The 72,089-nt window shown below is 44.3% G+C and overlaps 2 protein-coding genes across 5 annotated transcripts in view; both read right to left on the reverse strand.

Moving 5' to 3' along the window:
• Positions 1 to 13,347: 13,347 nt before the first annotated feature.
• LOC138664452 (opioid growth factor receptor-like protein 1) lies at positions 13,348 to 39,016 on the reverse strand. Of its 4 annotated transcripts, none has more exons than XM_069751158.1 (13): positions 38,841 to 39,016; positions 26,063 to 26,134; positions 21,443 to 21,532; positions 19,445 to 19,511; positions 18,717 to 18,795; positions 18,262 to 18,328; positions 17,716 to 17,864; positions 16,773 to 17,061; positions 15,091 to 15,157; positions 14,765 to 14,843; positions 14,620 to 14,686; positions 14,108 to 14,256; positions 13,348 to 13,801 (listed from the first exon to the last, which is right to left on the reverse strand). In XM_069751158.1, the coding sequence occupies exons 1-13, from the start codon at positions 38,928 to 38,930 to the stop codon at positions 13,537 to 13,539; spliced, it is 1,530 nt and encodes a 509-aa protein (XP_069607259.1). In that variant the 5' UTR covers positions 38,931 to 39,016; the 3' UTR covers positions 13,348 to 13,536. The 4 variants fall into 4 exon arrangements, with proteins under 4 accessions (XP_069607259.1, XP_069607262.1, XP_069607260.1 ...); XM_069751161.1 differs by lacking the exon at positions 38,841 to 39,016 and adding an exon at positions 38,217 to 38,370; XM_069751159.1 differs by lacking the exon at positions 38,841 to 39,016 and adding an exon at positions 27,917 to 27,985.
• Positions 39,017 to 69,094: 30,078 nt separating this feature from the next.
• The window catches only part of MRGBP (MRG domain binding protein), an 8,292-nt gene continuing 5,297 nt past the window's right edge, over positions 69,095 to 72,089 (reverse strand). The window contains exons 4-5 of the mRNA XM_069751163.1: positions 70,737 to 70,811; positions 69,095 to 70,600 (exon numbers count right to left, since the gene is read on the reverse strand). Of these exons, the coding sequence (XP_069607264.1) occupies positions 70,410 to 70,600; positions 70,737 to 70,811 (266 nt within the window). The 3' untranslated portion in view covers positions 69,095 to 70,409. The remainder of the gene's footprint in view (positions 70,601 to 70,736; positions 70,812 to 72,089) is intronic.

Genomic DNA, 72,089 nt, shown 5'->3' on the forward strand with positions numbered 1-72,089 from the left:
GTTATGTACAGATTTACCCACTCTCTCTTCCTAGTCTGGCGTAGACCTAAGATGCCCAGGGAGACTCCCAGAATGTGGATGACCTGGTTTGCCTAGTGAAAAAGTACAAGGTGGTTGAGAAGTCCTTATGAAAACCATGCGTTGTTTTATCTCTGTACTGGGGGAAATTTTAGAGCACTTCATGCTTCCCTCGGCCGACAAGCGTTTTGGAGATGGAAATATCATTCTCCAGCAGGCCTTGCCACCCGTCCACACTGCAAAAAGTACCGATACCTGGTTTAAAAACAATACTATCACTGTTCTTGATTGGCCAGCAAGCTCGCCTAACCTTAACCCTTTAGAGAATCTTTGGGGTATTGTCAAGAGGAAGATGAGACACCAGACGCAACAATGCAGACAAGCTGGGGGATGCTATCAAAGCAAACTGGGCATCCGTAACACCTCAGCAGTGCCACCGGCTGATCACCTCCATACCATGCCGCATTGATGCAGTAATTAATGCAAAAAGAGCCCCGACCAAGTATTGAGTGCATTTACTGAACATAGTTTTCAGTAGGCCAAAATTTCGGATGTTGAAATAATTTTTCAAAGCTAGTGTTATAAAGTATTCTAATTTAATGAGATAATGAGTTTTGGGTTTTCATTGGCTGCAAGCCATAATCATCAGTTTTAACAGAAATAAACACTTGAAATAGATTACTCTGTAATGACTATATAATATATGAGTTTCACTTTTTGCATTGAAGAAGTGAAATAAATTACCTTTTTGATGAGAAGCACCTGTGTATATATAATTTCTTTCTCACCCCCTGTGGGTTGGTTTTGTCCTTACTCATTCTCAGGTCCTCTAACAGAGGCCTGGGAATTTGAATGTTCTTACTTGTCCCTAGTACTGCGCTTTTCTGGACCTAGAGTTCAGATGTTTCTCCTGAGATCTGTTGTAGCCACTTTCCCAACTTCGGGGTCACTGCTCCAAGTGCTCGTATCACCATTGGAATCACTGTTGCCTTCACCTTCAACATCTTCTCCAGTTCTCCTTTGAGGTCCTGGTATTTCTCCAGCTTCTCATATTCTTTCTGATGTTGCTGTCACTTGGCACTGCCACATCTATTATTATTGCTGTCTTCTGATCCTTGTCTACTATTACGATGTCTAATTGGTTAGCCAACACCTGCTTATCAGTCTGGATCTTGAAGTCCCACAGGATTTTAGCCCTTTCATTCTCCTCCACTTTTTCTGGGGTCTCCCACTTGGATTTAGGGGGACTTCGTCCTTATGCTGTGCAGATGTTGCTGTATACAATTCCTGCTACTTGGTTGTGGCATTTGGTATACACTGTTCCTGCTTGCATTTTGCATCCTGCCACTATGTGTTGGACGGTTTCTGACGTTTTTACCATCAGTGTGTCCGTTTTTACCATCAATGTCATCCGTGTGTCTGTTTTTACCATCAGTGTCATCCGTGTGTCCGTTTTTACCATCAGTGTGTCCGTTTTTACCATCATTGTTATCCGTGTGTCTCTTTTTACCATCAGTGTCATCCGTGTGTCCGTTTTTACCATCATTGTTATCCGTGTGTCTCTTTTTACCATCAGTGTCATCCGTGTGTCCGTTTTTACCATCAGTGTCATCCATGTGTTCATTTTTACCATCAGTGTCATCCGTGTGTCCGTTTTTACCATCAGTGTCATCTATGTGTTCATTTTTACCATCAGTGTCATCCTTGTGTCTTTTTTTACCATCAGTGTCATCAGTATGTGCGTTTTTACCATCAGTGTCATCAGTGTGTCTGCTTTTACCATCAGTGTCATCCGTATGTCCGTTTTTACCATCAGTGTCATCCGTGTGTCTGCTTTTACCCTTAGTGTCATCCGTGTGTCTGTTTTTACCATCAGTGTCATCCTTGTGTCTTTTTTTACCATCAGTGTCATCAGTATGTTCGTTTTTACCATCAGTGTCATCAGTATGTTCGTTTTTACCATCAGTGTCATCAGTGTGTCCGTTTTTACCATCAGTGTCATCAGTGTGTCTGCTTTTACCATCAGTGTCATCCGTATGTCCGTTTTTACCATCAGTGTCATCCGTGTGTCTGCTTTTACCCTTAGTGTCATCCGTGTGTCTGTTTTTACCATCAGTGTCATCCTTGTGTCTTTTTTTACCATCAGTGTCATCAGTATGTTCGTTTTTACCATCAGTGTCATCAGTATGTTCGTTTTTACCATCAGTGTCATCCGTATGTCCGTTTTTACCATCAGTGTCATCCATGTGTCTGCTTTTACCATTAGTGTCATCCGTGTGTCTGTTTTTACCATCAGTGTCATCCGTGTGTCTGCTTTTACCATTAGTGTCATCCGTGTGTCTGTTTTTACCATCAGTGTCATCCTTGTGTCTTTTTTTACCATCAGTGTCATCAGTATGTTCGTTTTTACCATCAGTGTCATCCGTATGTCCGTTTTTACCATCAGTGTGATCAGTGTGTCTGCTTTTACCATCAGTGTCATCCGTATGTCCGTTTTTACCATCAGTGTCATCAGTGTGTCTGCTTTTACCATCAGTGTCATCCGTATGTCCGTTTTTACCATCAGTGTGATCAGGGTGTCTGCTTTTACCATCAGTGTCATCCGTATGTCCGTTTTTACCATCAGTGTCATCAGGGTGTCTGCTTTTACCATCAGTGTCATCCGTATGTCTGTTTTTACCATCAGTGTGTCTGCTTTTACCATTAGTGTCATCCGTATGTCCGTTTTTACCATCAGTGTGATCAGTGTGTCTGCTTTTACCATCAGTGTCATCCGTATGTCCGTTTTTACCATCAGTGTCATCAGTGTGTCTGCTTTTACCATCAGTGTCATCCGTATGTCCGTTTTTACCATCAGTGTGATCAGTGTGTCTGCTTTTACCATCAGTGTCATCCATATGTCCGTTTTTACCATCAGTGTCATCAGTGTGTCTGCTTTTACCATTACTGTCATCCGTGTGTCTGTTTTTACCATGTGTCATCCTTATGTCCGTTTTTACCATCAGTGTCATCAGTGTGTCTGCTTTTACCTTCAGTGTCATCCGTGTGTCCGTTTTTACCATCAGTGTGTTAGTTTTTACCATCAGTGTCATCCGTGTCTGTTTTTACCATCAGTGTCATCCGTATGTCCGTTTTTACCAACAGTGTCATCCATGTGTCTGTTTTTACCATCAGTGTCATCCTTGTGTCCGTTTTTACCATCAGTGTCATCCGTGTGTCCGTTTTTACCATCAGTGTCACACGTATTTCCGTTTTTACCATCAGTGCCATCAGTGTGTTAGTTTTTACCATCAGTTGCAGATTTGCCTGTGGAATTTTCTGTGCAGATTCTTCCTCTCTTGCCAGAAAACGCAGGTTGTGTGTGTTAGTTTTTACAATCAGTGTCCTCCGTATGTCTGCTTCTACCATCAGTGTCATCCGTGTGTCCGTTTTTACCATCAGTGTCATCAGTGTGTCCGTTTTTACCATCAGCATCATCAGTGTGTCCTGCTTTTACCATCAGTGTCATCCGTGTGACCGTTTTTACCATCAGTACCATTAGTGTGTTAGTTTTTACCATCAGTGTCATCCGTGTGTCCTTTTTTCCATCAGTGTCATCCATGTATCAGTTTTTACCATCAGTGCCATCAGTGTGTCCTTTTTTCCATCAGTGTCATCCATGTGTCTGCTTTTACCATCAGTGTCATCTGTGTGTCCGTTTTTACCATCAGTGTCATCAATGTGTCTGCTTTTACCATCAGTGTCATCTATGTCTGTTTTACCATCAGTGTCAACAGTGTGTCTGCTTTTACCATCAGTGTCATCCGTATGTCCGTTTTTACCATCAGTGTCATCCGTGTGTCCGTCTTTACCATCAGTGTCATTCGCATGTCCGTTTTTACCATCAGTGTCATCAGTATGTCTGCTTTCACCATCAGTGTCATCCGTGTGTCCGTTTTTACCATCAGTGCCATCAGTGTGTTAGTTTTTACCATCAGTTGCAGATTTGCCTGTGGAATTTTCTGTGCAGATTCTTCCTCTCTTGCCAGAAAACGCAGGTGCGGATTTGATGCGTTTTTGATGCTTTTTTTCATGCAGATTTGTATGCGTTTTTGAAAGCTAAACACTTGAGTGTTCTACTATCATTAACCCGTTTCTGACATATGATGTACTATCCCGTCGAGGTGGTATGGGCCTGTATGACCACCGATGGGATAGTATGTCATCACCGATCAGCCGCGCTCACGGGGGAGCGCGGTTGATTGGGGCAGGGTGTCAGTTGGCTATCGCAGCTGACATCCGGCACTATGTGCCAGGAGCGGTCACGGACTGCTCTTGGCACATTAACCGCCGGAACGCTGCGATCATGTTTGCGTGCTTCCCTGAGACCCTTGGAGCAACGCGATGTGATTGCGTTGCTCCGAGGGTCTCCTACCTCCTCCTCCCTGCAGGCCCCGGATCCAAAATGGCCACAGGGGGACTTCCGAGTCTTGCAGGGAGGTAGCTTCCAAGCGCCTGCTCAGAGCAGGCGCCCGGAAGCCTCCTTCAGTGCCTGTGTGATCGCTGATCTGACACAGTGCACTGCAAAGTGATTTTAGCAAAAAAAGATATATTTACACGTGTAAAAGAAGAAAAAAAAGAAAATCCTAAATAAAGAAAAAAAAATACATTGTTCCAATAAATACATTTGTCTAAATGTAAAAAAAACAATAAAGTACACATTTAGTATCGCCGCGTCTGTAACGACCCGACCTATAAAACTGTCCCACTAGTTAACCCCTTCAGTGATCAACATAAAAAAAACGAGGCAAAAAACAACGCTTTATTATCATACCGCCGAACAAAAAGTGGAATAACACACGACCAAAAAGAGGGATATTAAAAAAATGGTACCGCTGAAAACGTCTTCTTGTCCCCCAAAAACGAGGCACCATACAGTGCTATCAGCAAAAAAATAAAAAGTTAGGCTATGTGCACACGTTGCGGATTAGCCTTAGGAAATTCTGGTGCGGATTCTGCCTCTCCTGGCAGAAAACGCAGATGCAGATTTGTTGCGTCTTTTGTGCAGATACGCAGCGTTTTTTGTGCATTTTTCTTGCGGATTTGCTGCGTTTTTTACCCCTGCGGATTTCTATAATGGAATGGGTAAAAAAACGCTGCAGATACGCAAAAAAAGAAGTGACATGCTACTTCTTTTAAACTGCAGCGTTTCCGCAGCGGATTTTCCGCAACGTGTGCACAGCTTTTTTTTTCTCATTGATTTACATTGTACTGTAAATCAATTGCGGATCTGCAGCATTTCTGCACCGCAAAAAACGCTGCGGATCCGCACAGAATCCGCAACGTGTGCACATACCCTCATAGTCCTCAGAATAAAGTGATGCAAAAATAATTATTTTTTTATATAAAATAGATTTTATCGTATAAAAGCGCCAAAACATAAAAAATATAAATGAGGTATCGCTGTAATCGTACTAACCCGAAGAATAAAACTCTTTTATCAATTTTATCAAACGTGGAACGGTATAAACGCCCCCCCCCTCTCCAAAAGAAATTCACGAATTGCTGGTTTTTGTTCATTCTGCCTCACAAAAATCGGAATAAAAAGCGATAAAAAAATGTCATGTTCACGAAAATGGTACCAATAAAATCGTCAACTCGTCCCGCAAAAAACAAGACCTCACATGACTCAGTGGACCTAAGTTATAGCTCTCAAAATGTGGAGACGCAAAAACTATTTTTTGCAATAAAAATTGTCTTTTAGTGTGTGACAGCTGCCAATCATAAAAATCCACTAAAAAACCCACTATAAAAGTAAATCAAACCCCCCTTCATCACCCCCTTAGTTAGGGAAAAATAATAACATTAAAAAAAGTATTTCTTTCCATTTTCTTATTAGGGTTAGGACTACAGTTAGGGTTAGGGGTGGGGCTAAAGTTAGGGTTAGGGGTGGGTCTAAAGTAAGTGTTAGGGTTGGGGCTAAAGTTAGGGTTGGGGATAAAGTTAGGGTTAGGGCTACAGTTAGGGTTAGGGCTACAGTGAGGGTTAGGGGTGGGGCTAAAGTTAGGGTTGGGGTGAAGCTAAAGTTAGGGTTGGGGCTAAAGTAAGGGTTCGGGTTGGGGCTAAAGTTAGGGTTCGGGCTAAAGTTAGGGTTAGGGCTACAGTTGAGGTTGGGGCTACAGTTAGGTTTAGGGTTGGGGCTAAAGTTAGTGTTAGGGGTGGGGCTAAAGTTAGGGTTAGGGGTGGGGCTAAAGTTAAGGTTGGGGCTAAAGTAAGGGTTAGGGTTGGGGCTACAGTTAGGGGTGGGGCTAAAGTTATGGTTTGGATTATATTTATGGTTGGGATTAGGGTTTGGATTAGGGTTAGGGATGTGTCAGGGTTAGGGGTGTGGTTAGGGTTATGGTTGGGATTAGGTTTAGGGGTGTGTTGGAGTTAGTGGTGTAGTTAGGGTTGGGATTAGGGTTAGGGGTGTGTTGGGGTTAAGGATGTGGTTTGGATTAGGGTTAGGGGCATGTTCGGGTTAGGGGTGTGGTTATGGTTAGGGTTGGGATTAGGTTTAGGGGTGTGTTTGGGTTAGGGTTTCAATTAGAATTGGGGGGTTTTCCACTGTTTAGGCACATCAGGGGCTCTCCAAACGCGACATGGCGTCTGATCTCAATTCCAGCAAATCCTGCGTTGAAAAAGTAAAACAGTGCTCCTTCTCTTCCAAGCTCTCCCGTGCGCCAAAACAGGGGTTTAACCCAACATATGGGGTATCAGCTTACTCAGGACAAATTAGACAACAACTTTTGGGGTCCAATTTCTCCAGTTACCCTTGGGAAAGTAAAATTTTGGGGGGCTAAAAAATTTTTTTGTGGGAAAAAAAGGATTTTTTATTTTCACGGCTCTGAGTTATAAACTGTAGTGAAACACTTGGGGGTTCTAAGTTCTCACAACACGTCTAGATAAGTTTCTTGGGGGGTCTAGTTTCCAATATGGGGTCACTTGTGGGGGGTTTCTACTGCTTAGGTACATCAGGGGCTCTGCAAACGCAATGTGACGCCTGCAGACCATTCCATCTAAGTCTGCATTCCAAACGGCGCTCCTTCCCTTCCAAGCTTTGCCATGCATCCCAACAGTAGTTTTCTCTCACATATGGGGTATCAGCGTAATCAGGACAAATTGGACAACAACTTTTGGGGTCCAATTTCTCCTCTTACCCTTGGAAAAATAAAAAACTGGCGGCAAAAAGATCATTTTTGTGAAAAAATATGATTTTTTATTTTTACAGCTCTACATTATCAACTTCTGTGAAGCACTTGGTGGGTGAAAGTGCTCACCATACATTTAGATAAGTTCCTTAGGGGGTCTACTTTCCAAAATAGTATCACTTGTAGGGGGTGTCAATGTTTAGGCACAGGGGCTCTCCAAACGCGACATGGCGTCCTATCTCAATTCCAGTCAATTTTGCATTGAAAAGTCAAATGGCGCTCCTTCCATTCTGAGCTCTGCCATGCACCCAAACAATGGTTTATCCCCACATATGAGGTATCAGCATACTCAGAACAAATTGTACAACAACTTTTGGGGTCCAATTTCTCCTGAAACTCTTGAAAAAATAAAACAAATTGGAGCTAAAGTAAATTTTTTGTGAAAAAAAGTTAAACGTTCATTTTTTTTAAAACATTCCAAAAATTCCTGTGAAACACCTGAAGTGTTAATAAACTTCTTGAATGTGGTCTTGAGCACCTTGAGGGGTGCAGTTTTTAGAAAGGTGTCACACTTGGGTATTTTCTATCATATAGACCCTTCAAAGTGACTTCAAATGTGATGTAGTCCCTAAAAAAAAAATGGTGTTGTAAAAATGAGAAATTGCTGGTCAACTTTTAACCTTTATAACTCCCTAACAAAAAAAAATTTGGTTCCAAAATTGTGCTGATGTAAAGTAGACATGTGGGAAATGTTACTTATTAAGTATTTTGTGTGATATAACTCTATTATTTAAGGGCATAAAAATTCAAATTTGAAAAATTGCGAAATGTTCAAAATTTTCACAAAATTTCCATTTTTTTTCACAAATAAACGCAGGTAATATCAAAGAAATTTTACCACTAATATGAAGTACAATATGTCACGAGAAAACAAGGTAAAAATCACTGGGATCCGTTGAAGCGTTCCAGAGTTATAACCTCATAAAGGGACAGTGGTCAGAATTGTAAAAATTGGCCCGGTCATTAACGTGCAAACCACCCTTGGGGGTAAAGGGGTTAACATCACTTACTATAGTTTTCATTAGGCACTTTATAATGAATTTACCGGTATTCATTTATTGACCATTTGTAAAGTTTTCCACATTGCTATTAGCCGTTATTGTAGCCATTCCAGCTGTGAGTGGTCTCCTCAGTGCGCCTTTTATTTTGTCTACTTTGCCATTTTTGCATTGTTGTTCTTTTGGCGTGACATTACTTTTCTTTCCTTTCCTTCTCTCATTGTTTATCGGACCTACACACAAGGCCCGGCAGGCTTGAGTCCAACTTTATTTAGTAGGCGCTGGTGTTTTTACTACAAATTACAAAGCTTCTCCTATACTTTGCAATGTTATCCTTGTCATCCGTGCTGCAGGAAAAAAGCTGACATGTGAACAGCACCGTACGTTATATTGGGTACGTGTGGCTTATGTGAAAAAAAAACCGGATACTATATGTATTGGAAAGACGAACATGTGAAGGAGGCCTTATATAGTGATATTGACCACGGAAGTGATCCCATCCCCCACCCTATAACATTCACGTCCCTTGGACTCACCACTGGATGTAGGAGTGATTTTTCACCTAGTTCCTGATAGTCGTTCCACCAATTATCATGAATATGAATATCCTTTATTCTTACCCCTGTATTTGGTGAAGACAATTGATTGGTCAATGTGGTCACCACTAATATAAGAATTACTAACCATCTGAATGCCAATGTAAACAGAGATGAAGTGTAAAGCATGGTGGAAAGGTAACAGCAACCAATGTCACCAGATAGTGGATTCCAGACTATAATTAACAATATAGGAAAGCTGGACCACATACGTTTTGATGATTTGTGTTTCTGGAAAAGGCGCGTGACAACCAATATGGCAGTCATTACATCCGGGATTAACACTCAGTTTTCCCAATATCTTGAATCTGGTTCTGGTAGAACAGCAGGTTCGGCATTTATTCCGGAGAATCTATGGAGAAACTGTGTAAGTTGGATGCACAGAGAGAATCATTAGAGGCCACAAAGATCTGACCGAATATTTTTAGGTGCATGCCTCTGTAATTTTCCATTTTCGTGCTTCTGTTTTTCTTTCTCTCCTTCCAAGAGCCATAACTTTTTTAAATTTTCTAGTGACGTAGCCATATAAGGTCTTGTTTTGTGCAATTCCGCCATCATTTTTTGGGTTTTGTTTTTATTGCCTTCTCCTGATCAGTGTGATTACAGCGATACAAAAATTATAATAATGTTTTATTATTTCAGTAGATTTAATAAACTTTGTAAAAAAAAAATTTTTGGTTTGTGTCACCACTTTCCAAGACCCAAAACTTTTTTATTTCTCAGTCAATGGATCTGTATGAGGGCTAAAACTGCTTTAGCAATTTTACCCAACGCGAAACAGTATAAATGCCCCCCCCAAAAGAAATTAATGAATTGTTGGTTTTTGTTCATTCTGCCTCCCAAAAATCATAATAAAAGGCTATAATGTCATGTGCCTGCAAATGGTACCAATAAAAACATTATTATTATTATTTATTGTGATAGCACCATTTATTCCATGGCGCTTTACATGTGAGGAGGGGTATACATAATAAAAACAAGTACAATAATCTTAAACAATACAAGTCATCATAACTGGTACAGGAGGAGTGAGGACCCTGCCCGCGAGGGCTCACAATCTACAAGGGATGGGTGAGAATACAGTAGGCGAGGGTAGAGCTGGTCATGCAGCGGTTTGGTCGATCGATGGTTACTGCAGGTTATAGGCTCATCAACTCATCCTGCAAAAAACAAGACCTCACATGACACATGTGGGCCAAAATATGGAAAAATTATAGCTCTCAAAATGTGGTGATGCAAAAACTTTTTTTTGCAATAAAAAGCGTCTTTTAGTGTGTGACAGCTGCCAAACAAAAACCCGCTATAAATAGTAAACCAAACCCCCCTTTATCACCCCCTTAGTTAGGGAAAAATAATAAATTAAAAAAAACTATTTATTTCCATTTTCCCATTAGGGTTAGGGCTAAAGTTAGGGTAGGGGCTAAAGTTAGGGTTAGGGTTGGGGCTAGAGATGGGGTTAGGGTTTGGATTACTTTTTCGTTTGGGATTAGGGTTAGGTGTGTGTCAAGGTTAGGGGTGTGGTTAGGGTTATGGTTAGGGTAGGGATTAAGGGTATGTTGGGGTTAGGGTTGGGATTAGGGTTAGAGGCGTGTTCGGGTTACAGGTGTTGTTAGGGTTATGGTTAGGGTTGGGATTAGGGTTAGGGGTGTGTTCGGGTTAGGGTTGGAGTTAGAATAGGGGTGGTTTCCACTGTTTAGGAACATCAGGGGCTCTCCAAATGCGACATGGCTTCCTCTCTCAATTCCAGCCAATTTTGCATTGAAAAGCCAAACAATGCTCCTTCCCTTCCGAGCCCTGCCATGCCCCCAAACAGTGGTTTATTATCCCCACATATGGGGTATCAGCCCTTGGTAAAATAAAACAGATTGGATCTGAAGTAAAAATGTTTGTGAAAAATAAGTTAAATTTTCATTTTTTTTAAACATTACAAAAATTCCTGTGAAGCACCTGAAGGGTTAATAAACTTCTTGAATGTGGTTTTGAGCACCTTGAGGGGTGCAGATTTTAGATTGGTGTCACTTTTGGGTATTTTCTATCATATAGACTCCTCAAAGTGACTTCAAATGTGATGTAGTCCCTAAGAAAAAATGATGTTGTAAATGGATCAACAAGTTAGGGCATGTTAGGTTAGGCTATGGGTTGAACTAGATGGACTTAAAGTCTTTCTTCAACCTTAAGGCCCCTTCACATTAAGCGACGCTGCAGCGATACCGACAACGATCCGGATCGCTGCAGCGTCGCTGTTTGGTCGCTGGAGAGCTGTCACACAGACAGCTCTCCAGCGACCAACGATGCCGGTAACCAGGGTAAACATCGGGTAACTAAGCGCAGGGCCGCGCTTAGTAACCCGATGTTTACCCTGGATAACATGCTAAAAGTTAAAAAAAACAAACACTAGATACTTACCTACCGCTGTCTGTCCTCCAGCGCTGTGCTCTGCTTCTCTGCTCTCCTCCTGTACTGTCTGTTAGCCGGAAAGCAGAGCGGTGACGTCACCGCTCTGCTTTCCGGCTCACAGCCAGTACAGGAGGAGTGCAGAGCGCAGCGCTGGAGGACAGACAGCGTTAGGTAAGTATCTAGTGTTTGTTTTTTTTTACTTTTAGCATGGTAACCAGAGTAAACATCGGGTTACTAAGCGCGGCCCTGCGCTTAGTTACCCGATGTTTACCCTGGTTACCAGTGAAGACATCGCTGGATCGGTGTCACACACGCCGATCCAGCGATGTCTCCAGGGAGTCCAGCGACAAAATAAAGTTCTGGACTTTATTCAGCGACCAACGATCTCCCAGCAGGGGCCTGATCGTTGGTCGCTGTCACACAGAACGATTTCATTAACGATATCGTTGCTACGTCACAAATAGCAACGATATCGTTAACAATATCGTTATGTGTGAAGGTACCTTTACTAACTATGTTACTATCTACTATATAATTGTCTAAGGGTCACTTCCGTCTTTCTGTCTGTCTGTCACGGATATTTATTGGTCGTGGCCTCTGTCTGTCATGGAAATCCAAGTCGCTGATTGGTCGTGGCAAAACACCTACGACAATTGCCACGACCAATCAGCGACGGGCACAGTCCGCCGGCAAAATGGCCGCTCCTTCCTCCCCGCAGTCAGTGCTCGCTCCATACTCCCCTCCAGTCAGCCCTCACACAGGGTTAATGCCAGCGTTAATGCACCGTGGTGTAACGCACTCCATTAACGCAGCTATTAACCCTGTGTGACCAACTTTTTACTATTGATGCTGCGTATGCAGCATCAATAGTAAAAATATCTAATGTTACAAATAATAATAATAAAAGAAAAACGTTATTCTCACCATCCGACGTCGCGCCCTGTGCTCGTCAGTGCAAGCGGCAAGGATGCTATGTGAGAAGGACCTGCCATGACGTCACGGTCACATGACCGTGACGTCATCACAGGTTCTGCGCTCATACCAACCCTGGGACTGGAAGCTGCCCATGCACCGCACACAGGCGCCAGGGCTACAAGGGGGCCCTCGGATCTCGGCTTTGGGAAAATGGCCGCCGCGATCTCTTGTGCGCACGCGCGGCATCCCGCGGCCATTTTCCTGAAGCCCCGTGCAGCAGAGCACTACATCTGCGCACACGCGGCCCCAGGAAGATGGCCGCCCCCACCGATGACAGGGGGTAACAGCGCAGATCGCGCGCTCCTTGTTCACGTGCCCACAGTGGATTAGTCACCTCAACGTGCGGACACCACTACGCCACCAACGTAAAGCTGAGGAAGAAACAGCGCTGTGAACACGCCCACCCGACCTGACCAGCCTGATTGACAGGCGAAAACGGCGACTTTGGTAATGTATTGCGCAGCGTAGGTGGGGAATCAGGGTACACTACATACACTATAGTAACGCACAGCGCAGGCCCTATTTAACAGTATTTATATCTCAATCTCAAAAAACGGGGTGACAGGTTCCCTTTAAAGAGGTATTCCCATCTCCAAGATCCTATCTCAATATGTAGGAGGTGTAATAATAATAATTTTGGAAAATACCTCCAATTAGAAATGTAGTATAGTTTTTCTGATTTGTTATGTCTCTTTCCTCTGATGCAGGCATTGCAGGACCTGGGTATCAATGGTTACATCCACTGATGAGGTGACAGCTAGTTGTGAATGGTTGTAACCATGAATACCTAAGGTCCTGCAATGCCTGCGCAAGAGGAAAGAGACATAGGGAATCAGAAAAACTATACTACATTTCTAATTGGAGGTATTTGCTAAAATTATTATTATTACACCGCCTACATATTGGGATAGGATCTTGGAGATGGGAATACCTCTTTAACACACACACTTGTATGTGGTCTTGCATTGTTACTTTCCTCACAAACTCCTACTCACTACACCCAGGATTTAACTTCCTTCTTGGCTCCACAGCTCCTCCAGCTATCTAGGCTTGACTAATTTCTCACCCTTTGCTAACCTACCTTCTATGTGTGAGATAATGCCGAGAATCATGTCACACGGCACATAACAGCATCACATTTAGAATTATATTTTTATAAAATGCATGAATCTTTTTTGGGAGGATGTTCCTTCTTCCTCCTGACAAATTTATTCGCAGGTCAAAAAAGCGGGACAAGGAATGGACAAAGAGGGACAGAAAAACTTTAAATTAAAAGAGCGAACTGCCCTTCCATAAAGCAAATTAGGTATGCTTTCTCCATATCTATTCCTTCTTGGCTTCTCCTCTGGCCTGTCTCTCTTTGGGTTTGCAGGTCTCCTGGACAAAGTCGTTTAGTTTTTTGTGCTCCTGTGCGTCCTTCACAGTGGGCATAAAGTAGTCCAGTGCACTCTGTTTTACGTTGGGTAAGTGACCGTCACGCAAGGTCTCCTGCAGAAAGAATTTGACCAGTGGGGCCTGGAAGTGACTGTAACCCATTTCTCTCAAACACTTGAGTATTCGGGTGATCCGCATATTGTTGTGGCTGTGACTGTAAACAAAGAGAAAAAAAATGGTCTGTCTATATATCTAGGAGGTTGGGACAGAAAAGAGCCCGTCCTTACAGTGGGCTCAAATATGACCTCTGCCTGTGACATGCCTGCCACTACGAAGGGCTCAGCTGCAGAATCTCCTGTCCCTTAGTCCTGTGTCTACAGTTTTTTAGTAGTCTGCACACAAATTGGTCTGATAGATGTAAGGGGAAAGAAAACAGAAATTAGGGTGGGGGTGAAGACCGATATGTGTAGAATGAAGGCGGACAGAGAATGAAAGGATAATACGCAGTAGGTCTATTTACTTGTTCAAGTTCCGAAATCTGTCCCTCCAGTTTTCTGCCTTCGTCACCTTTCCACTGTCAGGGTCCTGGAGTTTGATTCCGTAAAATCCCAGCATGAGCTTGTATGCTGCTCTAAACCTGCTCATGACTTCTCTGTCTTGCTTCATCATCTAGAATGGATTTCAGAATTTAGCAGTGCTGCATAGATTATATGAACAGTGGCATAGCTATATGGGGGATGTTGCATGGAAATTTTAAAGGTTGGTTGCCATTTTTTTTAACTCTTCTAGAAGTGAATGAAGGCGGCTGCGCATTCACGGTGGCTACAAGAAGGCATTCAGGGGTCAAAATAGGTGAAAGTCACAGAGGGGTGACCTGTATCTTTAATAACCCATGGACATGCCATAAATGAAATGGCAATAACCCTTTAAGGCCTGCATAAGAATTTAATGGGTGGTAGAGGAGGGGCCCTGTACAGACTGTGCAGGGCTATGTCTGAGAAAGAAGATGGTCAGTATTTCAGTGTCAGGTACCTGGATTTCATCTTCTGTCAGTGGTATAGCACTTGAGTTAATACCTTGACTTCGTAGTGGAAAAAGCCTACAATGGAACAAGAAAAATATAATATGAGAATAGCATGTGGATGTCCCTAAGCAATTGCTGGATGGATAATCTCACCACTGGATGTAGGAACGATTCTTCTCCAATTTGCCATAGTCAGTTCTCCATCTAGTAAGTAGCTCATCGATGTGCACCCCTGTGAGACAAAGACCAGGTCACACCTCACATCCATCCTATAATGGCTACAATTCAGCACAGAAGATCACATAAAAATACAGTATGGATTTTTAACTGCATAACTTGGGAGGATTTGCCATTCAGGATCCTGGGAAATCTGGGTGACAACCCAGCACCAGCCATATTGGTGGTCATGAAGCACACTGAGAAACATATGTAACTAATCAATGGCTAAATTGGCCACTGAACAATTGATCCACACTGACCATTTGGCTTGAAGGGCTCCTTGTTTTGATAGAAATCCAGATTAGGTGTACGGTATGAAGTCTTATCCTACGGAAGAAAAATTACAAAGAAATTATGCAACATTGCATAATGGACAAGAAACCCAAATTGACTTCCACGATTAGATCTAATGAAATTTAACATGCTTCAGGATCTAGAGTGGTAAAGTAGTGGAATTGGTTGAAGCGAACTTCTCAGGTCGGATAACGATATTTACCTACAGATACGGGGTTATTCTGCAGGTTAATAGCATTAGAAAGATATCCAGTCGTTGTACTGAGAGGTCAGCTCCAGGGTGAAATTAACTTTGTTCCTCCAGGGAGCTGCCGGCTTTTAGTCGCACAGTCATTGCTCATATTGACCCAATATCTGAAGGTAAATAACATTATCTGACCTGACAGGTTCCCTTTAACAATAATCTTCCTGGCAGTCTAGGGTGGGAAAGGGGTTAATGGAAGACATTCCTGGTGGTCTATAAGAATAGTAATATACTTTGTTGTCTATCCCTGGTGGTCTAGAGTTGAAGCATGATGTTTCATTCTGGCAGGCTCCATCTGTTTAACGATGATCTCATCACGCTTCTTCAGAGATGATTCAGAGAAAAGAGGTCTGTCTGGTAACATCAGCCTCCCTTGACTATTGTTCTCCATGGTCTCCCAATGTGAATGCTGCCCCTGCCCTTACCCCAAACCCTACAGCAATGGTTGATTTTCATGAGCTTGTAGATTTTTCAATGTGTGGGAGAAGGGCTAAGGAGGACCATCATTCTGTGGGTAGGCTGAGGGAGGACTTTATACATTATGTGGGGCTGTGTGGGGGGCCATTGTACTGTACATGGGGCTTTGTGGGGGGAACATAATACTGCATAGGGGCCAGTAGGTGAACTATAAAACAGTGTGGGGGGTAACCACCTTACTATGTAGTTGAAAGAATGTGGGAACATCCTTCTGTGTGGGGGCATTTTGGGGGCATCATAGACTAAAGGGGCCATGAAAGGAGTATCATAATCTACAGGGGCCATGTAAGTGATATAATAGTGGGTGACAACACTAAGCGGATTCAGTACGGGTAAAATAACTGTGTGTCACAATACATATCCCCCTATATGTCTTAAAAAGTTGGGAGGTATACCCTTCTTTGACTGCGCCTATGTGATATTTCAGTTTTTCTTTTTTAATACATTTGCAAAAATTACTACAATTCTGTTTTTTTTTCAGTCAAGATGGGGTGCAGAGTGTACATTAATGAGAAAAAATGAACTTTTTTAATTTACCAAATGGCTGCAATGAAACAAAGAGTGAATCATTTAAAGGGGTCCGAATACTTTCCGTACCCACTGTACTTGTTGACTTCTCTTCACTCCTACTCACCCAATCTTTTGGACAGACACACAGACACTTACGGTTCATTCCTTACTGCATATTTACAGGCTCGATTAGTTTAATTTACAGAATAGCACAAAATCATCATAGAAATTTTTAAAAATCCAAATTTCACCAAATCATGAAAAAATTATGTTGCATCTGAATTAAAGATAGGAAGTAGACAGATAATTGCTGGATTAACATAGTAAATGTAATAATAAAAATCAACCAGATCAAAATGAGGGATATTTAAACAGCAAAGAGGGATAGAAGGCTTTGGGTCAAAAGTATCCACCAACTTTAGAGGTATGAGTTTCCCGTTTCTGGAACTTCTTGGCTTCTTCACTTGCCCATCTGTCCTTAGATTTATACTTCTCTCGGACGAAGGTCTCCAGCTTTCTGTGCGCCTGCTCTTCTTTCACAGTGAACATGAAATGTTTTAGGGCGCTTGATTGCACATTGGGTAGGTTATGGCCAAGTAAGGTCTCCTGCAGGAAAAACTGGACCAGAGGGACCTGGAGATGATTGTATCCCATCTCTTCCAAACACTTGAGTATCCGGGTGATCCGCAGGTTGTTGTGGCTGTGACTGTAAACATAGAGAAACTTCTTTATGTCTCTATTCTAGGTAGTTGGGAAAGAAGAGGGAGGACAATGATCCCTTCCCTATAGTGGGCAGACATTTGCACACTGCCTGTAACATGCATGCTGCTGCACGGGGCTGAGATGCCACCCCTCCTGTGCAATAGTTCTACATCTGAGGCTATCTAGAAGTCTGCTCATAATTTGGTATGAATTTCCGATTAATATGAGAGAAGAGAGGAAACAGAAAAACAGACGAGGAAGAGTGAAAATAAAATATGTGTTATATCAGTTTTTCTACAGATAGCACAGATACCCATTGTGTTCTAGTAGGCTGTTCACATGTTCATATTCATGTTTTTTTGCAGACCAAGAGACAGCAAAAAATACTGGAGACACATCTGTTTTTCATCCAAGTTACAGACCAAACTTGCCCATTCATATGAATGGGATATAGTTTTAATGGGTAGGAGAAATTTGGAAGTTAAGTTTTTCCGTACACTGATGTTAAGAATGGACACGGACTAAAAATGGATGAACATCTGATCGAGCTCTCTGATGAAAAAAGTATTTTTTTTTTTCTTATAAAAACCGACGTTGGAAAGACGCAGAATATGGGAGGACAATGAATAAGAGGATAATACGGAGTATGCCTACTTACGTGTTCAAGTTCTCAAATCTCTCTCTCCAGTTGCCTGCTTTTGTCACCTCTCCAGTTTTGCTGTTCAATAGTTTGATGCCGTAAAATCCCAGCATGAGATTGTATGCCTCGAGAAACCTCTTGTTGACTTCACTGTCTTTCTTCATCATCTGAGAAAGCATTTCCGAATTAGTTAATATTTGATAGAATATGGGGGCAGTGGCGTAGCATTAGGGAGTGATGGAGAAGTGGTTGCATGTGGATCTCACTCTTTTCACTTTAATGGAAGTTTTGAAGACAAACAATCCAAGTGCTCTATTCAATGGAAACAAGATGGGGGTTTTTGGGGAACCTGATTCTTGGGTTAAGATTAGACCTGCAACCTTCAGACATGTATAGCATAGTTTATTAGTATGCCTAAATGTACGAAATGAGAATATTTATTTAAGGCCCTTCCATCACATATGAATACGATAGCTGGTAATGGACTATTACTGGTACAGATAGTGCTTTGGTACCCAGGCTATGTCTGAGCCAGAAGATGATCACTATGTTAGTGTCAGGTACCTGGATTTCATTTGTGGTCAGTGGCTTGGCACTTGGATTTTGACCCGGTTTCCTTAGTGGAAAAAGCCTACAATGGAAAAAGAAGGAAACTTTAAACTTAGAAGTAACTTCATGTGGTCAAAGCAATGAGATAAGGTATGAAACAGCAGTAAACCACCTCCATCTGTGTCGGTCTACAATGACCTGCCCTGCAGTTGGGGAAGGGGGAAAAACTACAGTTTTCCTGATTCATGAAAGTAATTCTAAATGTACAGAAAAGACTAACACTTAGGCCTTGCTCACATGTGTGTGTCTGTCTTGTTTCCACAAAGAAGCAGACAATTTTATTTTTTTATCTCTCTGATGGCCATTTTTATCCATTTGTATTTTATATGTCTGTTATTTTTATTTTCCGTGCGTAAAGTTTTTTAGTATAACAAAAAAAAACGGAAAGAAATTTTAGTTGGATAACTCACCACTGGATGTAGGAATGATTCCTCTCCAATCTGTCATAGTCATGCTTCCACATTGAAAGTAACTCATCAATGTGCACCCCTGTAAGACAAAGTCTGGGTCACACTTTACATCTAGCCTATGATGGCTGCAGCACAGTAAACCACATAAGGCTATGTTCACAAGTTGCGTTTGTTTCTGCAGGCAAAATTGCTTTCTTGGCAGTAAAGAAGCTGCTTACAAAAAAAAAAAACAGGTTTTGCTGCATTTTTATTGGCTCTTGTGCATGTGGACAAAGTTTAGTGTCCCCCCAAAAAACATGATGCAACTTCATTAGTTTTTTGCACCAAAATGCAGCAAACCCTGATATCTGCGCTTTTTGCTGCGTTCACTTACTCATTGCTTTTTATAGGTGAAAAAACCCTGAAAAAAGTGACATGCTGCGGTTTACAAAAACGCCACAATTTTCCAAATCAGTCAGGAAAAAAACCCAGTGTGTGTACATGAGAATACTGAAATCTGCTATATTTTGCTGGTACTGTAAAACGCAGCATTAAAAAAAGTATTAAAAAATGCAACATGTGTTCATAGCCTAAGAATACTACATGGATTTTTAACTGCAGAACTTGGAGGATTTCCTACTTAGTATCTTGGATGAGAACCCGATGGCAGCAATATTGGCAGTTATATACGGTAACTAAGCTATGGCTGAATAGAACTTTTACTGCTTGGCCCACCGGCCCACACTGACCGTTTGGCTTGAAGGGCTTTTTGTTTTGATAGAAATCCAGATTTGGTGTTAAGGTTGAAGTCGTATCCTGCGATGAAGAACAATGATGTAACAAAGAAACTATGCAGCAATGCATCATCGGCCAGAAAATCAAAATGCTAACCCACTGCTAGCTCTATTGAAACCCAAATCAGAAGAGAAGTTTGTGTCCATGTGTAAGCATTTTATTAAACTAGCCAGTATTCCTTATCTATGAGAATTCCTGGTCTATAAGATACAAAGAAAAAGAGCGTCAAGCTATATAAAGGGGACCACCACTAGAGTATTTACACAACTATACAAAATTATTTTTATTTGTCAACCAAAGAACAAACACCACACTATTAAAAACACTTAAAAACCAAAATGGATCATGGGTTCTTACATGAAGAACCACCCCCTTGGACATGAGTGTGATGGGGAAAAATGTGCACACAAGTGAACAATATATGTAAAGGATATACAATGGTGTATAGGCAACAATAATGGAACTATCTTATAAGCAGATGAGGATGATACGACTAACAGAATATCACCATTACATTAATCACACATAAAGGTATGGTATGGCTCGCAGCATTAATGGCACAGTACTACTAATGCTGCGAGCCGTACCATACCTTTATGTGTGATTATGTAATGGTGATATTCTGTTAGTCGTATCATCCTCATCTGTTTATAAGATAGTTCCATTATTGTTGCCTATACACCATTGTATATCCTTTACATATACAGTATTGTTCACTTGTGTACACATTGCTCCCCATCACACCCATGTCCAAGGGGGTGGTTCTTCATGTAAGAACCCATGATCCATTCTGGTTTTTAAGTGTTTTTAATAGTGTGGTGTTTGTTCTTTGGTTGACAAATAAAAATAATTTTGTATAGTTGTGTAAATACTCTAGTGGTGGTCCCCTTCATATAGCTTGACGCTCTTTTTCTTTGTGTCTTGTATCCTATTTATGTCATGCTTAGGGTTGACCCCCTTTTCTTGGTACTGCTATTATGCCTGGATGGTGCCCTCCACTTCCTCTTTGTAATTCCTGGTCTATAGACGCACTGAGGTGGTTTTCCTGCTTTTTTCAATGCTTGGCAGATTGGAAAGTTGGAAGACAGGGAGCCCTCCGTGTGACAGGGAAATTAAGACGGAACTGTGCTTTCAACAAACTTGACATAAATCAAAAGTACGTGCAGTTTTAAGAATATAGGCCTTTATTACTTTTTAACAGGGTACTGAGGGAATTACTACTAAATAAAGTGGCACTTAGGGTATAAGTACATTATAAAATTTCACTTGCAGCATTATTATTTTATCTTTGGCCAATTCAAATGAGTTTCTAAGATTTCTTTGTATACAATGTGGTTTGTGACCACCTCTCAGAACTGAATGTGGCTCTCAGGGTAAGAAAGGCTAGAGACCACGGATTTATGTAGAGAGAGGAGTGAGAAAACAGGCAGAGGGACACACAGAAAGATCTGCTGAGCTTTCTAACAAGACTTTTACCTCACATCAGAGGTAGATTCTTATGTACACTGCTCAGTACTATATTTTTTCCTCCATGATGCTGTTGTTTTTGTGTGCTAACTAAGGAATGAATAGCAATAATCCCTCTCTGTATGATGTGCTCTGTTTGGGAGACATCATCAGCTATTCTTCATTCACCAGCTCAGAGTCAATTGCAAATTAAGAGATAGAGCTTGCAAAGGGAAAAATGGTGAAAATGTAAAATACATGTCATGGAATTGTCAGAAATAGTGTTTTCCCTTATGTATACACACGACTCTTTATTCTCAAAAGTTGCTTGAAAGAAAGGTTCCCCATTAAGGTGTTGGCACATCTTCAACAACCGTTGGCCATATGCTCACTTGACTGTCAGCTATTACTTACAGACCCTCCTTCCCCAAAATTCGGGACTGTCTGTAGGTATCTTTGTTGTCTCACAGAAATTTTAGAAAGGGAGATAATCTTATAAAACATACCCTGTAATAATAATCATCACCTTCATGGTTGTCACCACTAAAACAGTTTCCTAGTGATGCTGAGTAAGAAGATGGTTTTGGTCTGACTTGCTAAGAGGATATAAGGGGAAAAAAAAGAATAAGTTACATGTTCACAAACATAAGCTACAAAAATCAGCAATTTAAGCATTCGAAATTGTGATCAGCATAATTTTATTTTCTTCCTCTGGGAGACCTCATTTTATCTTCTTCCTCTTGGACACCCCCTGACGAAGGAGTATATCCGAAACGCGCGTCGGGGTGCGCTGTGCTTGGAGAGAACGGACCCTTACAGGTAGTGACCTTTTACAATTATTTGGGTATATTCTTTACATCACTTGGAACCGGGCGGACTCTGGTGCAGGGTTCAGACTCATATCCTATAGACGGACTTAAACCTCTACATTGTTCACTATTGTTTAGACACACCAACACGCTGATTGCAGGTTACTTTGCACTGATGCACTTTTGTATTTTTTTCACACATTGTTGTGATGCAATGCACATATATACATTTTATATTGTGTTAGCACTTTGCACTTTTCTTGATTTTATCTTATGAGATTTGGCTCTTTACCTTGAGGCTCCCTCTGGTGTTACAGGCATATGGGTGTGTTTTTTCATTCACCTTGCGCGCCCTAGCTCCAGGTGATTAAGTGATTAATATTGTAATTTTACCCTTTGATTATGTCCGTTCACTTTTTTTAGTGCTATAGGTACTGGAATATTTCCGTTTTATCTACTATTTCTTTGATAGCACACATTGATTTATTGTATGTCTCCAAGCACAGGCACATCTTTGTAGTGCCACCTTTTAGTATTTTTGTATTCAATAAAGATATATGATATTTCTATAACATACTTGCTTTTCGTTATTTGATATACTTGATTTTCATTTCTGGGGTCTAGTTCTTTTATCATTAGTCCGAATGGTCTGCCATTCCCATGCTATAGCAGCCATATGACTACATTTTTCTATTTTATGTTTTTGATATATAATTCTTACATTTATATTTTTATTTGTGGTCTGTGGTTTGCTATTTTGTTCATTTCCTCTGGGAGAGCAGTGACTGTGCAGAATCAGGTGTAAATTTCTGGGCTCTTCTGCTTTGAGTGACACAACCCAGCAGCAAAACGGGTGAGAAAGCTCGATCTTTACAATGAGAATCCCTGTGCATAGCATTGTCAGTACCAGGCATACCATGGGGGTCTTTCAGTTTATGAGTCTCCATTCTGTCCTTCTAGAGGTTCTTAGCGGAGTCTCATCTCTTTAATAAATATAGCGGAACTAAAGAAGAACTTAAATTTAAGTTTTCAGAAATAAAATGTAAAAAAGGGATTAAAAAAAAGTCCCTATAAAAGTTTAACCCCTTAAAGGGGGGATATTCGGGACTTTGTTAAAAAAAAAAAATGTACCTAAGCACTAACAGGCAGGTAGTTGCTACCTACCTGCCTGCTGTGCACGGCGCCATTCTTCCTCAGCACAGAACGCTCATAGACCACTCCTGCCAGCGATTCAGCTGCCTCTGCTCCTCATGGGCTCTCCCTGTGGGTCATGGCACCTGCAAACCATAACAGTAAAATCTGGTGCTCTTTGCCTTCTGAGCTTTGCACTCTGCCTGAAAAATATTTCCCAATTAGATGCAGGGTATCGGCACACTCCATAAAAAATGGAACTCAGTTTCTTGCAAAAAAATTTCCTATTAGCCCTTAAAAAAATTAAAAATCTTGGGGTTAAAACAACATTTTAGTGGTAAAAATATAATTCTTTCTTTACCGCTCAGTGGTATAAAATTCTGTGAGGCACATGTGGTGTCAATATGGTCACTGCACCACTAGATGAATTCATTGGGGAGTGTAGTTTGTAAAATGAATGCACATATAGGGGGTTTCTGTTGTACTGGCACCTCAGGGGCTCTGCAAATGTGACATGGCACCCTCAAACCATTCCAGCAAAATCTGAACTCCAATATGGACCCTCTTCCCTTCTGAGTTTTGCTCCATGCCTCAAAAATAGTATTCCCCTACATATGGGGTACCGGCGTACTCAAGAGAGATTGCACAACAAATTGTATGGTACAATTTCTCCTCTTACCCTTATAAAAATATGATTTTTTATTTTCATGGCTGTACGTTATAAACTTCTGTGAAGCATTTGGGGGTTCTAAATGCTCACCACACATCTAGGTAAGTTCCTTGGGGGTCTAGTTTCCAAAATAGTGTCACTTGTGGGGGGTTTCCACTGTTTAGGCACATCAGGGGCTCTCCAAATGCGACATGGCGTCCGATCTCAATTCCAGCCAATTAGGCATTGAAAAAGTCAAATGGCGCTCCTTCCCTTCTGAGCTCTGCCATGTGCCCAAACAGTGGTTTATCCCCACATATGGGGTATTGGCGTACTCAGGACAAATTGCACAACAACTTTTGGCGTCCAATTTCTCATGTGGGAAAATAAAAAAAATTTAGACCTGAAGTACATTTTTTGTGAAAAAAAGTTAAATGTTATTTTTTTTTTTAAACATTCCAAAAATTCCTGTGAAACACCTGAAGGGTTAATAAACTTCTTGAATGCGGTTTTGAGCACCTTGAGTGGTGCAGTTTTTAGAATGGTGTCACTTTGGGGTATTTTCTGTCACATAGACCCCTCAAAGTGACTTCAAATGTGATGTGGTCCCTAAAAAAAAAAAAGGTGTTGTAAAACTGAGAAATCGCTGATCAACCTTTATCACTGATCAACCGTTATAACTTCCTAACAAAACAAAAATTTGGTTCCAAAATTGTGCTGATGTAAAGGGAAATGTTATGGGAAATGTTACTTATTTAGTATTTTGCGTGACATATCTCTATGATTTAAGGGCATGAAAATTCAAAGTTTGAAAAATTATGAAATTTTCTAAATTTTCACCAAACTTCCTTTTTTTTTCACCAATAAATGCAAGATATATCGAAGAAATTTTACCACTATCATCAAGTGCAATATGTCATGAGAAAGCAATGTCAAAATCACCAGGATCCGTTGAAACGTTCCAGAGTTATTACTTTATAAAGGGACAGTGGTCAGAATTGTAAAAATTGGCCTGGTCAATAACATGCAAACCACCCTTGGAGGTAAAGGGCTTAAAGTTTAACGTCGTTTTAATTTTTATTTCATAAATTAATTATTGGTGTGAAAATAAGCAACTTTCTAATATATCTTATCAGAGAAAACAGCTTCTTTTCTCTGCCAGAATAGATCAGTCATTAGCAGAACTCTCAATTCGGAGGTAAAATCCGTATTCAGTGGAGACAGACTTTCTGAGAGAGGAGATGACAGTTGCTAAGGCTAGGTTCACATTGCGTTAATGGGTTAATGCTAGCGGACTCCGTTACATGGCGAAATTGTCGCAATTAACGCCATGCAACGGATCCGTTAGCGAACCCATTGACGGCAATGTGCTAACGGATCTCTAGCGCATCGCTAGCGCATGCCATTTTCGGCACGCGCTAGCGATGTCCCGTTAGTTTCGGATGGACCGCGGACGCTGCTTGCAGCGTCCGAGGTCCGTTCCTCGCTAGCTCAGATCGGGTATCTTCGCTAGCGGGATCGGCAAACGCGATCCCTTTTGGAACATTGCGTTAGCGCAGTCCGTAGCGCTATGCGCTAAACGGACTGCCCTAACGCAATGTGAACCTAGCCTAAGGATACAATTCTATGTAGATGGGAGGACCTACAGGCAGAGCTCCACCGTCCTCTTACCCCTCCTATCTAGATAGATTCCTATCAGTGGCAGCTGTCATCTCCTCTCTCAGTAATGTAATAATCTGACTTCAAAATGGCTGTTACTCTTTAAAGGGGGTTTCCACTACTAGAACAACCCCTTCTTGTTCTGAATGTTTTAACTTCTGAAAATAAAAACACCTATACTCACCTTCCATGCTGGCGCCATTCCAGCGGTGTCGGCACTTGTGTTTCCAGGGCTCATGTGCAGTTGTTATGACACGTGATCCCTGCGCCCAATCAGAGCTGTTGTCACTGTCAACACTTTCGGATGGATGTATTAGTAATGAAGAAGAAGTGAGTGGTCAGCTGCAGCTCTCACTTCCACTGGATGTCCGATTTGCCCAAATTGGGGACAATGACGCTGGCTCACGTGTCATAACAACCTCATGTGAGCCCTGAGAACGTGAGTGCCGACACTCCTGGAATGGCGCTGGCACGGGAGGTGAGTATAGGTGTTTTTATTTTTCATGTGGGCAAACATACAGATTAACAAGGGGTTGTCCTAATAGTGGACAACCCCTTCAAGTAAATTTGCTTAAAAGGGACATTCCCAGTTGGACTACGGGCAGACTTAAATTGTGGCACAGGCTTTAATAATTTGGAATGTGCATACAATAAACTGAATCACAACACTAAAGCGAAATTGTCCTTTGTGCACAAGATACATGGGGGGTCTCACAACTTATAACGCCACTGGGAATGCTTATGGCACATCCTTCTCTTGTCTCTTCTGCCCAGGGTGGCTAAATCCAACAACATAACATGGGTGGGGGATTTGATCTTTGCCACTGAAACCTGCATATATGCTACTGTCAACATCAGGTCTACCATAGGGGTCTTACATTTTGTGAATATGCTCCTCTGTCCCTCTGGAGGTCCTTTGCTGCGTCTGGTCCCTGATCTCTTGAATGATTCTGTGGGAGATAGAGAAGAATCTAAATGTAAGTTTTCAAAAGTATAATGGCAATAAGAGATAGAGAAAAACGCATAATAAAACCTAAAAGTGAAGCTGTCATGCCCCCAAAAGCTATTAACAGTGATCGAAGACTTCTGAATCCTCACAGAGCATGCCCAGCACATGGAATAACTGCAGACTTTCATCCCAACCTGTACAACCTCTAAATTTGTATAAATTTGTAGGTTAAAGGGAATCTGTCACCCCAATTTTCACCTAGAAGCTAAAGGTACCGTCACACTGAACGATATCGCTAGCGATCCGTGACGTTGCAGCGTCCTGGCTAGCGATATCGTTGAGTTTGACAGGCAGCAGCGATCAGGATCCTGCTGTGACATCGTTGGTCGGTGCAGAAAGTTCAGCACTTTATTTCGTCGCTGGACTCCCTGCAGACATCGCTGAATCGGCGTGTGTGACACCGATTCAGCGATGTCTTCACTGGTAACCAGGGTAAACATCGGGTTACTAAGCGCAGGGCCGCGCTTAGTAACCCGATGTTTACCCTGGTTACCAGCGTAAAAGTGAAAAAAAACAAAACACTACATACTTACCTTCCGCTGTCTGTCCTCCAGCGCTGTGCTTCTCTGCACTGTGAGCGCCGGCCAGCCGGAAAGCAGAGCACAGCGGTGACGTCACCGCTGTGCTTTCCGGCCGGCGCTCACAGTCAGTGCAGGAAGCAGAGCGCCGGGGGACAGACACCGGAATGTAAGTATGTAGTGTTTGTTTGTTTTTTACTTTTACGCTGGTAACCAGGGTAAACATCGGGTTACTAAGCGCGGCCCTGCGCTTAGTAACCTGATGTTTACCCTGGTTACCAGGGGACCGGCATCGTTGGTCGCTGGAGAGCTGTCTGTGTGACAGCTCTCCAGCGACCAAACAGCGATGCTGCAGTGATCGGGATCGTTGTCTGGATCGCTGCAGCGTCGCTAAATGTGACGGTACCTTTAGGCCACTGCCATCAGGGGCTTATCTACAGCATTCTGTAATGCTGTAGATAAACCCCCCCGATGTATCCTGAAAGATAAGAAAAACAGGTTATATTATACTCACTCAGGGGCGGTCCGATGCGGTCAGGGGTGGATTAAGGGTAGCCAGGGCCCCGGGCTGTTCAGACACTGTGGGCCCCCCGGTCATGTGACGGGGGTCATGTGACGGGGGTCATGATATACCCGAACCAGATTATTCCAGAAAAATGGCCGGGCCCTACTCTACTGTAACCTATTAAATATTTGTTAAAATCAGCAATACAGTTTAGGTATATTTTGACCAATAATATCACATACAAGGAACAAATACCACCGCACCATGACCAGACCACAAATTACAACCACAGTGATCAATTAATATCACATACAAGGAACAAATACCACCGCACCATGTCAAGACCACATATTACCACCACTTGGTGACCAAATAGCACATACAAGGGACAAATACCACAACACCATTTCCAGACCACATATTACCACCACATAGTGACTGAATACTACAATACCGATCAGTAATAAAAAAAACCCCAAAAAACACAATACTATTACCATAAGTGCCAGTATTCACAGGAGATCTGTACTTAGTATGCAGTGTCTGTGTAGAGGTAATACAGAGATCTCTGGTGGTATTATACACAGGAGCTCTGTATATAATGTATAGGTAATACAGTGATCACTGGTGACATTGTACACAGGACCTCTGTATATAGTATACAGTGTATAGTGTCAGTGTATAGGTAACACTGACTCACCAGTGACGTCTCTAGGTGAAGTCCTTCATCTTTCATCCAGCACAGACCGCCATCATTTCTTCCAGCCAGGATTCGTTTCTGCAGGAAATAACACAGTTATCTCGAGCTCCGCTTGCAGAACACATTACTTAATTTTTCACAACTTCTACATTACACCGCATGAAGAAAAAAAGGCGATATAGTGTCACTCTGCACAGTAACTGGACCGCCCCCCCCCCCATTTAAAACAGTGTCCTCAAAAAATAAAATAAATACATCACTGCAGTAATAATATCCCTTAATTAGCCCCTATGGTAATAATATTCCCCACCCTGGCCCTGTTTATCTCATTCCTGGCTCCAGCCATATGTTCTCGCATCCTGCACTCATGAGTATCCATTCTACATTTCTACTCCATATGATCTCCTCATCCTGCCCCATCTGTCTCCATCGTATCCATCCTGCCCCATGATCCAATCCTGCCCCATGTCTTTCATTTGGCCCCGTGTCTCCAATCATGCCCCGCATCTACATTCTGCCCATGCCTCCAGTCCTGCCCCCAGTGTGTCCAGCAATCTGCCCCAGTGTGTCCAGCATTGCCCCAAGTGTGTCTGACTCCAGCATATTGCCCCAGTGTGTCCAACATTGCCCCCAGACAGTGTGTCCAGCAATCTGCCCCAGTGTGTCCAGCATATTACCACCAGTGTGTCCAGAAATCTGCCCCATTATGTCCAGCATTGTCCCCAATGTGTCCAGCAATCTGCCCCAGTATGTCCAATTGTCCAGCATTGCCCAGTGTGTCCAGCAATCTGACCCAGTGTGTCCAGCATTGCCCCAGTGTCTCCAGCATTGCCCCCAGACAGTATGTCCAGCAATCTGCCCCAGTGTGTCCAGCAATCTGCCCCAGTGTCTCCAGCATTGCCCCAGTGTCTCCAGCATTGCCCCAGTGTCTCCAGCATTGCCCCAGTGTCTCCAGCAATCATCTGCCCCCAGTGTCTCCAGCAATCTGCCCCAGTATGTCCAGCATTCCGTCAGTGTGTCCAGCAATCTGCCCCAGTGTCTCCAGCATTGCCCCAGTGTCTCCAGCATTGCCCCAGTGTCCAGCAATCATCTGCCCCAGTGTGTCCAGCAATCTGCCCCAGTGTGTCCTCCAGCATTGCCCCAGTGTGTCCAGCAATCTGCCCCAGTGTCTCCAGCAATCTGCCCCAGTGTGTCCAGCAATCTGCCCCAGTGTCTCCAGCAATCTGCCCCAGTGTGTCCTCCAGCAATCTGCCCCAGTGTGTCCAGCAATCTGCCCGTGTCTCCAGCAATCATCTGCCCCAGTGTGTCCTCCAGCATTGCCCCCAGTGTCTCCAGCAATGCCCCAGTGTCTCCAGCATTGCCTCAGTGTCTCCAGCAATCATCTGCCCCAGTGTGTCCAGCAATCTGTCCCAGTGTGTCCTCCAGCATTGCCCCCAGTGTCCAGCAATCTGCCCCAGTGTCTCCAGCATTGTCCCAGTGTCTCCAGCATTGCCCCAGTGTCTCCAGCATTGCCCCAGTGTCTCCAACAATCATCCGCCCCAGTGTGTCCAGCAATCTGCCCCAGTGTGTCCTCCAGCATTGCCCCCAGTGTCTCCAGCTTTGCCCCAGTGTGTCCTCCAGCATTGCCTCCAGTGTGTCCACAGTTAGCTTATCAAAAAAACAAAAAAAAAACGAGTCTCCTCACCTGACCTGGCGCTCCAGCGGCGACCTCCCTCCAGCAGCGCACACTCACCGGCGACTGACAATGACGTCAGACGCCGGCGACGTGTGCGCTGCGCCAGCGGCCGACATCAGCTGCCAGCCTCCAATTGGCTGGTGGCTGTTATTAACTATTGACATGCGGGCGCACGGCCGCACGTCAATAGGAACCCGCCGCAGCGTCGGAAGGGGCCTGGTGAGCAGACGAGACAGGGCCCGATGCGGGCCCCCTTTCTCTGCCCACCGGGTCCGGGGACACATAAATGCCAGCGGGCATTCACAGTCACATTCAGGGGCGGATTATCAGAGGGTCAATCTGTGCGGTAGCCCAGGGCCCCCCACACCACTGGGCCCTGGGCTACTTCCCATACTGACCCTCTTATAATCCGCCCCTGGATGCGGTCCAGGTCCGATGGGCGTCGTGGTTCGGGTCCAGCGCCTCCCATCTTCATTTGATGACGTCCTCTTCTTGTCTTCTTGCCGCTGCTCCGGCGTACTTTGTCTGCCCTCTTGAGGGCAGAGCAAAGTACTGCAGTGCGCAGGCCCTGGGAAAGGTCAGAGAGGCCCAGCGCCTACGCACTGCAGTACTGTGCTCTGCCCTCAACACGGCAAATCAGTACGCCTGAGCATGAGCCGCGGCATGGTCGCGTATAGCAAATGCGGGTTTCTTACCTCGCAACTACCCTACTTTCTGCACCCAACCCGTAGACCATTATACCCCATTGAAAATAAAAACATTATTCATCAGTTCTTTGGATAATATTGGCCACAGCGGCCAGTATATTAACAAACAATAACAAATAACAAATACATAGCAATTATTGATACAATCTCTAAAATGAGGGGAGGGTTCTTGGAGCTAAAAAAATCTGGCTTTTATTTAGCAATAACCAACGAAGTTCAACCACCATGTTACCCTCAGCCGTAAACCACCAGCTCAAGGGCACCAAACAACCCATTCAGGGAAGACTTACCACCAAAGCTCCCAAGGTAAGACCCTGTCCAGAGCCCATATCCAAATGCCAGATCAACCCCACCTCATTTTAACTGTCCGGAATTTACTCACAATTCCTTCCGCAGTGAGTCAGCGTCAACTCCAAGAACCCCACCCCGCCAACCTAGCCACTGTGACGAAGTACCGCTCTTCTCAATCTACTAAAACATCCATCATTCACTTACATTTTTTACCCTGCTCCACTTGAAAACAAATTTTTTTTATATAATATATATACAATAAACAACCCCTTAAAAGATATTTGTAAATAAAAAATTCGCCACAAATTAATCCAACCTACCAACAACCAGAAATTGGAGAGGGTGGGTGGGTCTTCACTCTCCGGATTCTTTTTTAAAATGCTGTCTGTTATGACCTGGTGGTCAGGACAATAATGGACCTGGTGGTTAAGAGCACACGGAATGACCTGATAGTTACTGATAATAAGGAGGAGCTCTGGGACGTGGTAACTCTGCTGACCGCAATCCCTAAACCTATCAAACACACTAGAAATAGCCGTGGATTGCGCCTAACGCTCCCTATGCAACTCGGCACAGCCTAAGAAACTAGCTAGCTCTGAAGATAGAAAAATAAAGCCTACCTAGAGAAATTCCCCAAAGGAAAAGGCAGCCCCCCACATATAATGACTGTGAGTAAAGATGAAAATACAAACACAGAGATTAAATAGATTTAGCAAAGTGAGGCCCGACTTAAGGTACCTTCACACATAACGATATTGTTAACGATATCGTTGCTATTTGTGACGTAGCAACGATATCGTTAATGAAATCGTTATGCGTGACAGCGACCAACGATCAGGCCCCTGCTGGGAGATCGTTGGTCGCTGAATAAAGTCCAGAACTTTATTTCGTCGCTGGACTCCTGCTGACATCGCTGGATCGGCGTGTGTGACATCGATCCAGCGATGTCTTCACTGGTAACCAGGGTAAACATCGGGTAACTAAGCGCAGGGCCGCGCTTAGTAACCCGATGTTTACCCTGGTTACCATGCTAAAAGTAAAAAAAAACAAACAGTACATACTTACCAACTGCTGTCTGTCCTCCAGCGCTGTGCTCTGCTCTCCTCCTGTACTGTCTGTGAGCCGGAAAGCAGAGCGGTGACGTCACCGCTCTGCTTTCCGGCTCACAGCCAGTACAGGAGGAGAGCAGAGAAGCAGAGCGCAGCGCTGGAGGACAGACAGTGGTAGGTAAGTATCTAGTGTTTGTTTTTTTTTACTTTTAGCATGGTAACCAGGGTAAACATCGGGTTACTAAGCGCGGCCCTGCGCTTAGTTACCCGATGTTTACCCTGGTTACCGGGGACCTCGGGATAGTTGGTCGCTGGAGAGCTGTCTGTGTGACAGCTCTCCAGCGACCAAACCGCGACGCTGCAGCGATCCGGATCGTTGTCGGTATCGCTGCAGCGTCGCTTAATGTGAAGGGACCTTTACTGAACAGACCGAGGATAGGAAAGGTTACTTTGCAGTCAGCACAAAAACCTACAAAAAGACCACGCAGAGGGCGCAAAAAGACCCTCCGCACCGACTCACGGTGCGGAGGCGCTCCCTCTGCGTCCCAGAGCTTCCAGCAAGCAAGACAACAAATTAAATAGCAAGCTGGACAGAAAAATAGCAAACCAAAGAAATACAAGCTGGAACTTAGCTTCTGATGGGAAGACAGGTCACAAGAACGATCCAGAAGTGAACAGACCAATACTGGAACATTGACAGGTGGCATGGAGCAAAGATCTAAGTGGAGTTAAATAGAGCAGCAGCTAACGAATTAACCTCGTCACCTGTGAAAGGAAACTCAGAAACACCCACCAGAGGAAGTCCATGGACAGAACCAGCCGAAGTACCATTCATGACCACAGGAGGGAGCCCGACAACAGAATTCACAACAGCTGTCCAGCCGCTGTAGTGAAAACGTGGGCTACTGTGAGGAAATTAACTTTATTCCTCCTGGGAGCCACTGGCTTTCAGTCATAGAGGCGTGCCCGGAGTGTACAGTCACTGCTCACTACACAGTGATCTGCTGTCTGGATGCAACGTACAGAGGCATGAGGCGGGAACCGTCAGAGATAGTTGTAATTCTATTTATATACAGTGATTTAAATGAACTCTAAACAATTAGTAATTAGGCAGATTAACATTAACAAACAGATAACAATAGACTTGAAAAAGCAAAGGAAGTCTTTCTGAATCTAACATCAATGTTCTGTTCACAACGGTGGTGTGCCCAGTCATGGGAGCCACCATGTAACTTCTCTCGCTCAAATTTTGGCCATAGTGGGGGGTCACTGGGTTTTACCACTAGGCTGCAAGTCTCTATTTGACGCAGTCTATCAAAGCACGTTGAGCCTCCCAAGCCCCAACAACAGGAAGTGATGGCCCTGCTCACACGCACTGTCCTTCCGCAGTTGCAGGCATGTCCTGCCAGTTGCAGTCTCCTCACAGATGTTCTCGGCTTGACCGTCATAGGAAGTATCTCAGGATTGGACAGAAGTGGACCAGGCCTTGGTTCTTGAAGGGCGACGTCTAGTCTCTCGAGCTTTACTGGCGTGGGACATGGATCCTGGTCCCAAGTACCGCAGGCGGAACTCAGATTTCTACTGTGTGGAATACAGGCCTTGTCAGGAAGATATCTTGGTGTTGTACTCTTTTCCCTGAGGTCTGTTAGGGTATGTTTCCACGGTCAGGAATGGCTCAGTATTTGCTCAGGATTTGACGCAGGTAAAATTTGCACTAAATCTGCATCTGAGGTAACTGGCAGGTCACCTGCTTTTTTTATGCATTTTTTTACATGCATTTTTGATGCGTTTTTTCATTGCATGCATTTTATTGTCACTTGAAATAAAGCTAATTGAAAGTTGGCTTCTGGGAAGGAAAAAAGTGATTTCCTGTTTGCAGGATATTGGGATATGTTCCCACGGTCAGTAAACGGTGCGGGTTGGATGCTGTGTACATATGCAGCGTCCAACCTGCAGCGTCCAGCTGTTATAGCATAGTGGATGGGATTTCAAGAAATCCCATGCCCACAATGTGTGCACCAATGCCCGCGGCTCACCCGCAGAGATGGACATGCGGTGCGTCTTTCCAGACCGCAGCATGTCAATTTATGTAGTAGAGACATTCCATCTCCACTGCGTAAATTACCCATACACTTTCATTAGATGTGGTAAAACGGCATTATCTTCCTAGTCACATGCGTATTAAGTGCGGTAACGCAGCTTACTACGCATGTGTACTAATGTACAGAACAGTGAATCTTGTGACACAGACGGACGTTTATGACACAGAAAGTGGAGGAAAGCAGATAGAGGTCCCCTCCTTTTTAAAAAATATTTTTAAAAAAAATAGCGTGGGATATAGCTATATATGTTAACCAGCCAGAGTAAAGCAGACGACTGGGACTGGTATTTTCAGGCTGGTAAGGATCCAATATCTGTAAATTAAACAACTCGTGTGTAATCGTCAGAGGGATTAATCATATAGCTCACAGATATCCACCCTATATTTAAAATGTAGGGTGGATATCTGTGAGCTATAAGGATCCAATATCCATGAACTTTACCAGCCTGATAATACCAGGCCACAGAGGTCTGCTTACCTTGGATGGTTAGCAAAAATAGTGGGATCCCCTTCATAAAAAAGGGCGTAGGGTCCCCCTATTTTTCTTAGCCAGCCAGCTAAGACAGCTATGGCCTGGTATTCTCAGGCTGGCAAGGCCCAAGGATTTTGGCCCTCACCAGCCTAAAAATAGCAGCCTGCAGCCATCCCGTAACTGGCACATCCTAAGATGCACCAATTGTGGCACTTTACCCGGCTCTTCCCAGTTGCCCTGTAGCGGTGGCAAGTGGGGTAATATTTGTGGGGTTGATGTCATCTTTGTATTGTCCGGTGACATCAAGCCCATGGATTATGTATCCTAGTTAGAAAAAAGCTGAGGGCACTCACCAGTTTTCAAAGGTCATTTCTTTATTAATATCAACTCCAGATAAAATTCATGGCCGGGGAAGAGGGAGCCGAAGCTCGTGTGAGCAGGGGAGGACATTGCAGAACGAGCTGTCAGAGTGCTTACAGTTGCCTCCATGACTGAAAGCCGGCGGTTGGAATATACTTAATTTTCAGTAAGGTGGCAAGACAACATGAAAAGACTAAAAACCTGCATATTAACCATATAGGTGAGGGTTAATAGCGTTTTGGGACTTGACCCATTTAACCCCTTACTGAATATTCTGGTCTTAAATGACTGGACACTTTAGAAATTTTGCACATTTTGTGGTTGAACAGCCTTCTTTATTTTTGGCTACCAATATAATTTTTTTGTGATAAGTTTAATTTTGAAAAAAAAATGTATATTTGGCCTTTCTTACTTTTATCAGAGCTAATGTGCACAAAAAGCTACCAGCTCATAAACAGAAGGCTTCCAGCATCTTGTAAAAAACAGGCTTTATTGGAAATCTACGTATAGTAGGGCTGTCAGTCCAATCATAAATATGGATTTAATAGGGATAATATGTACAAATAAATTCTATTTTTCTCAAAATTTATACCCTCACTTGCAATGTTTATGGCACACCCTTATCCTGGGTGGAAACTGACTGCGGAGGATTGAGTGCAATAAGAAATTTCTGAGATCTTCTGCCCTTTGTAGCAAAATCCAGCAAATAATTTTGGTCCCACTTTGATCTTTACTATGGGAACCTCTGTATATGCCACTGTCAGTATTGGGCCTACTCAGGCTCACAGAAGAGGAGGTAAATTCAGTGGACCCCCTTGAAGGAGTGCTAATACTCTTGATTCATTATTTAAAGAAAAAGGCATCATATAATCATTCATTGTACCAACTATTTTGTTTAAGAGCATGTAGAAGCATAAGTAACTGTGTACTAGTTTTAGGTGATGTTTGCATGTAGCTGAACAGTGGGACCCTAGATTCAATGTTACTGGTGGGCCCTTAACACGTCAGTCTGACACTGGACATACCATAGGGGTTTTATATTTTGTGAGACTCCACTTCTGCTGATCTGGAGGACGAGACCCTTCCTATGATTGGTCCCCAGTCTCTTACATACAAATGTGGGAGATACTGAAGAACCTAAATGTGAATTTCCCAAAATTGCATGGACATAATCCACAGCAATGCCAAAAAGACTGTCTTTTGTTACCTCTTTTAGAAGCTTCAGGATTTGGAAACTTGGAGTAGTTAAAATAAGTAATACTGTATAGTCATTCCTCGGGCGGCTTCCTGTTATGATCCGGTGACCTTGGAGCAGCATGAAAACTTTCACTGGAGTAGGTGGTAACTATACTGACCGCAAATCCTGATCTTAACACCGCAACTAGAAGTAGCCGTGGGGTGTACCTAACAAACCCTAGACACCTTGTCACAGCCGGAGGACTAAATACCCCTATAGATGGAAATAGGAATACTACCTTGCCTCAGAGCAGAACCCCAAAGGATAGGCAGCCCCCCACAAATATTGGCTGTGAGTAGGAGAGGAAAGACAAACACAGGCAGAAAACAGGATTTAGCACAAGAGGCCACTCTATCCTTTCCTATTTTAGCTAGAGTACTGTGCGGTCAGTATTAAAACCCTTCCAAAAATATCCACAGCAGATTATACAAAAAATTCCTCCATCTAACTAAAGACATGGAACGTATATCTGCAACTCCAGAGACTCGTAAACTCAGAGCAGGAATACAATCAAAAAACAAGCACACAGCTTGTGTGCAATAGAAAAAGAAACAGACACTTATCTTTGCTGAATTGGCAGCTAAGCAGGAGAAGCCAGACAGAGATCCAACACTTCCCAAGAAACATTGACAACTGGAAAGGACTAATGAGTCCTGCAAACCTAAATACCCCAGTCAGAACTGCAATCAGCAGATACACCTGTCCAGGACTGCAGCCCAGAGACAACTGCATTACCACCTACAACCGCCGGAGGGAGCCCAAAAGCAGAATTCACAACAGCTTCCTCTCTGCGCTCTTAATGAAGACAAAAGGGAAACAATGCTGGATGAGGAGCCATGTCAAAAACTACGGCAAAACCGCTGGCGGATCAGTTTCAGGAAAAAAACTTTTTTTTTTTGCAGAGGCTGTCTTGTGAAGGAAAACTCAGCCAGAATAAGGAAGCTGTGTGCACATAGCTAGCTTCCCATTTTTTTTATTTATTGTAAAATCACTTTGATATTCATGTTCGGTAGTTTGAGGGTTTTCATTTTCTGATGTGGTTTCCACCCGAAAACTTGTCATTTATTATTTTATTAAAATAATCCCTCTGTGTGCACATAGCCTAATGTGATACTTTCAGGAAAGATTGACATTAATGACTGACTGCTACAAGTATTGTCTTTCTTCTATAATGAACTGAACTTCCTTGTATTAGGTGCACGGATGATATATACGGTATATATAATTGTTACTCATTGTATATATCTCAACTATGTGGGCAAAAGTACAAGGACACATCACTTAACTAAACTTTGTTTTTTCATTCATCCCTATTGCGCCCGCTTAACATGTAGCCCCTCGCTATCTGACTTTAGACAGAACCATTCAGTCACAGTAAGTAAAGAGCCCCCCCCGATACCAGCAAGGTCCTGTAATCGAAGTCACCGATTTAACAAGTCAGTTTTTCATTCCTAAATATTAAACCATCACCAGAGAGTGATATTATTGAAAAGCAGAGGAACTGAGCAACTCAGCCACAAAGTGAAGACGACGTAGGGGTTTGCAGAGGATAATAGTGGATTAAAGTTGCCAACGCTCTGCTGACTCGGTACCTGTAGACTCCAAACCTCCTCTTGTATTAACATCAGCGCTAAAACTGTGCACTTGAAGCTTCGCAGCATGAGTTTCCATGACAGAGCAGTCTCACATCACCAACCACGATGCCAAGCATTGGATGAAGTGGTATGAACCACACCACCACTGAGATCTGGAGCACAGAATATGTTCTGTGGATTGAGGACTTCTCTATCTGGAATCTGATGGACAAGCCTGGGCTTGGTGGATGTTAGGAGGTTACCTGCCCGACTGCATTGTAGATCAGGGAAAGAACAGGAATCCCACCTGTCAACAACGCAGAGACCCACCTTACCTGAACCAGGTGGCCTCAAACCTGTTCACCTCATACATGCTTGTGTTGGCTTTCCCTTTCCTATTCCGTTTGCTTTGTATATTTCTTCCTTCCCTTTTAAAAAAAATATATTTTATAACCTGTACTTGTGCTGTCACCATCCACCATATGATGTGTCCCTAAAGAAAGTGGGTACGTGGCGTGTAAACTGATGCAGACATTTAGGTGGCCTGGTCAGTTCTGATATTAATATATGGATTCTTAATTTATTTCGCCGCCCCCTTTTATATGAGCAATGCCCTTCAAAAAGGCATCTCTTATTTTCGAGACTCGATTAGCAAGTTGTTCCCACCTCTTGGTAAATTTGGGGTAATTTGTGCCATTTTCACCCACTCGTAAGCTTATGCATCCCGCACACAATCTCATCACTGACACATCCATACACCAATACTTTGTGTAATAAATCTAGAGAATGTTGTAGGGCACGAAATTCTTTCGGAGAGTTTTTTTCATTACTTACCATTTTCTAAATCCCTGCTTCTGCTCCAGAGATCCCTTCTTCAGAAAAGGTTATTAGTGTAGCAGCGCTACACGACGCTCAGCCCTGGTAAGGCGGTTTTGTGTAGTGCAGTAATTGAGCTGTTTGCACTTTCCGCCTCTCCCCAGACATAAATGGCTAGTAACGGGGAATGTGAGCTTGGACGCTACACAGAGATATACACAAAGCATCATTTCCTGGGAACCTGATTGTCGTGAACGTAAATTACACAAGAGTTGGCAGAGCTGATGATCAGATCTGACTGTATAATAATGAGCGAACATAATCCAGTGATCTCCAACTGTTACAGAACTACAATGCCCACTGTCAGGGCATGCTGGAAGTTGTAGTTTTGTAGCTGCTGGAAAGCCATAGTCAGAGATCTCTGCTCTTGCCCTCAATGATGAGACCCATAGTGTGTACCGAACCTAATTTATTGGCAAGACTTCATTGAAAAAAAAAAGTATGTAACCGAGTGGCCTTCAGCCAGGAAGCCACTGCTGTAATCGGTTACCCATAAAATACAGACGAGGGACCCTGTACCCCATGTGGACCAGACCCACCCCACTTGTCTCACCCATTAGTATTCTCTAAGCTCCACTTTACCTGATTTTTTTGCTTTTTCTGTTCTCCAGTTCTTTCATCCCGGAGTACATAAGTTTGGGGAGAGACACTTTTCTTAAATTTGTTGGCCATTTGCTTTACAACGCAGTTTTAATAGAAAATGAAAGTAAGCAACGGACGAAATCTCCGGTTACACAACTCACAGCACCTTCCTGCTCAGCTTCATTTAAAGGCAAAGTCCACAGCTATTAGTGAATTTATTCTTACAGTAGAAAAAAGTCTGATCGTGACCTTGAAAATGTGAACAAGAGGCTATCCACTGACCTGTCATTCTTCTAATGCACCTGGTTAGTATTTTCAGTCTGTAGGTCCTGTCCACACTTACCTCATTTAAAAAAAAAATATATATATATTAATTGAATACAGTTGACGTATCCTGTTTATCTTATCTTTACTGGAGACCTTCTATAATGTCTCACCTAACCCATAAGGCCTCTTTCACACTTAAGTCTCTTTTTTCGTCACAATCCATCGTTTTGTGAAAAAAAAAAACGGACCCAGCACATGCTTCTGCTGGATCCGTTTTTTTCTCATAGACTTGTATTAGCAACGGATTGTGATGGATGGCCTCACGTTTCATCCATCGTGCACTGGCTCCGTCGGAAAATTGCTGTCCGTCGGGCGGAGACAACACACAGTGGAATGTTTTTTCTGTACGCCGGAAAATCGCTCAGCAACAGATCCTGCGCTGTCCGTTGTTGGCTATAATGGAAGCCTATGGACGCAGGATTCATCGCTGTCAAAAGCAGGAATCCATCGACGGGTTCAGTCTTCTGAAACTGAGCAAGCGCGGAAGAATTTCGCGTCAGGGAAATTCTCTCTCGCTCTCTCTTTTTACTATTGATGCTGCCTATGCAGCATCAATAGTAAAAAAATAGGTATTAAGCTTACCGTTAATTATGTTTCCAGGAGTCCATCCTGACAGCACTCTGGAGGACGTCCTTCCTCCCTTGCTGGGACAGGAAACACACGAGAGTTCAAAAGGTCCGGTCCCACCCCCAAACCTCAGTGTTGTAACAAGAACCGCCTCAAGGAAATGCAGAAAAGACATTTTAAATGGTCAATTGAACATATTACATTAAATATCAGACACATATTACATCATATGCTATAAACACACTACAACTCTGCCAGAGTTATATTATATTATGCCAATCCATATTACCAGGGGGGGGAACTACCCGTGCTGTCAGGATGGACTCCTGGAAACATAATTAACGGTAAGCTTAATACCCATTTTCCAGGACGTCATCCTGACAGCACTCTGGAGAGTACCAAAGCACCTCCTCAGGGTGGGATTACCGCTTGGAGAACCTTTCTCCCGAAAGCAGTATGATAACCAGACAAAACATCGAGTTTATAATGTTTACAGAAGATATTAGCACTGGCCCATGTTGCCGCCCTACAGATCTGTTCTAGAGAGGCACCAGCCCTCTCTGCCCAAGAAGTAGCTATCCCTCGAGTAGAGTGTGCATGTAGACCCCCCGGAGGAGTAATCCCCTCTGATCGGTAGGCCTCGGAGATCACCGAAGTGATGCAACGAGCGATAGAGGCCTTAGAAGCCTTTTTGCCCTTATTTCTCCCACCAAACAAAATAAACAAATTTGGATCAATACGCCAAGAGTTGGTGGCTGCCAGATAGTCAAGTACCGCCTGTCTGACATCTAGAGAATGCAAAGTTCTCTCCTTAGCATTAGCCGGATTATTGCAGAAGGATGGTAACACGATTTCCTGGTTCCTATTCTTAAGAGTTGCTACTTTTGGAATAAACGAGGGATCAAGTTTGAGGATTAAGCTTTCATCTCTAATCTGAAGGTACGGATCCCTAGTACTCAGAGCTTGAATCTCCCCCACTCTCTTAGCTGTGGTAATAGCTACTAAGAACGCTGTCTTTCGTGTTAGAACCGAAATGGGCATATCAGCTGAGGCGTAAGTATCTTTACAGAGAAATCTGAGGACCAAATTAAGGTCCCAGGAAGGCGACAGTTGCCTAATGGTGGGCCGTAGCCTCTGGGTGGCTCTGATAAACCTGACTATCCAAGGGTGAGATGCTAGGGGATAGTCAAAAAAGGAGCTAAGAGCGGAGATCTGCACTTTCAGGGTGCTTGGTTTGAGACCTTTGTCAAACCCAGCCTGCAGGAAATCTAGAATTCTAGGTAAGTCGGGAGTGCCTGCCGCAATCTCGGACCTGCCACCCTCCAGACAGAATCGTCTCCAGATCTTCAAATAAATTGCCGACGTGACAGGCTTCCTACTGGCCTTGATTGTGGCAATTACTTGACTTGATAGCCCTCTGGCCTTCAAGATCATCCCTTTAGGATCCAGGCCGAGAGATGGAGCTTCTCTGGATTTGGGTGATACACAGGACCCTGGTGGATTACATCTGTCCTGAGAGGCAGCTCTACTGGGTTCTCGACAGCTAGGTCTACCAGACGGGAGAACCAACTTCTTTTCGGCCAGTATGGCACAACCAGAATAACTCGAGCCCGGTCTTCCTTGATCTCCTTGAGAACGGCAGGGATTAATGCCAGAGGAGGGAAGGCATAAGAGAGAGGTTCTGTCCAATCCTGGCTCAGACCGTCTATCCCTTCCGGAAGATCCCGCGGGTTCAGAGAGAAGAATTTTGAGACCTTCGAATTTCTCCTGTTTGCAAAAAGGTCTATAGTGGGAGTTCCCCAGCGAAGACACAAATCCCGGAAGATATCCTGGTTGAGTTCCCACTCTGTTGCAAACACTCTTCTCCTGCTCAGGAAGTCTGCAATGATGTTCTGGGAGCCTTCTAGGTGAACCGCAGAGATGGAAAGGACCGATCTTTCTGCCCAGCGAAATATTTTCCCTGCCAGTTCCTGAAGTCGATAGTGCCTTGGACCTCCTTGATGCTTCAGAAAGGAAACCGTAGTCACATTGTCGGATAGAATTCTGACATGTCGATTCTCTAGAATCTGATGGTTCCTTTTCAAGGCCTCCCAAACGGCATACAGTTCTTTGAAGTTGGAGGAGCTGTGAACGACGTCTGAAGGCCATCTGCCCTGTAGAATCCTGCATTTTAAATGAGCACCCCAGCCCCAGGCACTAGCGTCTGTTGTGATTACCACATAGGGATCGGTGGACCATAGCACCCCGTTCCTTAACTTCTCTGGGTTTGTCCACCAAAGGAGAGACCTTCGTACCTGATACGTCAGCTTTAAAATATTGTCCAGAGAAGACTGACGCCGGTCCCATTTGGAGAGGATTAATCTCTGCAGAGGTCTTGAATGGAACTGTGCCCATCTTACACATGGTATGCATGCCGTCATTAGGCCTAGAATTCTCATGGCCATCCTTACTGAGACTCTGTGTTCTAGTAAGAGTCTGACCTGGATCCGTATTGACTCCAGCTTGGACTCTGGTAGAAGCGATATTCTGTTTACCGAATCCAAACACACTCCCAGGAAGATCTTCTTGTGTTCCGGAGTTAAGTCGGATTTTTGCCAATTTATGACCCAACCTAACTGTTCCATCACAGATAAGGTTCGGTTCCTGTGATCTACTAGAATCTCCGGAGTACTTGCCACCAAGAGGAAGTCGTCGAGATAAGGAATTATTCTGATTCCTTGGTTCCTTAGGAAAGCAACAATCTCCGACACCAACTTTGTAAAAATCCGAGGAGCCGATGCAAGGCCGAACGGAAGGCTCTGAAACTGGAAGTGACAGGTCCCAGATGGCAGAACTACCGCAAACCTCAGAAGCCTCTGAGAAAGAGGGTGAATGGGAACCTGATAATAGGCACTTTTCAGGTCGAAAGTGCACATTACATCGTTCTGATCTATGAGGAGGATTGCCGAACGAACTGACTCCATACGGAACCTCTTGTACCTGAGCCAATGGTTCAGGGGATTCAGGTTTATTATTGTGCGAGAGTCGCCGGAGGGTTTCGTTATTGAAAATAGGGAAGAGTAGTGACCCTGGCCTACTTCTGATGGTGGTACTGGAATTATGACTTGAGAGGAAGGCATCCCCATTAAGTCTATCATCATGGGCGAGTCCCGAGGAACCATCGTAGGTACAATGTATCTGTCTGGTGGAGGGGAATAAAGCTCGATCCTGTAGCCCTCTGCCACAGTCCGAAGAACCCACTGATTCTTGGTGATTTGGGCCCAGCTGTCTGAAAAGTGACGAAGCCTCCCCCCTATAAGGGTGGCGTCATTGAGACTTAGATTTCGAGGAGGGGCTGAAGAAAAATTTCTGTTCCTATTACCCTGGGTACGTGAACCACTGTTGAATCCCCTGTTAGATCTACCGCCTCTGAAGTCTGACTGTCTCCTGAAGGGGAACCCTCTCCGAAAGGACTGCGACCTCTTAGGCTTGTCCTCCGGAAACCCTTTTTTCTTGTCAGAGGCTGTCTCTAGAATAGTATCTAGAGATGGCCCGAATACCCTTGTACCTGAAAAGGGGATTGAGCATAGCTTGGTCTTAGAAGCATTATCTCCAGACCAAGATCTTAACCAGACCGCCCTCCTAGCCGCATTAGATAATGAACTATTTCTGGCCGAAAATCTGACGGATTCAGCCGTCATGTCGGACAGAAAAGCCCTGGCAGATCTCATTATAGGGAGAGATTTTAGGATCTCGGGGTCTTATTAGAGAGATGCTCTTCTAATTGACCCAACCAAAGGTACATAGACCGGGCTACTGAGGTAGCTGCAATGTTGGTCTTAATTAGCTGAGGTTTGGGGGTGGGACCGGACCCTTTGAACTCTCGTGTGTTTCCTGTCCCAGCAAGGGAGGAAGGACATCCTCCAGAGTGCTGTCAGGATGACGTCCTGGAAAGATATGTTAAAAATAATTAAAAAATCATGATATTCTTACCTTCCGGCGTCCACCGCAGCCTTCCCGATGCTGCCGGCAGCTCCAGTGCCCAGTGATGCCTTGCGAGACAATGACCTGTGATGACTTAGCGGTCTCGCGAGACCACTATGTCATCGGGTCATTTTGCAATGCATTACTGGGAACGGGAGCTGCTAGCAGCATCGCATCAGGAAGGCCGCGGGGGACGTCGAAAGGTAAGAATATCACAATTTTTTTTTTTAATTATTTTTAACCTGGGTTGTGTATGCATTTTCGCCGTGGAAAAACGCGGCGAAGACGCATACACAACGTGTGCATATAGCCTCGACGGATCCGTCACAAAAAAGAGACACAGTGCATCCGTTTTTTACAATCTGCACAGAATCATTCTTTTCAACATTTTGACGGATTGTGACTGATTGTAAAAAACGGAAGTGTGAAAGAGGCCTTTGGTGATAACATCAAAACCAGTGGGGGTCCGACCTGTAATAGACTTATGTTCCTATTCCAGCACATTTTATTGGTGCAGGACATAATATATCTCAACTAAAATACCAGGTAAATGATAGTGTTCCAATGCCAAGACAGGGAGGTGACAGGTTGAAAATGTCAAAACAGAGAAACTTTTTGGATTTATACACTGCAAACACTGAAACCCAGAGGTTTAAATAGGGAATATGAAATTACTTATTAATAATTTAGTTTTTTCAATATTGTTGTATAATTTTTCATTTTTTCTGTTTCCCTTCCTAGGTTACATAATGATCATGGTAATTCTTCTTCTGGTACCTTATACTTATTTTATAGGGCAGCATGGTGGCTCAGTGGTTAGCACTGCAGCCTTGCAGCGCTGGAGTCCTGGGTTCTAATCCCACCCAGGACAACATCTGCAGAGAGTTTGTATGTTCTCTCCGTGTTTGCGCGGGTTTCCTCTGGGTACTCCGGTTTCCTCCCACATTCCAAAGACATACTGATAGGGAATTTAGATTGTGAGCCCCATCGGGGACAGAGATGATAATGTGTGCAAACTGTAAAGTGCTGCAGAATATGTTAGCGCTATATAAAAATAAAGATTATTATTATTTTATACCCTCTCTTTTCCCCCTCTTTCCTCTCCTCCTTCACTTTTATATTTTCTTAATTTCATATCCAATTTTTCTATCTTTAAATCCTTATTAATTATCTAATGTCAGCTTCTCCAACATATAGTGGTTTCCTATAAGTCCTTTTTCTCGCACTAGATTTTCAGGTCCTTCGGCTTTTCCCATTAGGGATATCGCACCGCGGTATAAATAGCTTCCCGGCGGCACACCTTCTGATCGTGGGTGCATATTGCAAGCGCCGGCAGCCACTACTACAGGTAACAGGTTTCTATTACTTTCTCTCATCATGTCTGCACCTTTTATTAAGTCTACACAGGGTTTAATTGAACTCTTTTATAACTTCATTATTTGCGGTAGTTACCGTATATACTCAAATATAAATTTTTGGGCTGAAAGTGCCCCTCTCGGCTTATACTCTAGTCACGGTGGGCGGCAGGGTCGGCGGGTTAGGGGGAGAGGGTGCTGAGGCATACTCACCTAGTCCCGGCGCTCCTGACGCTGACGCTGCCCCTGCCTGTCACACTGTCTCCGGGTGCCGCAGGTCTTCCCCTGTTCAGCGGTCACGTGGGCTCATTAGAGAAGTGAATATGGACTCCACTCCCATAGGGGTGAAGCAACATATTCATTCCTCTGAGCAGTGCCAGTGACCGCTGACAGGAAGAGCTGCGGCACCCGGAGACAGTGTGACAGGCAGGGGCAGCGTCAGAAGCGCCGGGACTAGGTCAGTATTTTATATTCACCTGTCCACGTTCCACCCGCCGGGCGCCGCTGTCTTGCGTCCTCTTGCAATGACTGTGCAGGTCAGAGGGCACGATGACGCATATAGTGTGCGCGGCGCCCTCTGCCTGATCAGTCAGTGCAGAGAGACGCTGGGACGAGACGCCGGGAACTGCAAGCAAGAGAGGTGAGTATGGCATTTTTTTTAATTATTATTATTGCAGCAGCAGCAATGGCACAGCTTTATACGGAGCATCTATGGGGCAAAAATGAACGGTTCAGAGCACTATATGGCACAGCTATGGGGCAAGAATAAACAGTGCAGAGCACTATATGGCCCGGCTATGGGGCCATAATGAACGGTGCAGAGCACTATATGGCACAGCTATGGGGCAAGAATGAACGGTGCAGAGCACTATATGGCACAGCTATGGGGCAAGAATGAACGGTGCAGAGCACTATATGGCACAGTTATGGGACAAGAATGAACGGTGCAGAGCACTATATGGCACAGCTATGGGGCAAGAATGAACGGTGCAGAGCACTATGGCACAGCTATGGGGCAAGAATGAACGGTGCAGAGCACTATATGGCACAGCTATGGGGCAAGAATGAACGGTGCAGACCACTATATGGCACAGCTATGGGGCCATAATGAACGGTATGGAGCATCTATTTTTATTTTTGAAATTCACCGGTAGCTGCTGCATTTTCCACCCTAGGCTTATACTCGAGTCAATAAGTTTTCCCAGTTTTTTGTGGCAAAATTAGGGGGGTCGGCTTATACTCGGGTCGGCTTATACTCGAGTATATACGGTATCCTTTTTCTTTGTGTCTGAAACCCGTCTCTCCATATGTATATGTACATAGTTGTATACATGTTTCTAGTAAATTTCATCTACTCTCTGTACCTTTGGACTTTCCTCCTATGACTTAGCAAATGTCCCTTTATAGCGAGACATATTAAAATATTGATATATTATTTATTTACATAGCACCATTGATTCCATGGTGCTGTACATGAGAAGGGGTTACATACAAATTACAGATATCACTTAGAGTAAGCAAACTAACAATGACAGACTTATACAGAGGGGAGAGGACCCTGACCTTGTGGGCTTACATTCTACAGGATGGTGGGGGAAGGAGACAGTAGGTTGGGGGGTTGCGGCAGCTCTGGTGTTGGTAAGGCGGTAGCTCCGGTAGTGGTGAGGAGGCAGCAGGGTCAGTGCAGGCTGTAAGCTTTCCTGAAGAGGTGGGTTTTCAGGTTCCGTCTGAAGGATCCGAATGTGGTTGATAGTCGGATGTGTTGGGGCAAAGAATTCCAGAGGATGGGGGCTATTCGGGAGAAGTCTTGAAGGCGGTTGGGTGAGGAGGTTTTGGGAGGACCGGAGATTACTTGAGGTAAGATATCAGGAGATTAGTTCAGAGACATATGGAGGAGACAGGTTATATATGGCCTTGTAGGTCAGTATTAGTAGTTTGAACTGGATATGCTGAGGGAATGGGAGCCAGTGGAGAGATTTGCAGAGGAGTAGCGAGGAGAGATGATTTAGTCGGGCAGCAGAGTTAAGGATGGTCTGGAGAGGTGCAAGGGTGTTAGCAGGGTGGCCACAGAAAAGGATGTTGCAGTAGTCAAGGCGGGAGAGGATGAGGGCATGCACAAGCATTTTAGTAGATTGACGGTTGAGGAAAGGACGGATTCTGGAGATATTTTTGAGCTGGAGGCAACAGGAGGTGGAAAGAACTTGGATGTGTAGTTTGAAGGACAGGGCAGAGTCAAGGGTACTCTGAAGCAGTGGACTTCTGGTACGGGGAAAGCGTGATGTCGTTAATTGCGATAGCTAGGTCAGGTAAGGAAGATCTATGAGATGGAGGAAAGAGGAGTTCAGATTTGTCCACACTGAGTTTGAGGAAGCAAGAGGAGAAGGAGGATATGGCTGATAGACACTCCGGGATTCTGGACAGCAGAGGTGACATCAGGGCCAGAGAGGTAGATCTGAGTGTCATCAGCATAAAGGTGGTACTGGAATCCATGGGACTTTGAGTTGTCCCAGGCCAAGTGTATAGATTGAGAAGAGTAAGGGTCCTAGAACAGAGCCTTGGGGGACTCCAACAGAGAGAGGGTGGGATGAGGAGGTAGTTTGGAAGAGGGAGACACTGAATATGCAGTTGGAAAGGTATGAGGAGATCCATGATAGGGCAAGGTCTTTGATGCCAAAGGAGGAGAGTGTTATGATTAGGTAATTCAGTACCACAATGGACATAGAAGTCAGAGTACATACAGTGACCTGACAATAACCCAAAAACATAGAACGAGCTCTGAGACGTGGGAACTCTGCTGACCGCAATCCCTAATCTTCTCCAACCACACTAGAGGCAGCCGTGGATTGCGCCTAACGCTCCCTATGCAACTCGGCACAGCCTGAGAAACTAACTAGCCTGAAGATAGAAAATAAGCCTACCTTGCCTCAGAGAAATACCCCAAAGGAAAAGGCAGCCCCCCACATATAATGACTGAGTTAAGATGAAAAGACAAACGTAGAGATGAAATAGATTTAGCAAAGTGAGGCCCGACTTTCTGAACAGAGCGAGGATAGGAAAGGTAACTTTGCGGTCAACACAAAACCCTAAAAACAACCACGCAAAGGGGGCAAAAAGACCCTCCGTACCGACTAACGGCACGGAGGTACACCCTCTGCGTCCCAGAGCTTCCAGCAAGCAAGAAAAACCAAATAAGCAAGCTGCACAGAAAAAACAGAAAACAAAAAAAACACAAGCGAAACTTAGCTATGCAGAGCAGCAGGCCACAGGAACGATCCAGGAGGAAGCAAGTCCAATACTAGAACATTGACTGGAGGCCAGGATCAAAGCACCAGGTGGAGTTAAATAGAGCAGCACCTAACGACTTCACCACATCACCTGAGGAAGGAAACTCAGAAGCAGCAGTACCACTCTCCTCCACCAACGGAAGCTCACAGACAGAATCAGCCGAAGTACCACTTGTGACCACAGGAGGGAGCTCTGCCACAGAATTCACAACAGGAGAGGATCTGTAGTAGAAGGCAGTGGTCAACTGTGTCAAAAGCAGAGGACAGGTCTAGGAGGAGTACAGAGTATTGTTGGTTAGCTTTGGCTGTAAGTAGGTCATTAATAATTTTGGTCAGGGCTGTCTCAGTTGAGTGATGGGGGTGGAAACCAGATTGTAGATTGTCAAAGAGCAAGTTAGATGAGAGGTGGGAGGAAAGTTCAGCGTGGACGTGCTACTCCAGGAGTTTGGAAGCGAATGGGAGCAGTGATATTGGGCAATAGCTGGACATAGCAATTGTATTGAGGGTTGGCTTTAAGGATAGGCGTGATTGTGGTATGTTTGAAAGCAGAAGGGAAGGTACCAGAAGTTAGAGATAGGTTGAAGAGGTGGGTTAGGGGGGTGTCCTAACTGGCCATGTGAGCAGACGCATAGCAGAGCGCTCCCGCTACCGCCCTGTGTAAAAATCCTGAGCAGATGCCGCTGACCGGACTTTTTTGTTGCTTACCGGCTGGCTGAAAGTCTGGGGAGCAAAGCAGTGTGAGCGGTGGCCCCGACACTGGAGGAAATGACTAGGAGGCGGCAGAGAGCTGCGGGAGCCAGCCAAGATGACGACAAGGCCAGAGAAGACGCCGACAAAGCTAATGCCGCATGTCAGAAGCGCATGGAGGTGACGGCGAACTTTCAGCAGTTTGCCAGAGTGGCAGCAGCGGAGGAGGCAGAGAAGGTAACCGGAGCTGATATTGAAGAGGAGGAGGTGATCTCAGCAGGAGAGCAAGAGGTACAGAAGGGGAGGGAGGAAAGCAGCAAGGCGGGAGAACTGAAGATATGACTCCGGGAGCTGAGCCGACCCTCAGGGATGTTTTTGTATTGGTCTCCTCATGCAAACAGTCCCTAAATACCCTGACCCTCCAGATGCAGGAGTTTAAAGGGGAAACAGCACAGAAACACAACACTGCAAAAGATGGACAGACGCATGGGGGTGGTGGAGGAGAGGGTGAGCACTACAGACGATCATAAAGTAAAAATGCAATAAGCGGAGAAAAAGTTTGCTCAAGCGATATCAGCGCTGGCTGCAAAAAAAATGAGGATCTGGAAAACAGGTCCAGAAGGAATAATATACGTATAGTGTGTCTGCCTGAAAAAACTGAGGGGAGAAACCCCACTGAGTTTATTGAAAGCTGGCTGATGGAGAAAATTGGTGGCACAGTGCTGACAAAAGTGTTTGCAGTTGAGAGAGCTCATAGGGTCCCGCTGAAGCCCTCTGCTCCAGGAGCGAATCCCCGTACCATGCTTGCCAAAATACTGAATTACAGAGACAGAGACATTATCCTTCGGAAGGCTAGAGAAATGGAGGATCTGACAGCTGGAGGTCAAAGAATTGCTATTTATCCAGACTATTCTGCTGTGGTTCAGAAACAACGGATGAAGTTCACCATTGTCAAGAGACGACTGAGGGAACTGGGAGTGCAATACTCTATGATGTTTCCTACAAAGTTAAGAGTGGTGGCTTTTGATAAAACCCACTTTTTTCTGACATCGGAGGACGCTACCCAGTGGATAGACACCAATGCTAAACAACTCAAGGAGACTGAACTTGCAGGGAGATCCGGATGGGAGATACTTCGCTGTCGCTGGAGGAGGGATCTGTGATCGCATAATTGCTAAAGGGATTGGCAAATGTTGAGGGCTGAGCTGGGCCATATTGAGTGAATGGCCAGAGGGTGCACTAATGGTTACTAAGTATGGGGGAGGAGGGTTATGCGGTGTACTGCAAATTTGAATTGTTCTCTCTTTACATGTTCATACACGTTGAAATGTTTTGTTTAAAGAACTGTAAGAAATTTTGTTTTTTTTACGGTAGCGGGACACGAGTGGAGAGGGTAAAGCAAGGGAGAGTGTTCGCAATGGGCGGTGGAGCCCTACTCTTGATAAGAGGCAGAATGTGTAGCATTGGGGGGGGAACTTGGGTTTTGGTAGGGGAGGTTAGACAGCTCATACTTGGGAGTAAAGATACAATGAAGGATGATGAGTCACATGATGGGGGGCCGCATTAAGATATGGAGCTGGAATGTAAGAGGCCTTGTGGATAAGTCTAGGCGAGCGGGGGGAGTCTGCAGTATGCTCGAGATCAAAGGGCTTCAATGATATGCCTGCTGGAGACGCATTTGGTGCGGGAGAGGGTGGATGTACTAAATAGGCGATGGATACAGAGGGCATACCACTCTACCTTCTCTACATATTCAAGGGGTGTGTCAGTGCTGGTACCCGTGGGAATGCATTATGAAGAGGTGAAGATGCATGTGGATGTGGATGGTCAGTACTACTGTGGACAACCGGTGGACTCCACGTCTGCAGCACCACAGCAGGACTGCGCCCATACCTGTGTATTCTAACCAGTGCCTTCCCTTAAAGGGACACTGTCACCTGAATTTGGAGGGAACAATCTTCAGCCATGGAGGTGGGGTTTTGGGGTTTTTGATTCACCCTTTCCTTACCCGCTGGCTGCATGCTGGCTGCAATATTGGATTGAAGTTCATTCTCTGTCCTCCATAGTACACGCCTGCGCAAGGCAAGATTGCCTTGTGCAGCCATGTACTATGGAGGACAGAGAATGAACTTCAATCCAATATTGCAGCCAGCATGCAGCCAGCGGGTAAGGAAAGGGTGAATCAAAAACCCCAAAACCCCGCCTCCATGGCTGAAGATTGTTCCCTCCAAATTCAGGTGACAGTGTCCCTTTAAAGGGCAATTAGCACTATAGTCTGTTAAACAGAGCTAACACTTACTTCACCAGCAATCACTTTACGTAACTGATGCTCTTGTGTTTATGACCGAAACGTTTGCTGTTACTGCACCTCCGCTTCGAATAAAATATCACCTATATAAAGTTGAGTGGCAGGTTTTTCTTATATGTATCACTACGGTTTTGGAACCTACCTGGACACCTTCATATAGAGCTGTGCACACGTTTTTTGTTGATACTAATATCCACGTATCAGACTGGAGACGCTTCAGCGACCCAAGGAAGATGGTGGTTTGGCTCTGCCCAACCCTGAAGTATATTTTCTTGCAGCCCAGAGTCCACATTTAAAGCGCATGTGGTGTCGTCCAGTGCGGTACAGCATTTGATGGAAAAGGTGACGAAAAGATGTCCAGTAATAGTGTCTGGAAGATGGTTCCCTGGGGACATTGGGGAAACTTGTAGATTGTGAGCCCTCGTGGGCAGGGTCTCTCCTCCTGTACCAGTTGTGAGTTGTATTGTTCAAGATTATTGTACCTGTTTTTATTATGTATACCCCTCTTCACATGTAAAGCGCCATGGAATAAATGGCGCTATAATATTAAATAATAATAATTGTATCCAACTATATTTTTGATATGTAAGCTGTGGGGCAGATTAAAACAAATTTGTGGGGTTACGGGTCTGACTAGATTCTCACCGTCATGGCATAATAATTTACCGGAGTTTGTGGCACTGGGGGTATTACCAGAGTGGCAGGCCAAGGGAATACATTATGTGTATCAGATAATTGAACAGCGAGAGCTGAAATCCTTTTCCCAATTGCAGGTGGAGTTTGGACTCAGGCCCTCGGGGGAATATCAATATGCGCAGATGAGGCACGCATTTGGAGCTCAAAACAGGGGCAAATGTATTAGAATCCAAGGAGATATAGTATTGCAATATGTGTGTGGTGAAGGGACTACGATGGGGGTTATCTCCACCCTATACTATAAAGATTTACTGCATACATACCTTTTGGGATTTTCGATAAATGCAAGAGCTAAGTGGGAGAGGGATCTGGGCCCAATGGAGAACGAAACCTGGGAGTCGGTGCTGGAGGGGGTTCCACGGCTGTCACTAAGTGAACCGTATAGGCTGTCACAGCTCTATATAATGCACAGAGTTTACAAATCTCCGGAAGTACTGTACAACGCAGGTTTGCGTGTTGATTCTGAGTGCCCGAGGTGTAAGACTCTAAATGCTGGAATATTGCATATGATATGGACGTGTCCGAGACTGGCTGCATTTTGGTTGGTGGTTTTGAGTCGTGTGGAAGGAGCGTATAGATGCACGGTACCAAGTTATCCGATGGTGTGCTTACTGGGGTTTGTAGATGAGATTGGAGTAGATAACACCTGGAAGATAGCAATTGCCAGATTATTGTATATGGCCCAGAAGGTGATAGCACGAAACTGGATTAAGGAGGAACCGCCCACAAGAGAATTCCTTCAATATGTAAAGCAGGGTCTGACATTGGAAAAAGAGATTTACAAGAAACGAGGGAAAATAGAAATGTTTGATAAACTGTGGTCTTCGTGGCTTGAAATGGGATAAGGACAGGTAAAGGGGATGGGAAAGTCAAGGGCCTGACTCGGTGAAAACTAAACATGGCATATGCGGTCCTAAGTGGGATAAAATCCTCTAAGTATCATTGATAGAGGTGTTACTAAAAGAGGTGAGCTGTCTTATGGGGGTGGGAAGGGCTTAGTTGGGAATGGTGGGGTTTTAAAACTGGGAAACTTTGTACTGAACACAAGAATTTAATAAGTAAAATGCAATGTTATTCTTAATAAAAAGTTATTTGAATTAAAAAAAGAAGAGGTGGGTTAGGGACGGGATAAGAGTGGTGGTGAGGTTGGGGAGGAGGTGGGATGGGGTCGAGCGCACAGGTGGTGAGGTGCGATTTGGAGAGGAGACAATTAAGTTCCCCTTCAGTGATCTTGGATAGGGAGGTTATGGGGTTTGGGCATTGGTCTGGTATACAAAGGGGTTGTGGTGGTTGAACAATGAAGATTTGTCTTGTTTGGTCAATCATATTTTTAAAGTGTGTGGCAAAGTCCTCAGCAGAGATGAGGGAGGTTGGAAGGGGCTCCTTGACCATTCTGACTCATGGACTGGCCATGAGAAGTGACTAACGTCACACATACCACAGTGAAGTCTGGGTGGGATGATCATGATGTGGGGCTAATTTTTAGCAGATGGCACTGGCAACTTCATATAATTGAAGGATGAATGAACAAATGTACGGAAACATTCTTGATAAAAATCTGCTTCCATCTACCAGAATGATGATGATGAAACGAGGGGGGGCATTTCAGCAAGACAATGATCCCAAACACACAGCCAAGTAAACTCTCAATTGGTTTCAGAGAAAGAAAATAAAGCTACTAGAATGGTCTAGTCCAGTGATGGGCAACCTTTTGAGCTTGGTGTGTCAAAATTCGCCAAAAAAACGAACATAACTTGTGTGGTGTGTCACCTTGAGAAAAAAACCCATAATTTTGCGACATGTATAGTTTAAATAACAAATATGTATAATTATTTAACTTAACTGCTTAGTGACTTTGTTCATCTGTCAGTTGGTTTTGTTTTGTTGGTCTTGCTATTATTTAACTTGTGTGGGGTGCCGTGAACTAAGATAAGTGAGGGGGAGGGGGAATTCTTCCAGTGATGGCGAACCTGTGGCACTCCAGCTGTTGCAAAACTACAATTCCCATCATGTCTTCACAGCCAAAGCTTTTGCTCTGAATGGCCAGGCATGATGGGAATTGTAGTTTTGCAACAGCTGAACTGCCAGAGGTTCACCATCACTGATTTAGTGACTTTTTTGTTGCTGAATTTCATTAGCTAAATGTTCAATTGAAGGTTGGTATTTTGTACACTTCAAGCCCAAGCAAGCGCTACTAAGTTCATCTGTCAATCTGTTTCTTTTGTTGGTTTTGATATTATTTAATGCGGAGAATAAGGTCTCACAAAAGTAGGTAGAGGGAAAAATATTGAGTAAAGCCATTGCTATATTTTTCAGGGTGCTAAAAGTGTCTGGTAACCTATTCCAGGCACTCCAAATTTTCTGTTCATAGTGGCACTCCTCTTGATTCTCCAAGCGGCACCTTTCTAGATTCTCAAGCTTTGACCTCAAGTCAAACACCTGAGCCCAGATGCTGTCCTGAAATTCTGCAAGTTGCATCTCCAAATCATCAATTTGTATCCACTGGAAACCATTTAATTCCAAACTACTGTAGACTACTACATCAGGATACTTAATTATTTTCATGGTCTGTTCTAGGCTTCTAAATTGATTAAATCTATCACTGAACTGGTCAAGTAACGAGTCTAAAACATGCTGGTACTTTATATGCAAGGGTTCCATTTCATTTTGTACAGCTGCACTGGCCTTCTCAAAATACTTTGTTACTCGAGGAAAATACTTACAAGTTTTAGTTTCTACATCTCGCTTGAAAATTTTAAGTTTACTTTCAAAAGCTTTTATGTATCCAAACATAACGTCAATACTTTTGCCAAAACCTTCTAGCTTTATGTTCAGTTCATTAATATGAACAGAGAGATCTGTAAAAAACATCAGGTTGGTGACCCACTTAGAATCATAGAGCTGAGGAAAGTTTCCCAGATCCTTATCCTCAAGAAATACCTTAATTTCTTCAAAGCACTCCACAAAAAAACTCAAGAACTTTGCCTCGGCTCAGCCATCTTACATTATTGTACATCAGCAGTCCACTGTAGGTGGAATCAACCTCCAGTAAAAGTGCAGAAAATTCTCGCTTGTTAAGGGGGCGAGCAGCTAGTAAATTAACTATTTTTGTAACAACTGACATTAAGTCGTTTAAGTCAGCGAATCCTGCTTTGGCACAAAGCCTCCTGATGGATAATGCAATGAAAAGGCACAATCGGATGTCCAATACCTTCCGTAAACAATTTAACAAATCCGACTTTTCTCCACCATGTTTGGTGCCCCATCTGTCGTCACTGACACAACTTTAGAGATATCAATGCTTAGGTCATGGAATGTTTGTATAACAACCTTACATATTTCACTTCCTGATGTACTTGATGGCACTGATACTAACTTTATCAACACTTCTCTCATTGTGAGACCATCAGAATATCGACCAATAATGGCCAACTGAGCATGTGATGTGACATCAGTAGTTTCATCAAGAGAGATCGAAAAAGATTTACAATTACTTATGTCTCTCTTTAATTGATGTTGTACGCTTGTGTTCAGTCTCATTATTCGGTCTTTTATGATATTTCTACTGAGTGGTAACTCAGATATTCTCTTAATAATTGCATCTTTATTCTGCATATCATGAAATAGAACTGGTGCACATCTTAGGAGAGTTTCTTTAATAAATTCTCCCTCACGGAGTGCTTTTCCATGCTGAGCTATAGAGTGAGCAATGCTCAGACTTGCAGATGTTAAATTTGTAGAGCTTTTTACAAATTTAAGGATGGAATTAGATTGGCACTTATGAAGGTGTAGCTGCCTAGAAATGTATTCCTTCCTTTCATCCTCACTTTTTCAAGAGTTGGGAATGATTAGTTTCACAATGTCTATTTACATTCCACGTTCTGCTTACTACCGTTTCACTACATAGAACGCAAAATGATCTGCCATTTTTTTCTATAATGCCATACATCTCAGTCCATGTCTCTTGAAAGGGTCGGCTACTGCTACTACCACTCCCTTTACTTATCTTTGTTTTTTTATTTTGTGGCTTCTCCATGAGAGGGGCAGTGAGAGAAGATTTATAGTTAGCCCTGCAGGCAATTAGGGGTTAACTAACCTAACTGACCATATGATGGCACATGTAACTGTCTTTTAGGAAAGGGCAGAGTTAATAAGCAGAAATAGGGGTTAATAAGGATGCACAACAGTAATGGTGGTGACTATGCTGCAAGATGGCGTTCCTATAGCACAGGCCTCTTCCAGCCTCCCCCTCACTTATTTCAGTAATTTCCAATGACACCCCACAGTTCACTGGATGATGGTTGCTGTAGTAGTCACAGGGCCTGCAGACAGTAATCACAGGGCCTCAAGACGGCGATCACCTCAGGCCTCAGAAGTGCATCCCCCGCGGCATTGCGCAGAGCGTCTAGGCCTGGGACTTCCGGTAGGCCCGAACTTCCGGCCGGCGCAGCAGGGAGCAGCGCAATGCCGCCCAAACAACAGAGCTCCGGCGCAGAGCGTCTAGGCCTGGGACTTCTGGGAGCTGCGCCGGGCCTACCGGAAGTCCCAGGCCTAGACGCTCTGCGCCGCAGCTCTGTTGTTTGGGCCTACAGACCTCCTGCATGGCATCCGATCAGATAAAAAATCAGAACGGCTTGCCATGCAATTTAAGGATGCAATTTCTATGGGGCCGCGGCCGCGTCACTGAAAATGACTACGCATGTCAGCACTGACACGCGTGTCATTGACTAGACCAGTGATGGCGAACCTATCACCTGACCTGAATCCAATGGAAAATTTATGGAAGGAACTAAAGCTCAGAGTTCCTAGAAGGAGCCCATGGAAGCCTTAGGATTTGATGAGTGTTTGTGTGGAAGACTGGGCAAAAAAAAAAAATCACATCTGAGCAATGAATGCCACTAGTTTCTCCATACATGAGGCATCTTGAACCTGTCATCACCAACAAAAGCTTTTGTACGAAGTATTAAATAAATTTCAGTAAGAGTCTTCAATACTTTTCCCTGTGTCATTTATCATTATTACACAACTTAAGTTATGGACATCTATCGTTTGATATATTTGCCTTTGTGGATTAGATGTGTTGCTACCAACCTCAAATGAGAATTTCATTTTAATATCACCTTTAGGCCGGGGTCAGTCTAGCATATGGCAACCGATGCAAGAGCATCAGATGCGATATGCTAATGACACTCAGCTCCCACTATGCTCGAGCGTGAGCAGAGCGTCAGTGCTCTGAACCTGTCGGACAGAGAGGATTGTAGCACAGCTGCAGAGGCGACAGAGAAATTATTTCGTCTCCTCTGTTGCCAGCATTGGTGGGAACTGCACAGCACTCGGGTGACATCCGAGTGCAGTGTAATGTTTCACATGCACCCATACTTACTTGGGTGCATGCGATCCAATTCTCTGGTGCGATTCGAAACGGGAAGATAAAATAATCGCAAATGTGAGCTGCACCATAGATTTTTTTTTTCATATTGGATTGCACTCGTTCGATTGCAAGTGGGAATGAGCCCTTAGAAATATATCTACTTCGAAATTTTTTTGACTATAGATATCATAGCAAACCGCTGACTCACTTTAGTGTCTTGTCACTGGGTCGTTAGGGGACACAGAACCTTACTTATCTCTACCATCAGACAATCAATGAGTATATTCTGAAGCCTTGGCTGTACTTGGTGTAGGTGGGGAGGGCTTGCAGAGATTAGTAGTTTTGTTCAAAACCATTAAAACCTAATGGGAACAGGGACTTATGTGAGGGGTTATATACTGCGCAGTGATGTAGTACTTGGCGGTACAATGTTTGTAACAGATACAGATTGGGTTGGTGGGATTTTGAACCTTGTAGTCAACATTAGATATGAGTGGATCTTTTCAAATTTGCTGCGTTAGCTGAATTTTCCTCAATACTGGTAAGCTTGCACATACTCAGAAAAAAATACACATGGAGAGAGAGGACCCTGCTGACCATAAAGCTTACACTGTACAGGAGAGACTTACCCAGTGACTTTGGAGATGGAAAACGACTCTGCACAGGTAATACAGTGATCACCAGTGACATTATACACAGAAGCTCTGTACAGCCTATGTGCTGCCTACCATCCTGCAACCTTCCCCTTTAGGCCGCCGTCACACATGCGAGTTTTACGGACGTAAGAGCGCAGAATCTACGTCCGTAAAACTCGCAAAAAATACGGCACAATTATTCTCTATGCCCCTGCTCCTATTTGCCGTATTTTACTGATCAGTATTATACGGCTTTCTACGGCCGTACAAAATCGCAGCATGCTGCGTTTGTCACCGTACTGCGCAAGAAATACGCCAATGAAAGTCTATGGAAGCGTGAAAAATACGGATTACACACGGACAAGCAGTGTGACTTGCGAGAAATACGCAGCGCTGTTAGAGAGAAAAGCCGGTAATTCAGTGCGGTGTACAGTAAAATCACACTGACAGCTTACAGTAGAATAGGTAGAATAAATGTGTACACATAGAATAGGTATATATATATATATATATATATATATATGTCAGTGAGACACATATATGTATATATATTAATATTTATTCCAGCGCTAGACAGCTTGAAAGCCGGTAATTCAATTACCGGCTTTTTCCTTCTCCTTCCTAAAACCCGACATGATTTGAGACATGGTTTACATACAGTAAACCATGTCTTCTCTCCATTTTTTTTGCAGATTCCACACTACTGTCAGTAGTGTGTATCTGCAAAATTTGGCCGTTCTAGCTCTTAAAATAAAGGGTTAAATGGCGGAAAAAATTGGCGTGGGCTCCCGCGCAATTTTCTCCGCCAGAGTAGTAAAGCCAGTGACTGAGGGCAGATATTAATAGCCTGGAGAGGGTCCACGGTTATTGGCCCCCCCCTGGCTAAAAATATCTGCCCCCAGCCACCCCAGAAAAGGCACATCTGGAAGATGCGCCTATTCTGGCACTTGGCCACTCTCTTCCCATTCCCGTGTAGCGGTGGGATATGGGGTAATGAAGGGTTAATGCCACCTTGCTATTGTAAGGTGACATTAAGCCTAATTAATAATGGAGAGGCGTCAATTATGACACCTATCCATTATTAATCCAATTGTAGTGAAGGGTTAAATAAAACACAAACACATTATTTAAAATTATTTTAATGAAATAAAAACAATGGGTGTTGCAGTATTTTATTCAACGCCCAATCCAGTCACTGAAGACCCTCGTTCTGTGAGTAAAAAAACATAATAAACCAACAATATACTTACCCTCCGCAGATCTGTAACGTCCAACGATGTAAATCCTTCTGAAGGGGTTAAAACATTTTGCAGCAAGGAGCTGTGCTAATGCAGGCTGCTCCTCGCTGCAAAACCCCAGGGAATGAGGCTAAAAATAGATCAATGATCTATATTTAGCTTTATTTGCGGTGAGGCGCCCTCTGCTGGCTGTTCATAGATCGTGGGAAATTACCTAGAAAGCTCCCTGGTAATTTCCCACGATCTATGAACAGCCAGACAGTATATATACAGGGTGGAGCGCGGTAATTTGCTTTTTTGCAGTGCATGCTGTGGCGGCACTGTCGGTCGAAGAGAGGGGAGAGTGGGTGTGGCTTACAGTGGCTGATGGGAGATTTGTATTCCTCTGCCTTTCAGTTGCCATCATGCAGTGGACACGTGAGGAGAGGTCATTTTGTGTTGAAGCGTATTTTTCAAATGCCCACTCGATCATTGCAGTGCAGCGTGCTTTTCGTTTACAATTCGCTGTTCCTCCACGCGCACGTGTTCCTGGACGGCAATCAATTGTAAATTGGGTGAATGCATTCAGAACAGCAGGGAATGTGTCATGTGTACGAAGGGGACCTGAGAGAAGGATTACAACACCACAAAACATCGAGAGAGTTAGAGCAGCAGTACTGCAATCTCCGAAACGCTCTGCTCGGAAGCAATCATTTGCTCTTGGCATTTCAAGACGTTCTCTCCACCGGATTCTTCATGATGAACTGAATTTTCACCCGTATAAAATGTGCGTGGTCCAACATTTGTCAGCATGGGACTATTTGACACGGCGGACCTCTTGTGAAGACATGTTAGCAACGATACCCCGTGACGCAATTGTGTTTTTTTCTGATGAGGCACATTTTCACCTCATTTTCACTGTGTGGTGCGCCATATCACGAGTAGGCATCATTGGTCCTTACTTTTTTCAGGATAATGGTCGTGCCATAACTGTGAACTCCGAACGGTACTTGTCTATGATACAGGATTATTTTCAGCCGGCTCTTGAGGCAATGGAACTAGAGGATACATGGTTCCAACAGGATGGTGCCACTGCACACACAGCGAGGGTTGCCATGAATTGTTTGAGGCAAATGTTTCCTGGACGGCTTATCTCTTTGAGGGGAGATGTGAACTGGCCAGCACGCTCACCAGATTCAGCCCCATGCGATTTTTTCCTTTGGGGTTACCTGAAGTCTAAGGTGTATATCAACCGTCCCAACACCTTGGAAGACCTAAGGAACAATATTGAAGCTGAAATTGGCAGAATACCAGTGGACATGCTTGTTAGAGTTCATGAAAACTTCAGAAAACGTATGCAGCAGTGTGTGGATAGCGAAGGTCGACATTTGCCAGATACACTATTTAAAACCATATAATTTAAAAATTCCATTACTGTTCAGTATAATTAAAATATAAAATAATTTTTTCTAATTATCATAATTTTTTTATTTAATTCCCAAATCAGCAAATTACCGCGCTCCACCCTGTATATTTTCTTTTCTTTTTGGGACACATGGATCACTTCTATAGCGGTATGTTGGTTTTGCTAGCCTGCGAGAAAACCACGCAGTACGGATGCCATACGGATTACATACGGAGGATGCCATGCGCAAAAAACGCTGACACACCCTGCCTACGGAGGAGCTACGGACCACTTTTTTCGGGACTTTTCAGTGTATTACGGCCATAATATACGGACCGTATTGTTTTACGCTGTGTGTGACGCCGGCCTTAATGGTACAAACATCTCTACTCGCTGTTATCTGTTGCCTACCATCCTGCAACCTTGCCTTTAATGTACCCGCTGAATGTTTGCTAAATTCATTTGTTGCATTGTATTACTTAGGCCATGTGCACACATTCAGTATTTTTCGTGTTTTTTCGCTATAAAAACGTGATAAAAACGCTTACATATGCCTCCTATTATTTACAGTGTATTCGACATTTCTAGTGCAAATGTTGCATTTTTTTCCGCGGGGGGGGGGGGGGGGGGAGAAAAAAAAAAAAAAAAAAAAATCGCATTGCGGAAAAAAATGCAACATCAACAGCAACACCTAGGAATGCATTGATCTGCTTACTTTCCGCATGGGGCTGTGCACACCATGCGGGAAGTGAGCAGATTATGTGCGGTTGGTACCCAGGGTGGAGGAGAGGAGACTCTCCTCCACGGACTGGGCATCATATAATCGGTAAAAAAAATTTTTTTGTTTGGTAAACAAAAAACGCACCAAAAACGCATGCGGATTTCTGGCAGAAATGTGAGGTTTTTGTCAGGAAAATTTCTGCCAGAAATACCCTTAGGGTATGTGCACACGTCAGGATTTCTGGCAGAAATTTTCCTCACAAAAACCTGACATTTCTGCCAGAAATCCGCATGCGTTTTTACCTCGATTTTACCGTGTTTTTGGTGCGATTTTTGTGCGTTTTTCCCCAAATGCATAGAATTGTGGGAAAAACGCAAAAAATCCGCAAAAATAATGAACATGCTCATTTTTTTTACCGCGATGCGTTTTATTCGCGGAAAAAAACGCATCCATGTGCACAAAACATGCAGAATGCATTCTAAATGATAGAATGCATAATGTATGCGTTTTTAATGAATTTTTATAGCGTTTTTAGCGTGTGCACATAGCCTTAGGGTACCGTCACAGTGGCATTTTGACGGCACAATCCGTGACGCTCCAGCATCGTAACAATATCGCTCCAGCGTCGTAGACTGCTGTCACACTTTGCAATGTACGACGCTGGAGCGATAATTTCATGACGTATGTGCGATGTAGAAGCCGTTGGTTACTATGCGCACATCGTATAAAATATCGTGCACACCTTTGTTACACCATGCGATCATGCCGTCACAGCGGGACACTAGACGACGAAAGAAAGTTTCAAACGATCTGCTACGACGTACGATTCTCAGCGGGGTCCCTGATCGCAGGAGCGTGTCAGACACAGCGAGATCGCTGGAACGTCACGGATATATCGCTGGAACGTCACAAATCGTGCCGTCGTAGCGATCAAAATGCCACTGTGTGACGGTACCCTTACTCCTTCACCATGTTTACATATGTCCATACAGTGTTTGCGCCACTAATCCTCTCTCTCCTTCGCTATCACAAACCCCAGCACACTCTAAGCTACTAATCATCTCCCCTTCCCTCTTACCTCCCCACCTGTCCTCCTCTGCTGACCTGCTCCTCAACCTCAAATCTATCCTAAAAAAACATGAAACAAGTCGGCCACTCTCTTTCTCCCACCTGCTCTCCCTTTCTCTGCTTTTCCTCACTGCTGGAGACCTATCTACCAACCCGGGACCCCCACAGCTCATACCTCCCACTACTACCCCCTCCTATTGCTCCCTATCTAATATGAACTACCGCAATCTTTCCAACATAAAACCTGTGCCCTTGATGCCCACCTCCCTCTCTCTGGAGCACTCTGGAATGCCCGCTCAATCTGCAATAAGCTTCACGTGATTCACAACCTTTTTCTCTCTGGAAATCTTGCCTTCCTTGGCCTCACAGAAACATGGCTAACACCCTCTGACACCGCCTCCCCTGCTGCTTTGTGTTACGGAGGCCTCCACTTCACCCATACCCCTCGACCTAGCAACAAACATGGTGGAGGAGTGGGTCTTCTCCTAACTGCACCTTTAACCCAATCCCACCTCTACCCTCCCCTCTTTTGAAGTCCATTCTGTCCGCATCTACTCTCCCTCCAAGTGGCCATCATATACCGACCTCCAGGCCCGGCCACTGCCTTTATTGACCAATTCTCCACCTGGCTTCTTCACTTTCTCTCTGCTGACATTCCCACCATCATCATGGGTGACTTCAACATCCCCATTGATACTCTTCAGTCAACAGCCTCCAAACTTCTGTCCCTTACCTCATACTTTGGACTTAGTGGTCCTTCGCAGCCACCCACTCAGACGGACATATATTAGACCTGGTATTCACCAGTCTCTGCTCTCTAACTTCACTCTAACTCCTCCCCCTCTATCCGACCACCATCTGCTCACCTTCTCATCCCTGTCCTCCTCACCGGTCATCCATGTCCAGCAAAATGCGCACCCCCACAGAAACCTTGCACACCTAGACACCCACACACTATCATACCACTGGCATCCATATCCTCACTCCACGACACAGACAGTGCCACTGCTTTCTACAATGCCACTCTTGCATCAGCTATTGACACAGTTGCCCCTCTCGTCCATGGCAGAGTGCGACGTATCAATAGACAACCTTGGCACAATAACAGCACTAAAAAGCTCCGGCAAGTGTACAGGGTTGCGGAGCGGCGTTGGAAGAAAACACATACTTGCAAGATGACTTCACTGCATTCAAACAGGCAACACTCGCTTTTAAATCTGCTCTCACCTCTGCTAAACGGGTCTACTTCACAACCCTCGCATCTTCCCTATCCTACAACCCCAAACAGTTATTCAAAACCTTTAACTCCAACCTCCCTCATCTCTGCTGAGGACTTTGCCACACACTTTAAAACGAAGATCAACCAGACAAGGCAAGTCTTCATTGTTCAACCACCACAACCCCTTTGTATACCAGACCAATGCCCAAACCCCAAAACCTCTCTATCCAACATCACTGAAAGGGGGCTTAATTGTCTCCTCTCCAAATCGCACCTCACCACCTGTGCGCTCGACCCCATCCCATCTCCTCCCTAACCTCACCACCACACTTATCCCATCTCTAACCCACCTCTTCAACCTATCACTATATTCTGGCACCTTCTCTTCTGCTTTCAAGCATGCCACAATCACGCCTATCCTTAAAAAGCCAACCCTCGATCCAACTGCTATGTCCAGCTATTGCCCAATATCACTGCTCCCATTCGCTTCCAAACTCCTGGAGCAGCATGTCCACTCTGAACTTTCCTCCCACCTCTCATCTAACTTGCTCTTTGACAATCAGCAATCTGGTTTCCGCCCCCATCACTCAACTGAGACAGCCCTGACCAAAATCACTAATGACCTACTTACCGCGAAAGCTAATGGACAATACTCTGTACTCCTCCTTCTAGACCTGTCCTCTGCTTTCGACACAGTTGACTACTGCCTCTTACTAGAGATCCTCTCCTCCTTTGGCATCAAAGACCTCGCCCTATCCTGGATCTCCTCGTACCTTCCCAACCGCACATTCAGCGTCTCCCACACTACCGCCTCATCCCACCCTCTCTGTTGGAGTCCCCCAAGGCTCTGTTCTAGGACTCCTACTCTTCTCAATCTATACACTTGGCTTGGGACAACTCAAAGTCCCATGGATTCCAGTACCACCTCTATGCTGATGACACTCAGATCTACCTCTCTGGCCCAGACGTCACCACTCTGCTGTCCAGAATCCCAGAGTGCCTATCAGCCATATCCTCCTTCTGCTCTCGCTTCCTCAAACTCAATGTGGACAAATCTGAACTCATCATCTTTCTCCCATCCCACAGATCTTCCTTACCTGATCTATCTATCGCAATCAATGACATCATGCTTTCCCCCGTACCGGAAGTCCGCTGCCTTGGAGTAACCTTCGACTCTGCCCTGTCCTTCAAACCGCACATACAAGCTCTTTCCACCTCCTGTTGCCTCCAGCTCAAAAATATCTCTAGAATCCGTCCTTTCCTCAACCGTCAATCTACTAAAATGCTTGTGCATGCCCTCATCATCTCCCGCCTTGACTACTGCAACATCCTTTTCTGTGGCCACCTTGCTAACACCCTTGCACCTCTCCAGTCCATCCTTAACTCTGCTGCCCAACTAATTCATCTCTCTCCTCGCTACTCCTCTGCTTCCCCCACTCTGCAAATCTCTTCACTGGCTCCCATTCCCTCAGCGTATCCAGTTCAAATGACTAATACTGACCTACAAAACCATCCATAACCTGTCTCCTCCATATATCTCTGAACTAATCTCCCGATATCTTCCCTCACGTGATCTCCGGTCCTCCCAAGATCTCCTTCTCTCTTCCACAGTTATTTGCTCCTCATCCAATCGCCTCCAAGACTTCTCCCGAATATCCCCCATCCTCTGGAATTCTTTGCACCAACACGTCCGACTATCAACCACATTCGGATCCTTCAGACGGAACCTGAAAACCCATCTCTTCAGGAAAGCCTACAGCCTGCACTGACCCCGCTGCCTCATCACTACCGAAGCTACCGCCTCACCAATACCGGAGCTCCTGCAACCCTCAACCTACTGTCTCCTTCCCCATAATCCTGTAGAATGTAAGCCCGCAAGGGCAGGGTCCTCGCCCCTCTGTATCAGTCTGTCATTGTCAGTTTGTTTAATGTAAGTGATATCTGTAACTTGTATGTAACCCCTTGTCATGTACAGCACCATGGAATCAATGGTGCTATATAAATAAATAATAATAACAACATAGTATACAGTGTCAGTATACAGGTGATACAGTGATCATTGGTGACATTATACACAGTAGCTCTGTATATAGTGTACAGGTAATATAGTGATCACCAGTAACATTATACACAGGACCTCTGTATACAGTGTCAGTGTACAGATAATATAGTGATCACTGGTGACATACACATGAGCTCTGTACAGAGTATACATTGTATAGTGTCAGTATACAGTTAACAAACTGACTCACCAGTGACATCTCTAGCTGAAGTCCTTCATCTTTGCTTTTCTTTTTCATGCAGCGCAGACCGCCATCACTTCTTCCAGCCAGAACTCATCTCTGCATAAAATAACACATAGTTACCTAGAGCAAGGCTTCTAGAGCACTTTCCCTTTTTTTCATTTTCTTCTACACTACACATCTGAATACAGAGGTGCACCCACAATCAATATATTATTGGTTATTATGCAACCCACCATTCCAAATATAAATTTTAATCCACCACTGAGCCCCTTCTAGCTATACATAGCCACTTCCCCACCTAATATATAAATTAATTAGCACCTGTACTCTTTTCCCTAATTCATTACCAGTCACTGCATATTCAACGCCCCCCACTATGTACCTCCCGCTCCCCGACTCATTTACATGCCTCTTCCGCCCCAATTCATTGTCATGTCTTCTCTATCTCCCACACTCTATTCATTATCAACAGCTCTACCCCCACATTCAATAAATCATTTACTCCCCCACTCTCAAAATTCATTGTTATTTGCTCTTCCCGATCATTTGCTCTCCCCACCCCACCTTTAATTGCTGTCCCTCTTCCCTCACTCTCAATTCATCATTTGCAGTCTCCTGTCCCCTTTTAACCCCCTCCCCACATCATCAGGTGCAATACCCCTTTAACCCCCCTCCCCACATCATGTGCAATCCTCCTTTAACCCCCCTCCTCACATCATGTGCAGTCCCCCTTTAACCCCCCCACATCATGTGCAGTCCCCTTTTAGCTGCCTCCCCACTTCATCATGTGCAATCTCCCTTTAACCCCCCTCCTCACTTCATCATGTGCAATCCCCCTTTAACCCCCCTCCCCACATCATCATGTACAGTCCCCCTTAACCCCCTCCCCACATGCAGTCCCCTTTAACCCCCTCCCCACATCATCACGTGCAGTCTCTTTAAAACCCCTCCCCACATCATGTGCAGTCCCCTTTTAACCCCCCATCATATGCAGTCCCCTTTTCACCCCCTCTGCACATCACCATGTGCAGTCCCCCGTTAACCCTCCCATCATGTGCAGTCCCCTTTACCCCATGTTATCCTTTGCAGTTCCTTTTAACCTCTCATTTCATGTGCAGTCCCCCTTTAACCCCCTCTCAACATCATGTGCAGTCCCCCTTTAACCCCCCCACATCATGTACAGTCCCCCTTTAACCCCCTCCCCAATCATCACGTGCAGTCCCTTTAACCCCCTCCCCACATCATTATGTGCAGTCCTTAACCCCCTACCCACATCATCACATGCAGTCCCCCTTTAACCCCCTACCCACATCATCACATACAGTCCCCCTTTAACCCCCCCCATCATGTGCAGTCCCCTTTTAACCCCCATCATGATATGCAGTCCCCTTTTCACCCCCTCCGCACATCACCATGTGCAGTCCCCCTTTAACCCTCCCATCATCATGTGCAGTACCGTTTACCCCATGTCATCCATTGCAGTTTCTTTTAACCTCTCACATCATGTGCAGTCCCCCTTAACCCCCCTCCCCATATCATGTGCCATCCCCCTTTAACCCCCCTCCCCACATCATGTGAAATTCCTCCTCCCCTCACTCATTTAATTCATTTTGTACAGAAAGCAAAAATGTTTTGTATACGTACCTCACAGTCGCTCCGCTCTGCCTCAAGGGTAAATGCTAGACTGCATGGGCTCCCTCCAGGTATGATGTCATTTGTCATTTTCGGGGGGCATGTCATAGCTGGGGGGGGGGGGGGGGGGGGGGGAGTCCTGACTTAGCAAAGGCAGGAAGAGAAGCTGCCATCTTCAGTTGTGAGCCGGCTAGACTGTATGGGCTGCAGTCAGGACCTGGAAAGAGCCCATACACTCTAGGCTCAACCGAAGACTGAGGGAACAGGAGCTGCACAGACGTCAAGGTGATACGGCTGTGCACAGCTGCGTGAAAGCTCCCGGGCCCCAGGGCAGACGTGTGGGCCGCAGCGCACACCACTTTACTGCACGATGGGGCCCGATGAACAGCACATAAGCGTGGGCCCCTAACCTGCAGGCCCCTCTGTGTACTGCTGTTCACTGAGCCCCATACAGCAATAAGGGCAGTAATGCCCTGATGGCGGCCCTGCTATGAGGTATATGGATGTTGTGTGGTACTAACTGCACTGCCACTTATGATCTGAAGGGTTATTCTTTGTTTAACAGGAACATCATATGTTTACGCTTGGACTTTGTTAGGGTATGTGCACACGTCCGGATTTTTAGCGATTTTTTTTGCGGAATTTCGCTATAAAAACGCTATAATTCCGCATCAAAAACGCTAAAAATATGCATCCTATCATTTAGAATGCATTCCGGATTTTTTGTTCAGATGGATGCGTTTTTTACCGCAAAAAAAACGCATTCCGCAAAAAAATGGACATGCTCATTCTTTTTGCGGATTTCTAAGCCAAAATGACTTTCAGGAAAAAAAAAAAAAAAAAAAACGCAAAAATTCCGCAAAAACCGCAAAAAATCCGCGCGGCAAAAAACGCGATTTTCTGCCAGAATTCTCCGGATTTTGTCAGGAACAAAACCTGACGTGTGCACATACCCTTAGGGTCTCTTGTTGTGGTCAGATTTAAACAAAAAAAATAAATAAATAAAATTTTATATCTCCATGTTGTCCTGATTGAAGAAATTCCCTGATGAAACCCTGAATGACCAAAAGAGGGGGGCTTGGGAACTCGTCAGAAGAAGAGATAGATATATCTCTGATGCGTTTCCCCCCACTTTTGGTCATTCAGGGGTTCATCAGGGAATTCCTTCAATTAGGACAAGAAAATGAGACCATAAGCCATACAGCAAAGAGGATACCATCTCATAGGCCCAGGCAATATGCCTCCCTTATACAATATGAGCCCCCACAGAAGACTCCCTATATACAGTGATTCCTCACACAGCCCCTACATAGCTCCCTATATAGAGTATAAGGCCCCATATAGCTACCTAAATACAGTAGCAGCATTAACATATTGCATCAGATGCTATATGCTAGTGTGACTCCGGCCTTAAAGTCGTAGAGGCTTAAATAGGACCAGTATTTTAGCCTACATAGTCCTGAAGAGGTATAAGTGAACCCCCCCAAACTACTTCAGGTTAGGTCGCCCCCATGTCCTATATACAAATAAAGGAATAAACGGGGAACACAACACACCATGGGATGGCTTTATATACAAAACACTTTATAAATCATTAAAAACATTAAATATATTGCTGCAGTCCTGTGCACCAGTGCTAGGGGGTCATCCTCGAGAACTGCCCCCTAGCTTTAAATATCAGCCCCTACTTATAATACACAAGTCCTAAAAAATACAAGGCACCGGGCGCTGGTGTCCACTACAGCTAAGGGAAACCTACAACAGACTTTCGTCTGCGGCTTTAAAACACTTCTTCAGATGTAACCTAACTGAGGCAGGCTCACAGTAGGCCGGCAAAGAATAAATGCTGGGAGTTATAGTCCCACAACTAACTGGTCTATGGCTGTTCTACTACTCGGCTGCTCCTGCCCGAGTAATAGAGCAAAACTGCATTTTGTCCCAATTGCTACAAGTATGTGGGAACCCACCAGTGTGATTTTCCTAAAATGGAAATTCCCAATGTTCTGTCCCCAAATCGTTTCCATTTCCACTGACTCCACCAGTGTTTAGATTCTGAAGTGTTGGAACAGCGTATATAATGAGGTCAGGTGACCACAATGCCCAATGACTGGACTATAGCGCGATGGCTCGTGTATCTCAACTGGCTGCAATGGTCATGTGACACCAGTATGGGCGACACATTATAGCAGTAGGACAGAGGCACAGGAAAGGCGAGAAATTGATCCTCACCGGTTATTGGCTTGTGGTAATGAGATTTTATATAATCCCATTATGCTACGGCATTTGTGGTCTTGCCGATGCTTACAGGAAAATTCTATTATTTCTCAGTCGGGGTTAATGGGTTGGTCTGGACACTAGATTTTAGCTGTCAAGACCAACCAACAGTGATGGCGCCGGGCATCAACTTATCCTCCCGAAAATTTAAATAGCATGTGCAGAATTATTTTTAAATAGGGGATGGGGGTGGTCAGGGTGTCACCCACCTCTATGTCTATGGCCAGCTATAAGGCAGACGTGATCTTCAGCCTCCTCCTCATTCCTAAAACTTCTAATATTACAAAGTATCAGCACCAAAAAGATGCTCGGTCTATGAACCCGTATTTAGGAGAATGTGGAATCCCCCTCTAACAACTATAACTACAGCTAATTAAGAAAACACAAACCGGAGGGCCTGCCCCCGTCCCCCAAAAGGAGAACTCTGTGCCCTTTACACAAAAACCCCAACTTCTCAGTGTAAACCGAACAGAGCACGCTCCCCTAAACTTGTGTCTACCGGAACCTACAAGACACCAGTAAAGGGATACTGTAGATGAGAAGCTCTGAGGCCACGGTGCGGTGTCCTACAAGCCCGTGTGGCGGGTCTCATCCTTACGTACGTCTCCGCTTGTTGGCATTGGGGCTGGACGGATTGCTGTTGGCGTTAACCACCTTCTCGGTGAGGCGGCTCCGCTTTCTCTTATCGCCAGACTCCTTGGAGCCAGATTCGGACAGTGTCCTCTCCTTCTCTTTGCTAGGTTTGTCGGCAGTCTTCCCCGAAGTTGTCGATGAGTTTGTAAAAGCTGAAAAAAAACGGTTGTTAAACTATCAGACATCACAGAGGACGTCACTTTCCCAGAACCCTGAGCGTCAATCCTTCACCCTCATACATCCACACATTCATGTTCCCATAGATCAATGGGAAAATAGCGGCCTCACCTTCTTCAGACGTCGAGTGCAGATCTACGTCTTCTTTCGCTTCTTCTTTGATGTCATCTTCACTGATCACTTTACCTAAAACAAAGTCATTAACAATAATCACCCATGTGCCAAAAAGAGAGGCCAGATCTACCAGGTCAATGATGATTCCTAATGAAGACCCCGACGATCAGTTGGCCACACATTTCCAAAGTGGAGTAAATGTTACGCCACATAGTGAACCTCCCTCCACTATTCCGACATTTTTTGGGGTTCTGTATTTCCAGTGCTCGTTATGTGGTAAAAATGACTGTTTACCACAGCAGAAGAATTAGGGGGATACCAAATTTGTCCAGCTTTTTTATGACATTAGTGGTGAAAAATTTTGGGGGAAATTTGTAAACCAACATTCTTTGTGTTTTGTGTTTCTGTCACCATTTCCCAGGACGCAACTTTTTTTTAGGTTTAGATCAATGCAGGTTTGTGAAGGCCAGCTGACAACATTTTGGGATATTTATGATGTTTTAATCACCTGTTACTGTATGTTTTTGCAACTTTGTGGTAATTAAAAAAATAAATTTAATTCTGGAGGTTTTTTTTTCTGTTTACAGTGTTTACCAGTTGGGTTAATTAGTTTTATGTTTTGATAGATTGGACTTTTATGAACATGTTGATACCACCTATGTGGATTTTTTATAAAAAATGTTAACATCTTAATTTTTAATGGGGGGAAAAGAAGGGCTTGTCAACTTTGAATGTTGTTTTACCTTAGGGGACTTGAATCTGCGACTGTCCATTTGCTTACACTATATACAGCAATACTTCAGTACATCCGGAGAAAGCAGGAGCTGCTGCTCTCTTCCTCTGGATGTATATGATACAATCAAAAGTGTGGAGACTGAAGCAGCTGCTGATTGGCCACAGGGATTGCGTGACATAATGTTACGTGATCCCTAGGAGAGCCAGTTCTGACGCAGCTGCCAAGTATAGGTGTTACTTTACTAGGGCAAACATAAATTAAGAAGGGGTTGTCCAAGTAGTGGACAGTGAGCTTGCTGATTTGGGCCAACCATCTGTGTATTGGGCCTCTGGCCTCCCTCTGTACTGTTACAAGAGATAAGGATAGTTTGGTCTATAATGCCTAACCCATGGACGCTTTTTCCCCTCTCAGCACTGGAAAACACAGGAAAGAGAGAAAGAGTGAGAGAGTTTTCCCCAGACTAGAAAAATCCTACCAGGCATGCTTAGAAGAGAAAAACGCAATACGTCGCTGGATTCCTGCTTTTCACAGGCAACGACGCATCCTGCGTCCATAGGATGCCATTATAGCCAACAACGTATGCCGCAGGATGCGTCGTTGCAAGTTTTTCTGAC

The sequence above is a fragment of the Ranitomeya imitator genome, chromosome 2 (genome assembly GCF_032444005.1).
Source record: "Ranitomeya imitator isolate aRanImi1 chromosome 2, aRanImi1.pri, whole genome shotgun sequence".
Classification (NCBI taxonomy): domain Eukaryota; kingdom Metazoa; phylum Chordata; class Amphibia; order Anura; family Dendrobatidae; genus Ranitomeya; species Ranitomeya imitator.

Bases quoted from the DNA above. Each gene is read 5' to 3' on its own strand.
- LOC138664452 (XM_069751158.1), bottom strand. From the start codon at position 38,930: ATGGCCAACAAATTTAAGAAAAGTGTCTCTCCCCAAACTTATGTACTC. The intron at 18,329-18,716 runs GTGAGTTATCCA...TTTCCATTGTAG, and splicing joins AATCATTCCTACATCCAGTG to GCTTTTTCCACTAAGGAAAC. The intron at 13,802-14,107 runs GTAAATAGACCT...CTTTGTTTACAG, and splicing joins AGATTTCGGAACTTGAACAA to TCACAGCCACAACAATATGC.